Source organism: Lepidochelys olivacea (genome assembly GCF_965140295.1).
Source record: "Lepidochelys olivacea isolate rLepOli2 genome assembly, chromosome: 26".
Classification (NCBI taxonomy): Eukaryota; Metazoa; Chordata; order Testudines; family Cheloniidae; genus Lepidochelys; species Lepidochelys olivacea.
The window spans coordinates 15,697,444-15,767,036 of record NC_140436.1 but is presented as its reverse complement, the minus strand read 5'-3'; the positions used below and the strand labels follow the sequence as shown (position 1 = coordinate 15,767,036).

General features: G+C 56.8%; 2 protein-coding genes across 3 annotated transcripts in view; both read right to left on the bottom strand.

Annotated features, from left to right (window-relative positions):
* Positions 1-29,009: 29,009 nt before the first annotated feature.
* On the bottom strand, positions 29,010-54,500 carry NPC1L1 (NPC1 like intracellular cholesterol transporter 1). Of its 2 annotated transcripts, XM_084615019.1 has the most exons (19): positions 54,402-54,500; positions 49,812-51,358; positions 47,236-47,336; positions 45,693-45,865; positions 44,959-45,087; positions 44,085-44,267; positions 43,492-43,606; positions 43,095-43,222; positions 42,468-42,605; positions 42,194-42,283; positions 40,578-40,768; positions 39,288-39,406; positions 38,086-38,212; positions 37,270-37,325; positions 36,634-36,784; positions 35,711-35,942; positions 31,540-31,653; positions 31,265-31,427; positions 29,010-29,752 (listed from the first exon to the last, which is right to left on the bottom strand). In XM_084615019.1, the coding sequence occupies exons 1-19, from the start codon at positions 54,453-54,455 to the stop codon at positions 29,598-29,600; spliced, it is 3,966 nt and encodes a 1,321-aa protein (XP_084471145.1). In that variant the 5' UTR covers positions 54,456-54,500; the 3' UTR covers positions 29,010-29,597. The 2 variants fall into 2 exon arrangements, 1 of the variants encoding a protein (XP_084471145.1); XR_014709704.1 differs by lacking the exons at positions 29,010-29,752; positions 31,265-31,427; positions 36,634-36,784 and having other exon boundaries at positions 31,564-31,653.
* Positions 54,501-69,403: 14,903 nt separating this feature from the next.
* Positions 69,404-69,593, bottom strand: part of DDX56 (DEAD-box helicase 56) — a gene marked incomplete at its 5' end in the record, with an annotated part of 9,100 nt that continues 8,910 nt past the window's right edge. Inside the window, 1 exon segment of the mRNA XM_084615030.1 lies at positions 69,404-69,593. This exon segment is cut by the window's right edge and continues 31 nt beyond it. Within this exon segment, the coding sequence (XP_084471156.1) occupies positions 69,538-69,593 (56 nt within the window). The 3' untranslated portion in view covers positions 69,404-69,537.

Genomic DNA, 69,593 nt, shown 5'->3' with positions numbered 1-69,593 from the left:
GAAGGAGATTCTACCACCTCCCTAGGTAACTCATTCCAGTGTTTCACCACCCTCTTAGTGAAAAAGTTTTTCCTAATATCCAATCTAAACCTCCCCCACTGCAACTTGAGACCATTACTCCTCGTTCTGTCATCTGCTACCATTGAGAACAGTCTAGAGCCATCCTCTTTGGAACCCCCTTTCAGGTAGTTGAAAGCAGCTATCAAATCCCCCCTCATTCTTCTCTTCTGCAGGCTAAACAATCCCAGCTCCCTCAGCCTCTCCTCATAACTCATGTGTTCCAGTCCCCTAATCATTTTTGTTGCCCTTCGCTGGACTCTCTCCAATTTATCCACATCCTTCTTGTAGTGTGGGGCCCAAAACTGGACACAGTACTCCAGATGAGGCCTCACCAATGTCGAATAGAGGGGAACGATCACGTCCCTCGATCTGCTCGCTATGCCCCTACTTATACATCCCAAAATGCCATTGGCCTTCTTGGCAACAAGGGCACACTGCTGACTCATATCCAGCTTCTCGTCCACTGTCACCCCTAGGTCCTTTTCCGCAGAACTGCTGCCTAGCCATTCGGTTCCTAGTCTGTAGCGGTGCATTGGGTTCTTCCGTCCTAAGTGCAGGACCCTGCACTTATCCTTATTGAACCTCATCAGATTTCTTTTGGCCCAATCCTCCAATTTGTCTAGGTCCTTCTGTATCCTATCCCTCCCCTCCAGCGTATCTACCACTCCTCCCAGTTTAGTATCATCCGCAAATTTGCTGAGAGTGCAATCCACACCATCCTCCAGATCATTTATGAAGATATTGAACAAAACCGGCCCCAGGACCGACCCCTGGGGCACTCCACTTGATACCGGCTGCCAACTAGACATGGAGCCATTGATCACTACCCGTTGAGCCCGACAATCTAGCCAGCTTTCTACCCACCTTATAGTGCATTCATCCAGCCCATACTTCCTTAACTTGCTGACAAGAATACTGTGGGAGACCGTGTCAAAAGCTTTGCTAAAGTCAAGAAACAATACATCCACTGCTTTCCCTTCATCCACAGAACCAGTAATCTCATCATAAAAGGCGATTAGATTAGTCAGGCATGACCTTCCCTTGGTGAATCCATGCTGGCTGTTCCTGATCACTTTCCTCTCATGCAAGTGCTTCAGGATTGATTCTTTGAGGACCTGCTCCATGATTTTTCCAGGGACTGAGGTGAGGCTGACTGGCCTGTAGTTCCCAGGATCCTCCTTCTTCCCTTTTTTAAAGATTGGCACTACATTAGCCTTTTTCCAGTCATCCGGGACTTCCCCCGTTCGCCACGAACAGCTATGGTCTCATTCTAGGCAGCTATTTGGGCAGCTATGGTCTCATTCTAGGTGGGGTGGGTGTGCCTATGCAAATGAGATCGGCCCCTGAAGTTCTTTTCCACAACTTGCCACACCTCACCACCAGATGTCAGGGTGGAGCTCATCCTGACACTGCTTACATCGTTCCCCCAGCCGAGACTTTGTCGTCCCGACAAATCACACTCCCTTTATACCAACTCATTGGTTTCCTCCAAAGGGCCTCAGGAAGCCCACTTTAGCTTCCACAAGCCTGTGTGCTAAATGTATTGGCTCCTCACTAGTCACCCCAGGTACATCATAAGTTAACCGTTTCACTGGTCTTATCACCCTGTCTCGTCTATTGAGAATCTCTGTTGCCGAAGTAAGGGGAACATCCTCTTGAGTGACGGATGGAGAGGCTTCCCTGGAGGGTCCCTCGGCTACTGGCGTAGGCCCCTGCACTCCTAGTTCTAACGCTGGAGGGTCCAAGGTGCCCAGGACATCCTCTACCTGTCTGTCCCCATTGTCCAATAACCTGTGTGTGTCATCACAGGGGGGTCTCATCAGCAGCACCGGGGTATCAGAAAGGGGCCTAAATAGTTCCGCCATTGGGTTTAGGGCGGAAGAGGGAAAACTCCCGTTTGGTTCAGCTGATCGAGACTGAAATCTTGTCTCCATCCCAGGATACACCAGGGTTGTGTCTTCCTCCTCAGACTCACTCTCAGATGTGCAGAATAGGGGTAAGTTAGCTGCAGGGGGCCCGCTGTCTGTGTTGGATGGCGGCTTTGGTCTAGCACCTCTGTTCTGTCCGGCGGCCCTGCTTTGGCCCATCTCATAAGGGGTGCTTACCAATTCCCCCACAGGGAGCAAAAGGTTTCTATGCACCGTCTTTATTTGCCCTGGACCGTCTTCAGGTTTGATCTTGTAGACCGGCAGATCTCCCAGCTTTTCCATCACCAGGTAAGGTATTGCCTTCCATCTGTCAGCTATCTTGTGTTTGCCAGCAATACCCAAATTTCGCAGCAGGACTCTGTCCCCCGGCTGGAGCTCCTGCGAATGCACTCTAGCATCATATCGATGTTTGTTGCGGTCTGCGTTCTTCTGAGCCACAGCGGTAGCTAAGCGATAAGCATCCCGCAGCTTTTCTCTTAGTCGGGATACATATTGCTGATGAGTTTCATAGCTATCTCCATCCTCTGATACACCAAAGCACAAGTCTATGGGTAATCTTGGTTCTCGCCCAAACATCAAGAGATATGGGGTGACTCCCGTAGCATCGTTCTTTGTGGCATTGTAGGCATGCACCAGAAATGCGACATGCTGGCTCCAGGTTGCCTTCTGCTCTGGTCGCAAAGTTCCCAACATATCTAATAGGGTTCGGTTGAACCTCTCTGGCTGGGGATCACCTTGGGGGTGATAAGGCGTTGTCCTAGACTTTTTAATTCCTGCTATCTTCAGCACCTCCTTCAGAAGGTGACTCTCAAAATCCTGCCCCTGATCATAGTGTATCCGAGCCGGGAATCCATAGACTGAGAAATATTTGTCCCACAATACTCGAGCGACGGTGGTGGCCCTCTGATCACGTGTGGGATATGCTTGTGCATACCGTGTAAAATGGTCAGTCACTACTAGAATGTTTCCAACATTCCTCTTGTCTACCTCTACAGACAAGAAATCAATGCATACCAATTCCAAAGGTTTGTTGCTGGTGATGTTCTTGAGATATGCAGCCCTCGTGGGCAGAGTTTTCCTTTGAACACATCGAGCACAAGTCTCACATTTCCTGCGAACATCTTCAGCCATTTGGGGCCAATAGAACCTACTACGAATAAGTTCCAGAGTCCTCTCCATCCCTAAATGCCCAAAGTCATCATGCAGGGCCCTCATGGCCAGGGCTCTGTACTTTTTTGGCAGTACTAGTTGTGCTTGTTGTTTTTGTAAAGGGTCAGTGGTCATTCGGTGTAGCACTCCCTGAATCAGTTTTAATTTGGTCCATTCTCTCAATAGTAGTTTACCCTCCGGGTTAGGTGGGACAACCGCAGCTGGGCTTCGCCCCTCCCTTTTGGCAAGTAGTGTATCACGAATGTCAATATCTTGCCGCTGGGCTTCTTGCCAGTCAGCCGCATTGAGCATGGGCAAAGGAGATTGGTCCAATGCAATATAGTTCACTGAAGCAGAAGGCATGCATTCAGGGGGCAGGCCCAAAGCTTCTGCAACACATCCCTGAAGGCCCTCACGGGCCTCTGGCTCTCGGCGACTCACACTGCAAATAGCTCTCACTCCATCTGTGGGTATCACAGCAACTTCTGGAGCCTGCGGACGCCTGGACAATGCATCTGCATCTACATTGCTTCTCCCTGATCGGTACTGAATGCTGAACTCATAGCTAGCCAAGGCGGCCACCCATCTCTGCCCTGTAGCATCCAGCTTAGCACTTGTTAACACATAAGTCAGTGGATTGTTGTCTGTCCACACCTGGAACTGAGCACCATACAAGTAGTCTCGAAATTTCTCAGTGATGGCTCATTTCAAGGCCAAAAACTCCAGCTTGTGGGTGGGATAGCGAGTTTCACTATCAGACAATCCTCGGCTGGCAAAGGCTACAGGTTTACATTTGCCTTCCACTTCCTGGTACAGGACTGCTCCCAGACCCTCCAAACTGGCATCAGTATGCAGGATAAATGGTTTGCTTGGGTCAGCAAAAACTAGGACTGGAGCATGAGTTAGGCAAGTAATGATTTCTCGAAAAGCCCTTTCACATCTCTCATCCCACCGTGGCCCAAATGGTGCAAAGGGGCCATTGTGTCTCTGCACAGGAGGCTTTGGGGACCTCCCCTTATTCTTGGACTTAGATTTGTTCTTGCTGGACTGATGTCCCCTGGTAAGATCATTCAGAGGCTTTACAATCGTAGCATAGTTTTTCACAAATCTGCGGTAGTAGCCACTAAATCCAAGGAAGGTCTTGAGTTCTCTGTAGTTACTTGGACGTGGCCATGTAGTGAGTGCTTCTATTTTATCAGGATCAGTACTCACACCCTCCTGGGACACAATGTGACCCACATACTTCACTGAGGTTCTGCAGAACTGGCATTTGTCAATTGAGAGCTTCAGACCATAATCCTCCAACCTATCAAGCACTTTAAGAAGTCTTTCTTCATGCTCCTCTAAGGTTCTTCCAAACACAATCAGGTCATCCAAATAAACTAACACTTGCAGTAAATTCATGTCTCCCACAACTTTCTCCATGAGACGTTGAAAGGTGGCAGGTGCTCCAGAAATCCCTTGGGGCATGCGTTCGAACTGATAAAACCCTAATGGGCAGATGAAGGCTGTCTTCTCCTTATCTTCTTCTCCCAGAGGGATCTGGTAGTATCCACTTCGAAGATCCAACACAGAGAACCACTGGCTTCCCAGCAAACAGTCTAAGGCGTCTTGCACTCGAGGCATAGTGTACTGGTCGACCACAGTATGGCTGTTTAGGGTGCGGTAGTCAATACACATCCGGATTTTCCCATTCTTTTTGCGGACTACCACAATGGGTGAGGCGTATGGGCTGCGGGACTCTGTAATGATGCCATTCGCAGCCAGCTCCTGAAGATGATGTCGCACGTCTTCCATCTCAGAGAGAGCAATCTTCCTAGATCTCTCCCTAAAAGGTCGAGAGTCATGTAGTCTGATATTGTGTTCTACTCCTTTTGCACATCCCACATCCCACTCATGCAGTGAGAACACCTTGGATCTTTCACAAAGTTTCTTCCTCAGGTGATCTTTCCACTCCTCGGACACTGGTGAATCTCCAAAGTCAAACTTTGCTGGGTCTATTGTCGGAACTTGAGTTTCACACTGGGGTTTTACAATCGACTCAGGCTCAAAGAGGTCTGCTATCTTTTGTCCTTGCTTCACAACAACATCACGACTTGTTTCATTAGCAATCAGTATAGTCACCCTTTCCTGGGCTTCAGCAGGTAGGGTTATGAATCCACTGGGGACCAGCACTCCTTCAGGGAGCTCTCCTCCCATCGGCTGTTCTATCATTGCTAACGTCCCTTTACTGTCTTTCAGCCAGGTACTCATGACAAGCACTTCTTGCTCCGTCCTTGCAGGCACTACTAAGGGGGTCGTGCCCACGTACTTCAGTGCCCCAAGCGGTAGCTCAGATGTGTCCCTTTTAGCGCTCTCAATTTTCCTATAGGCTTCAGCACAAAGCGTATGGATCATCAGGGTATTCAGGTATTGGTCCCCAGCCCGCCTTCTGCAGTAATCCGCGAGTACCTTGAAGAGACTGGAGTTGGTCCCTATCAGCACAGACACATCAGAAGTCCCTTTAGGGTCAGGGCATATTAAGGCAGCTGTGTCTACCTCTTCTCTTACCCCAGCAACCTCCTCTGGGAATTCCAGGTGCAGTATGACATACCCTTGGTAGGGGTATTCATCCATGCTGAGGCCACACAGGCCAAGGCCAGTCAGTGGCTGTATAGGCAGGTGCCTAAGCATCTGTTGGTAGGATGACTGAAATATAATAGTCACTTGAGATCCAGTGTCAAGCACTGCTTTACACTCCACCCCTTCGATCCTCACCGTGACCTCTGCTCGAGGCCCTATCAGTCCTGCAGGGATCCCAGCTGGACAGTCTTTTCTGGGGGAATCTTCAAATCCTGCAGACCTGGGGAGTCCCCGTCCCCAGACCCTCTGGCAGCTACCGGATCTCTCCCAACTGATCCTCAGCTTTCCATACACTAAGGAGGGGTTTTCTTCATTACTGCACTTGGCAGCACTGTGTCCATCCTGACCACATTGGTAGCAGAAGAATTGACCTTTCCCCCTTCGCCTGGGGGGGATGGTGGCTCTAAGTGCAGGCTTCTCAATCGCCACAGTTTGAGGCTTCTTATTCCTGGAAGTCTTAACTCAGTCAACGGTACTTTGCAGCTCAGCTATCCGTTCCGTCAGGACCTGCATTTGTTGGGCAAGTTCCTCTCTGGTGCTCACCATCAGTACACTGGCCGTTTGCAATGGTGTTGTGCTGCCTGGCTCCGATGTTTGGGCTTCCCAAAACTCACTGGCAGCCTGCCTTTCTTCCTCCTCTCTGACCTCTTTTATCAGCTGGGAGTAACTTGGGGGATGTTCCCGTTGTTCTCTTAGCTGGAGATGAAGTAGAATCGGGTTCTGATACTGAGTTCCTCTTACAATTTGAGCCAGTCTGGTCTGATCCATCTGCTCAGCAGTCACTGCTCCCCTCATGACAGCTCTCTGAAGCAGTCTCTCCAGTCTCTGTATGTAGGCTGAAGCCTTCTCGCCCTTTTGTTGTTGGGAATTAAGGAACTTACAGTAGCTGTCTTCAGGGCCCTCTACACTCCCAAAGTTGTGTTCAAGGGCCTCTAGGCAGTCCTTCACACTGACCCCAGGGTCAATGAGCTTCAGGGTGCGAATCACATCTAATGCTGGGCCGCCAAGGCTCTCTATAAGGCATCTTCGCTTTTCTGCATCTGGTACGGCCCACTCTTGCAGCATTTCAGTGGTATGCTCTAACCAGAGTTCAAATTCCTCCTCCCCAGCAAATAATCTTAACTTACGACAAGAGTCTGACTCAGCATGGGGCAGCACAACCTTTTCCAATATTTGCCCCAGAGCTTTTGTCCAATCATCAGCCGAGGCTGCAGCCTCTGAGCTAGAAGCTGCTGAGCCAGGGCCCAACAAACCTGACATATTAGCCATTATACAAACAGTAATTTCCTCAAAACATAAGCACAAACAAAAAAAATATAAATTGTTTCCCAATGTAGTGGATCACTCAACAGGTGCTTGCGAGGGGTACTGACCCAGGCGATCCCGGACGAGCCCCCAAAAATGTAACCCTTCTGCCCATCAGAGTTGGCAGCAACAAGGGCCGGGTTCAATATCTAGGGGATCCATTCCAATAACACAATGCAAACCAGCTCGAGCCCCCACCCAGTGACCTGGGACAAATATATACCACCCCCGCTGGGCGCCTCCAAGAGGCAATACTTCCCCTCTCGCAAGCACATAGTCTGAGTGTAGCAAAAGCCTTTTAATAACAGAGAGAAACAATGTGGCATTATGTTGGGGAAACACCATGAACAGGATTCATAACACAACCCATGAGCAAAAAAACCCACCCCAGGCAAATTGGGGCATGCCCTTTCCCTTTGGTTCTTGAGTCCAGCAACCCCAAATCACCCAAAGTCCCAAAAGTCCAATGCCCCAAAAGTCTCTGTCCCTGGTCAGGGCAGCCCCAGAGTTCGAAAGTTTATCTGCGGAGCTTTACCTCCCAACCTGGGTGGAAATGGGACGGGGGTAAGAGGCACCTTACATGATCTGAAGCTGACCGCCCCATAACTCCATAGCGGCGCTCCGCTCCGCCAGCCTCCCCACGAACTCCTTTGCTCAGCTCCATGGCCCACAAGCAGCTCCTGCCATCCACAAACTGCTCCGCATCGAACTGCTTCACGAGCCGGTCCACAAGGCACTCCAGCCGCCCCGCAAACTGCTCCACAATATATCTTCAGGCTCCCCCACTACTTAACACAACACTCAGTGATTTCAGCTCTTAGGTGAATTCAGTTTGTAGTAGAGGAGCCCCAGTGCTGGTGCACTGTCAGCCCAAAGTGAGCTCAGCAGCCTGTAACTAGACTCCTAATGAAATCAAAATTAGCTCTGACAGTCCACAGTGGAGAGAGGAGGAAGTGCAATTAGCATGTAAGGCCCTCACCAAGGGGCCCATACCACCAAGTATTAATACTTGTCCCCAGCCTCTCTCCATTCACACAGTTTTGGAACCCATGACCCTTGCCTAGCGAGTGCTACTTAGTTGATGGTGAATCCCTCCATCATAACAAAAGGCCACGTACAGTTCCAAGCACAGTTCCCATAATCAGGGTAATAACAATTTATTCTTCCTGCCCCAATAACAGAGACACTGGGGATCCCACAGCAGCCAAAGTGACCATTTGGGCAGCTATGGTCTCATTCTAGGCGTGGTGGGTGTGCCTATGCAAATGAGATTGGCCCCTGAAGTTCTTTTCCACAACTTGCCACACCTCACCACCAGATGTCAGGGTGGAGCTCATCCTGACACTGCTTACATGTAAAGGCAAAATGCAACACTTAACAGAGGCAGCTTTGTTCACACCAGATAGAGCAATGATTCCCCCGTACTTAAGGGCAAGCACAGTCTACACAATAGCATCCCAAAGCGAGCACACATAACCCCTGGGAGCCCCAAAATGGTGAGTAAGCACAGGAGCGAGCGTGACTGATTGTTTCACAGCCATACTGTCCTCTGGGTTTCTGTGCCTTGGGGAGAGCCAACAGTGGCAGGGGACCCCTATACTGAACACTGGCCCCATATTTTCCACAGGAGTTCATCCTGGAAGATATCTTGCTGCTGAGGGTGACCTGGGAAGCAAGGGAGGGTCCTCTGCTGCTATGCGGCTTCCGCCCTGGCCCAGATGCAGCTTGCCTGTGTGCAGCAATGGTCCCCCCTGCCCCTTACGGCACAGTGGCATGGATAAATTAGTCTTACTGGGACAATCATAGAAGATTAGGGTTGGAAGGGACCTCAGGAGGTCATCTAGTCCAACCCCCTGCTTGAAGCAGGACCAATCCAATTTTTGCCCCAGATCCCTAAATGGCCCCCTCAAGGATTGAACTCACAACCCTGGGTTTAGCAGGCCAATGCTCAAACCACTGAGCTATCCCTCCCCCCAAAGGAACACAGTGGCTCTCCCGAGAAACCTGCCTAAGCGCATTGCCCAAGTTCTGGATGAGACCTTTGAAGAGATCACTGAGGCCGATTACCACGATGTGAGAGAGCACGTCAACGCCCTATTCCGCATCTAGGCGTGCATTCAGCTCTAACCCTCCTCGCCCCAAGAGCCTGCACCGAATACCTTTCTTCCCAAAATAAAAGCCGCTTACCGGGAACCTCCTCTGGTGTTTGTCCTTCCCCCAGCACTGGCTGCCACGACTGGCTACCTTCTTCCTGGCTCCTGACTGCGTTCATCTAGGGATTCCGGGGTGTCTTCCTCCACCTCAGCACCCTCGCTCCCACTTTTCTGCTCCTCCTCCTCCCGCCTTGTTGAACTGGGCTCTGAAGTGTCCATAGTGGTACTCGGAGTGGAGGTGGGGTCGGCCCCAAGTATCACGTCCAGCTCTTTGTAGAAATGGCAAGTCGCAGAGGCAGCACCGGAGCAGCTGTTTTCCTCGCGGGCTTTGCTGTAGGCATTCCACAGCTCCTTCACTTTAATCCTGCACTGCAGTGTGTCCCGCTCATGGCCCCTTTCCATCATGTCCCTTGATATCTGCCCGAAGGTATTGTAATTCCTATGGCTGGAGCTCAGCTGGGACTGGACAGCTTCCTCCCCCCAAACACTGATGAGGTCCAGCACCTCACCATTGCTCCATACTGGGGGATCGCCTGGCGCGTGGAGGCATGGTCACCTGGAAAGATTCACCAAGAGCACTCCACGCCTGGCTGAGCAAACAGGAAGCGGATTTTCAAAATTCCCAGAGAATTTAAAGGGCGTGTCTGACGGTTGGTCACCTGAGGGCAGGGCAGTAGAGTTCAAAGTGATGACCAGAGTGGCTAGCACAGGCATTGTGGGACACTTCTGGAGGCCGATCAGAGTGCACTAACAGACCAGGGCGTCCACGCTGGCGCCACGATGCTCCAGCTGGGGCCCAGCAAACGTTATTCCCCTTGCCGAGGTGGAGTACCTGGAGCGCTCTAGCCATGGAGTCAGCACGCTCTCCTTGCCTTGCCAGTGTGGACGGGGAGTGAGCTAGGGTGCCTGGGGCTGCTTTAATGCGCTCTACCTCGCAAGTGTAGCCAAGCCCTAAGACACTAACTGGATGCAACCCACCATCAACCTCAGCCTGGACCAGTCCACACAAGAGATCCACTTCCTGGACACTACGGTGCTAATCAGCGATGGTCACATAAACAAACACCACCCTATACCGGAAACCTACTGACCACTATGCCTATCTACATGCCTCCAGCTTTCATCCAGACCACACCACACGATCCATTGTCTACAGCCAAGCTTTACAATACAACCGCATTTGCTCCAACCCATCAGACAGAGACAAACACCTACACGATCTCTATCAAGTATTCTTACAACTACAATACCCACCTCCTGAAGTGAAGAAACAAATTGACAGAGCCAGAAGAGTACCCAGAAGTTACTGACTACAGGACAGAAATACCAGAACGCCACTAGCCATCACCTTCAGCCCCCAACTAAAACCTCTCCAACGCATCATCAAGGATCTACAACCTATCCTGAAGGACGACCAATCACTCTCCCAGATCTTGGGAGACAAGCCAGTCCTTGCTTACAGACAGCTCCCCAGCCTGAAGCAAATACTCACCAGCAACCACACACCACAACACAGAACCACTAACCCAGGAACCTATCCTTGCAACAAAGCCCGTTGCCAACTGTGTCCACATATCTATTCAGGGGACACCATCATAGAGCCTAATCACATCAGCCACACTATCAGAGGCTCGTTCACCTGCACATCTACCAATGTGATATATGCCATCATGTGCCAGCAATGCCCCTCTGCCATGTACATTGGCCAAACTGGACAGTCTCTATGTAAAAGAATAAATGGACACAAATCTGACATCAGGAATCATAACATTCAAAAACCAGTCGGAGAACACTTCAATCTCTTTGGTCACTCGATTACAGACCTAAAAGTAGCAATTCTTCAACAAAAAAACTTCCAAAACAGACTCCAATGAGAGACTGCTGAATTGGAATTAATTTGCAAACTGGATACAATTAATTTAGGCTTGAATAGGGACTGGGAGTGGATGGGTCATTACACAAAGTAAAACTATTTCCCCATGTTTATTCCCCCTCCCCCTGACTGTTCCTCAGATGTTCTTCTCAACTGCTGGAAATGGCCCACCTTGATTATCACCACAAAAGGTTCCCCCACCGCCCCGCCCCGCTCTCCTGCTGGTAATAGCTCACCTTACCTGATCACTCTCCTTACAGTTACAATGGTAACACCCATTGTTTCATGTTCTCTGTGTATATAAATCTCCTCACTATATTTTCCACTGAATGCATCCAATGAAGTGGGCTGTAGCTCACAAAAGCTTATGCTCAAATAAATTTGTTAGTCTCTAAGGTGCCACAAGTCCTCCTTTTCTTTTTGCAGATACAGACTAAGCCCTGGTCTACACTAGGACTTTAGGTCGAATTTAGCAGCGTTAAATTGATGTAAACCTGCACCCGTCCACACGATGAAGCCCTTTATTTCGACTTAAAGGGCTCTTAAAATCGATTTCCTTACTCCACCCCTGACAAGTGGATTAGCGCTTAAATCGGCCTTGCCGGCTTGAATTTGGGGTACTGTGGACACAATTCGATGGTATTGGCCTCCGGGAGCTATCCCAGAGTGCTCCATTGTGACCGCTCTGGACAGCACTCTCAACTCAGATGCACTGGCCAGGTAGACAGGAAAAGAACCGTGAACTTTTGAATCTCATTTCCTGTTTGGCCAGCGTGGCAAGCTGCAGGTGACCATGCAGAGCTCATCAGCAGAGGTGACCATGATGGAGTCCCAGAATCGCAAAAGAGCTCCAGCATGGACTGAACGGGAGGTACGGGATCTGATCGCTGTTTGGGGAGAGGAATCCGTGCTATCAGAACTCCGTTCCAGTTTTCGAAATGCCAAAACCTTTGTCAAAATCTCCCAGGGCATGAAGAACAGAGGCCATAACAGGGACCCGAAGCAGTGCCGCGTGAAACTTAAGGAGCTGAGGCAAGCCTACCAGAAAACCAGAGAGGCGAACGGCCGCTCCGGGTCAGAGCCCCAAACATGCCGCTTCTATGATGAGCTGCATGCCATTTTAGGGGGTTCAGCCACCACTATCCCAGCCATGTTGTTTGATTCCTTCAATGGAGATGGAGGCAACACGGAAGCAGGTTTTGGGGATGAAGAAGATGATGATGAGGTTGTAGATAGCTCACAGCAAGCAAGCGGGGGCAAAACAGCCAGGAACTGTTTCTCACCCTGGACCTGGAGCCAGTACCCCCTGAACCCACCCAAGGCTGCTTCCTGGACCTGACAGGCGGAGAAGGGACTTCCGGTGAGTGTACCTTTTAAAATACTATACATGGTTTAAAAGCAAGCATGTGAAAGGATTACTTTGCCCTGGCATTCGCGGCACTCCTGGATGTACTCCCAAAGCCTTTGCAAAAGGTTTCTGGGGAGGGCAGCCTTATTGCGTCCTTCATAGAATCATAGAATATCAGGGTTGGAAGGGACCCCAGAAGGTCATCTAGTCCAACCCCCTGCTCGAAGCAGGACCAATTCCCAGTTAAGTCATCCCAGCCAGGGCTTTGTCAAGCCTGACCTTAAAAACCTCTAAGGAAGGAGATTCTACCACCTCCCTAGGTAACGCATTCCAGTGTTTCACCACCCTCCTAGTGAAAAAGTTTTTCCTAATATCCAATCTAAACCTCCCCCACTGCAACTTGAGACCATTACTCCTCGTTCTGTCATCTGCTACCATTGAGAACAGTCTAGAGCCATCCTCTTTGGAACCCCCTTTCAGGTAGTTGAAAGCAGCTATCAAATCCCCCCTCATTCTTCTCTTCTGCAGGCTAAACAATCCCAGCTCCCTCAGCCTCTCCTCATAACTCATGTGTTCCAGACCCCTAATCATTTTTGTTGCCCTTCGCTGGACTCTCTCCAATTTATCCACATCCTTCTTGTAGTGTGGGGCCCAAAATTGGACACAGTACTCCAGATGAGGCCTCACCAATGTCGAATAGAGGGGAACGATCACGTCCCTCGATCTGCTCGCTATGCCCCTACTTATACATCCCAAAATGCCATTGGCCTTCTTGGCAACAAGGGCACACTGCTGACTCATATCCAGCTTCTCGTCCACTGTCACCCCTAGGTCCTTTTCCGCAGAAAAGGTAGGACACTTCATGGTAGGACACTTTACCACTCCAGGCCAGTAACACGTACTTGGGAATCATTGTACAACAAAGCATTGCAGTGTATGTTTGCTGGCGTTCAAACAACATCCGTTCTTTATCTCTCTGTGTTATCCTCAGGAGAGTGAGATATAATTCATGGTCACCTGGTTGAAATAGAGTGCTTTTCTTCAGGGGACACTCAGAGGAGCCCGTTCCTGCTGGGCTGTTTGCCTGTGGCTAAACAGAAATGTTCCCCGCTGTTAGGCACGGGGAGGGGGAGGGTTGAGGGGGTAGCCACACGGTGGGGGGAGGCAAAATGCGACCTTGTAACGAAAACACATGTGCTATGTATGTAATGTTAACAGCAAGTTTCAGAGTAGCAGCCGTGTTAGTCTGTATTCGCAAAAAGAAAAGGAGGACTTGTGGCACCTTAGAGACTAACCAATTTATTTGAGCATGAGCTTTCGTGAGCTACAGCTCACTTCATCCGATGCATACCGTGGAAACTGCAGCAGACTTTATATGTACACAGAGAATATGAAACAATACCTCCTCCCACCCCACTGTCCTGCTGGTAATAGCTTATCTAAAGTGATCACTCTCCTTACAATGTGTATGATAATCAAGGTGGGCCATTTCCAGCACAAATCCAAGTTTTCTGACCACCACCCCGCTTTTTTTTCCAAAAACCACACACACAAAGAGTGAGTTTGTGTGTGTGCTTTTTGCAGAAAGGGGGGGGGGTGAGAAAATTTTATAAAAGTTTTATAAAATTTGTCTTTTTAAATACTGCTGTCCCTTTTTTTTTCTCCACCAGCTGCATGTGTTTCAATGATCACAGGATCTTCTCCTTCCCAGAGGCTAGTGAAGATTAGAAAGAAAAAAAAACGCACTCGAGATGAAATGTTCTCCGAGCTCATGCTGTCCTCCCGCACTGACAGAGCACAGACGAATGCGTGGAGGCAAATAATGTCAGAGTGCAGGAAAGCACAAAATGACTGGAAGGAGAGGTGGCAGGCTGAAGAGAGTAAGTGGCGGGCTGAAGACAGGGCTGAAGCTCAAATGTGGCGGCAGCGTGATGAGAGGAGGCAGGATTCAATGCTGAGGCTGCTGCAGGACCAAACCAGAATGCTCCAGTGTATGGTTGAGCTGCAGCAAAGGCAGCTGGAGCACAGACTGCCACTACAGCCCCTGTGTAACCAACCGCCCTCCTCCCCAAGTTCCATAGCCTCCACACCCAGACGCCCAAGAACGCGGTGGGGGGGGGCCACCGGCCAACCAGCCACTCCGCCACAGAGGATTGCCCCAAAAAAAGAAGGCTGGCATTCAATAAATTTTAAAGTTGTAAACTTTTAAAGTGCTGTGTGGCATTTTCCTTCCCTCCTCCACCACCCCTCCTGGGCTACCTTGGTAGTCATCCCCTTATTTGTGTGATGAATGAATAAAGAATGCATGAATGTGAAGCAACAATGACTTTATTGCCTCTGCAAGCGGTGATCGAAGGGAGGAGGGGAGGGTGGTTAGCTTACACGGAAGTAGAGTGAACCAAGGGGCGGGGGGTTTCATCAAGGAGAAACAAACAGAACTTTCACACCGTAGGTTGGCCAGTCATGAAACTGGTTTTCAAAGCTTCTCTGATGCGTACCGCACCCTCCTGTGCTCTTCTAACCGCCCTGGTGTCTGGCTGCGCGTAACCAGCAGCCAGGCGATTTGCCTCAACCTTCCACCCCGCCATAAACGTCTCCCCCTTACTCTCACAGATATTGTGGAGCACACAGCAAGCAGTAATAACAGTGGGAATATTGGTTTCGCTGAGGTCTAAGCGAGTCAGTAAACTGCGCCAGCGCGCCTTTAAACATCCAAATGCACATTCTACCACCATTCTGCACTTGCTCAGCCTGTAGTTGAACAGCTCCTGATGACTGTCCAGGCTGCCTGTGTACGGCTTCATGAGCCATGGGATTAAGGGGTAGGCTGGGTCCCCAAGGATACATATAGGCATTTCAACATCCCCAACAGTTATTTTCTAGTCTGGGAATAAAATCCCTTCCTGCAGCTTTTGAAACAGACCAGAGTTCCTGAAGATGCGAGCGTCATGTACCTTTCCCGACCATCCCACGTTGATGTTGGTGAAACGTCCCTTGTGATCCACCAGAGCTTGCAGCACTATTGAAAAGTACCCCTTGCGGTTTATGTACTCGGCGGCTTGGTGCTCCGGTGCCAAGATAGGGATATGGGTTCCGTCTATGGCCCCACCACAGTTAGGGAATCCCCTTGCAGCAAAGCCATCCACTATGACCTGCACATTTCCCAGGGTCACTACCCTTGATATCAGCAGATCTTTGATTGCGTGGGCTACTTGCATCACAGCAGCCCCCACAGTAGATTTGCCCACTCCAAATTGATTCCCGACTGACCGGTAGCTGTCTGGCGTTGCAAGCTTCCACAGGGCTATCGCCACTCGCTTCTCAACTGTGAGGGCTGCTCTCATCTTGGTATTCATGCGCCTCAGGGCAGGGGAAAGCAAGTCACAAAGTTCCATGAAAGTGCCCTTACGCGTGCGAAAGTTTCGCAGCCACTGGGAATTGTCCCAGACCTACAACACTATGCGGTCCCACCAATCTGTGCTTGTTTCCCGAGCCCAGAATCGGCATTCCACAGCATGAACCTGCCCCATTAGCACCATGATGCCCACATTGCCAGGGCCCATGCTTTTAGAGAAGTCTGTGTCCATGTCCTGATCACTCACGTGACCGCGCTGACGTCGCCTCCTCGCCCGGTATCGCTTTGCCAGGTTCTGGTGCTGCATATACTGCTGGATAATGCGTGTGGTGTTTAATGTGCTCCTAATTGCCAAAGTGAGCTGAGCGGCCTCCATGCTTGCCTTGGTATGGCGTCCGCACAGAAAAAAGGCGCGGAACGATTGTCTGCCGTTGCTCTGAAGGAGGGAGGGGCGACTGACGACACAGCTTACAGGGTTGGCTTCAGGGAGCTAAAATCACCAAAGGGGGTGGCTTTACATCAAGGAGTATTTCAGGCAGGATTTCACGGAGGGTTCCAATAAGAAATGGTGCACCTAAGTTATTGTTCTTATTGGAACAAGGAGGTTAGCCTGGCCTCTGATTGATACATGGCTAGATTTACCTCGCTGCACCTTCTCTGTGAGTGACTGCAGTGTGACCTAGAGGAATGAGTCCCCTAGATGGGGGAGGAGGCAAATGAGTACAAAACAAATCTGGTCTATTTCTTGTTTTGATCCACTCCATCTATCTTTTACATCTTTGGCTGGCAGCAGACAGTGCAGAAGGACTGCATGCCATCCTCATCTCTTGCCTGCCCGGCAGAAGATGATGCAATAGGACTGCTAGCAATCCATATTGCCTGCCTGCTTACCATAAGACAGTTCAATAGGACTGACTGCGGGACTAAAGAGAATGACCTGGTCAAGTCACTCCAAATTTAGTCCCTGTGCCCATGTCTGCCCAGGCGCTCCCAGCCGACGTGGCCAGGAGCACCTCGGACACGACGATGACGGCTACCAGTCATATTACACTGTCTGCTGCCAGAAGGCAATGGGTTGCTGCTGCTGTGTAGCAATGCTGTACCACGTCTGCCAGCACGCAGGAGACATACGGTGACGGTTACCTGAGCGGGCTCCATGCTTGCCGTGGTATGGCGTCTGCACAGGTAACTCAGGAAAAAAGGCGCGAAATGATTGTCTGCTCTTGCTTTCATGGAGGGAGGGAGGGAACGGGGGCCTGACGATATGTACCCAGAACCACCCGCAACAATGTTTTAGCCCCATCAGGCACTGGGATCTCAACCCAGAATTCCAATGGGCAGTGGAGACTGCGGGAACTGTCGGATAGCTACCCACAGTGCAACGCTCTGGAAGTCGACTAGCCTCGGTACTGTGGAAGCGCTCCACCGAGTTAATGCACTTATTGCACTTAGAGCATTTTCTGTGGGGACACACAGACTCGAATATATAAAACCGATTTCTAAAGAACCGACTTCTATAAATTCGACCTTATTCCGTAGTGTAGACATACCCTAACACAGCTGCTACTCTGAAACCTAGTTACAGTGACATTCTCCCGAGCAGGCACAAACTTAGGACCATTTCCTTTCTGGGCTTTAGTTGAATTCAGAAACAACTCTGAGACAACTGCACTATCCTCAATGATCACAGGCTGAAAGGCCCCTTCTGTCTGCTCCACAGACAAAGAACTGGAGACACATTCTCCTTTTCCAGACACACAACTTGGGATCTCATTTCCCTTGTCCCAGCACACAGGGCTGTTCACAGTCAACTGCTTGGAGACCGGAGTGGCTCCCTCCATAGGCAAGTCAATACCCCTGACAGACACAGGCACATTCCCTTCACTGTTACAATTCTCCACCCAGGTAACAGGTAAGGTCCAGGGACACTCATCTCACACTCTCCTCGCCTTCCCAAACTGCTGATTAGACAAATCCATCAGCTCACAGGGCTGCCTAGGCCCATCCAAACTTTCCTTGCCTTCCTCAGCTAGGGCTTCAACCTGACCATCCACTTTAATCTGCTCCAGAGAAACATTTTCCTGACCAATGAGTTCTTTCTGAGCTTGATCTAATTCCAGATTCACTTCTGAGACACTAGACAGACATTCAGAAACTTCATTCACAGACAAACAGCTCTTTTCCTCAGACAAACATTTGGAGAAACCCGCCCCAGGCAAATCATTGCCCATAATAGACACAGGTTTAAGATCATTCCTTTCCTGTGACTGGTTACCTGGATTGAACAAAGCTTTAATATCATCTTCCCCAATCAAAAGATCCTTAGGCAACAACTTCCTTACACCAGCTATAACTTCATGCTTCGTACTATTCCATTCAAGGTGGATTCGGGCTAAAGATACACTTACAGTAAACTCATAAAAAGAACAGGAGGACTTGTGGCACCTTCGAGACTAACACATTTATTAGAGCATAAGGTTTTGTGGGCTACAGCTCACTTCATCGGATGCATTCAGTGGAAAATACAGTGGGGAGTTTTATATACACAGAGAACATGAAACAATGGATGTTACCGTACACACTGTAACAAGAGTGATCAAGAAAGGTGGGCTAGTACCAGCAGGAAAGCATCCAGTTTGCAAATTAATTCCAATTCAGCAGTATCTCGTTGGATTCTGTTTTTGAAGTTTTTTTTGTTGAAGAATTGCCACTTTAAGGTCAGAAATCAAGTGACCAGAGAGATTGAAGTGTTCTCCGACTGGTTTTTGAATGTTATAATTACGGACATCTGATTTGTGTCCATTTATTCTTTTACATAGAGACTGTCCAGTTTGACCAATGTACATGGCAGAGGGGCCTTGCTGGCACATGATGGCATATATCACATTGGTGGATGTGCAGGTGAACGAGCCTCTGATAGTGTGGCTGATGTGATTAGGCCCTGTGATGGGGTCCCCTGAATAGATATGTGAACACAGTTGGCAACGGGCTGTGTTGCAAGGATAGGTTCCTGGGTTAGTGGTTCTGTTGTGTGGCGTGTGGTTGCTGGTGAGTATTTACTTCACCCATTGTTTCATATTCTCTGTGTATATAAAATCTCCCCACTATATTTTCCACTGAATGCATCCGATGAAGTGAGCTGTAGCTCACGAAAGCTCATGCTCAGATAAATTGGTTAGTCTCTAAGGTGCCACAAGTCCTCCTTTTCTTTTTGCGGATACAGACTAACACGGCTGCTACTCTGAAACCAGTAAACTCATAGAGGAAGACAACATTCACACTCTGATTTGGAAAGTAATCTTCCTCTTTGACAAGATCTACTTTAACAAGAGTGATGTTAGAAGCTATAATTTGCCCTAAACAGCTTTTACCATTGATTTTTACACTCTCTATGAATTTTCCATTATCACTCCCATACCGAGCATTGGCACAATTTATGGGGCCACCCTCTGCTGAACTCGCAGTAACAGCATTTACATAAAGGGTGGCAGTGTTGGGGTACATTTGGTTACACCCAGACAACTGCTCAGAGTTGTGCAACACACCAGCATTGTTATAAACTGGACTTCCAAGATGATACAGTTTCTGCTGTTCTTCCCTTGCTTTTTTGACTTGGAGCTGAAGTCTGGCAGTTTCTTGTCATGTCTGGCGAACCCTCTCCTCAGCAGCCAGCAGCTTAATATGCTCCCTACGAGCCCTTTCCTCTCTTTCTTTCATCAGCTTCTTTCTCCAGCTGGGCCTAGGCTTGCTTCTCTCTCATTCGAATTTCTGCCAGTTTTTGTTCATGCTCAAACTGCAGGCTGTCTCTCAGGGCTTGCAGTTTCATTGCTTCTGTTGCTGCTTTCTGGCTCATGGTCACTGATCTTTAACCAACAAAACTCTCAATACCAAAATTCAAATTTGGATAGCATGGGGTTCTGATCCAAAGCTTAATTGACCTGGTGTAACGGAGTGTGGGGGAGTCCAGGCCCTGCACCCCTCTTCCAGGGATTCACTGAGACTCTCAGCCAGCCAGTAAAACAGAAGGTTTATTGGACCTCAGGAACACAGTCCAAAACAGAGCTTGTGGGTACAACCAGGACCCCTCAGTCAAGTCCTTCTGGGGGAGCAGGGAGCTTAGACCCCAGCCCTGGGGTTCCCTGTGTTCCTCCACCCAGCCCCAAACTGAAACTAACCCCCCCACCTCCCCGCAGGCTCTCTCCTGCAGCTTGAAGAAAAGGAGGACTTGTGGCACCTTAGAGACTAACCAATTTATTTGAGCATAAGCTTTCGTGAGCTACAGCTCACTTCATCGGATGCATACTGTGGAAACAGCCTATCTTCACATTCCTGGGCAGAGGTGTTACCTCCCCCTCCCCCTCCTGGCTCAGGTGACAGGTTCTCAGGTCTCCCATCCCCAGGGCACATTCCCAGGTCAACACTCCCGCCTCCCTGCTGCGTCACATCGTCACATCTCTCCCCCCTTCGAGACTGAACTGAGCGGGGTCACTCTGACCAGTGACCTGGGGAAGTTCGGGGGCCCCCTCTCCGGGACAGCGCATCCCCTATCAGGTTGGCACTTCCTTTCACGTGGACCACGTCCATGTCGTAATCCTGCAGGAGCAGGCTCCATCTCAGGAGCTTGGCGTTGGCTCCTTTCATCTGGCGCAGCCAGGTCAGGGGAGAGTGGTCGGTGTACACGGTGAAGTGTCGCCCGAAGAGATAGGGCTCTAGTTTCTTGAGGGCCCGCACCATGGCCAGGCACTCCTTCTTGATGGCCGCGTAGTGTTGCTCCTGGGGTGGCAACTTCTTGCTCAGGTACACGATGGGGTGTCTCTCCCCCTTTTCATCCTCCTGCATTAACACCGCCCCCAGTCCCGTGTCGGAGGCGAAGGTGAACACCACAAAGGGCTTGTCAAAGTCTGGGTTTGCCAGAACTGGGCCACTGACCAGAGCCTCCTTCAGCGCCCGGAAAGCCTCCTGGCACTGCTCGGTCCAGACCACCTTGTCTGGCTTCCCCTTCTTGCATAGCTCCGTGATGGGGGTGGCTATGGCGCTAAAGTGGGGCACAAATCTTCGGTAGTATCCGGCCAACCCAATAAAGGCTTGGACCTGCTTTTTGGTGTGGGGAGCGGGCCAGTCTCTGATCACCTCCACCTTGGCTGGTTCAGGCTTTAGGAGGCCGCTCCCCACCCAATGGCCCAGGTAAGATACTTCCGCCATCCCCACCTTGCACTTCTCCGCTTTTACAGTCAGCCCAGCCCCCTGGAGTCGGTCCAGCACTTGTCTAACCTGGGACACGTGGTCCTCCCAGGTCTGGCTAAAGACACAGATGTCATCAATATACGCCACAGCAAAACTCTCCATCCCCCTCAGGAGCTGGTCCACTAGGCACTGGAAGGTGGCCGGTGCTCCCTTGAGGCCGAAAGGCAGGGTCAGGAACTCATAGAGCCCCAGAGGGGTGATAAAGGCCGATTTCAGCCGGGCCTCTGCATCCAGCGGCACTTGCCAGTAGTCCTTTGTAAGGTCCATGGTGGTGAGGTACCGAGCTCCTCCCAGCTTTGTCTAGGAGCTCATCCGGTCTGGGCATGGGGTATGGCACTGAGCTTCTGATAGTCCACACAGAACCGGACCGACCCGTCCTTTTTGGGGACCAGCACCACCGGCGAGGCCCAAGGGCTGGCCGATGGCTGGATCACCCCCAAAGCCAGCATGTCCCGGACCGCTCTTTCCAGGTCCTGAGCAGTTTTCCCTGTGACTCAGAAGGGGGAGCATCTTATCGGCGGGTGCGACCCTGTCTGCACCCGGTGGACAGTCAGATTTGTGCGTCCAGGCTGGTTGGAAAACAGCTGTCGGGACGGATGCAGCACCCCCCTGACCTCAGCTTGCTGGGCAGGGGTTAGCTGATCCGAGAGGGGAATTGTTTCCAGGGCAGAACCAGCTCTGGTCCCAGGGAATAGATCTACTAAAGGGTCATCTCCCTGCTCCTCCCACTGTCCACACACGGCCAACACCACATTCCCCCTGGCATAATATGGCTTCATCATATTCACATGGTACACCCGGCGGTGGTGCGCCCGGTTCGACAGCTCCACCACATAGTTTACCTCATTGAGCTGCTTGACGACCTTGAAAGGGCCCTCCCAGGCGGCCTGTAGTTTGTTCTTTCTCACTGGGATGAGAACCATCACCGGATCCCCGGGGGCGTAGGCGCGGGCCCGTGCCGTGCGGTCATACCAGACCTTCTGCTTCCTCTGGGCTCTGGCCAGATTCTCCCTGGCCAGGCCCATGAGTTCAGCCAGTCTCTCTCGGAAGATCAGGACATACTCCACCACTGACTCTCCATCGGGAGTGGCCTTCCCTTCCCACTCGTCTCTCATCAGGTCCAGGGGGCCCCTCACCCTCCTGCCATATAACAGTTCGAAAGGCGAAAATCCGGTCGACTCCTGGGGCACCTCCCTGTACGTGAACAGCAGGTGCGGTAAGTACTTGTCCCAATCCTGCGGCTGCTGGTTCATAAAGGTTTTCAGCATCATCTTTAGCGTCCCGTTAAACCTCTCCACCAGCCCATTGGACTGGGGGTGATAAGCTGAGGCCCAGTCGTGCCGGACCCCACATTTCTCCCACAAGCACCGGAGCAGGGCCGACATGAAGTTGGAGCCTTGGTCTGTCAAGACTTCCTTGGGGAACCCCACTCGGCTGAAAATGGTCAGGAGCGCATCGGCCACGGTGTCGGCTTCAATGGAAGCTACGGGCACTGCTTCGGGGTAGCGGGTGGCAAAATCTACCACCACCAGAATGTATTTCTTCCCCGACCGGGTCGTCCTGCTGAGAGGCCGCACGTTGTCCATGGCCACCTTCTGGAAAGGCTCCTCTATGATGGGCAAAGGTCTCAAAGCCGCTTTCCCCTTGTCCCGGGCCTTCCCCACCCTCTGACAGGGGTCACAGGATCGGCAATACTGCCGGACCGTGGTAAAGACCCCGGGCCAGTAAAAGTTCTGTAGCAACCTCTGCCGGGTGCGCCGGATTCCCTGGTGCCCTGCGAGGGGGATGTCATGGGCCAGGTATAGGAGCCTGCGGCGATACTTCTGGGGGACTCCCAGCTGCCTCCTGACCCCACAGGACTCTACTTCCCTTGTGGGAGCCCATTCTCGGTACAGGAACCCCTTCTCCCACAGGAACCTCTCCTGGCAGCCTCTCCTCATGGTCCGTACCACACCAAGGTCGGCCAGGTCCCTGAGCTTCCGCAAGGAGGGATCTTTCCTCAACTCGGCCTGGAACTCAGTGGCTGGGGAAGGGACGGGGCCCGGTTCCCCCTCAGTGGCCAGGTCTGAGACCACAGTCTCTCTGAGCCGTGCCCCTCGGCGCTCCCCCACCACCAGGGTAGGGTCCTGCGCCTCCGGTGTGGTACCCTCAACAAGGTCAGGGAGCAGTGCCCCTCGCTGGCTCTGGCTACGGGTCACAACCAGGGCAGTCTGGGGGTTGCTTGGCCAGTCCTCTAGGTCTCCCCCCATCAAAACTTCAGTGGGCAAATGGTGATGTACCCCCACATCCTTGGGGCCCTCCTTGGCCCCCCATTTCAGGTGTACCCTTGCCACAGGCACCTTAAATGGGGTCCCGCCCACCCCTGTCAGGGTCAGGTAGGTGTTGGGAACCACCCGATCTGGGGCCACCACCTCAGGCCGGGCCAGCATCACCTCCGCGCCCGTATCCCAGTATCCATTGACCTTCCTCCCATCCACCTCCAGGGGAACAAGGCACTCTCTCCAGAGGGACAGCCCCGCGCCCACCCTGTAAACCGAGCACCCTGAGTCCAGAGCCTCCAGCCCTCTGGCGGAGCTGGCCGGGGATACTCTTCCCTCCGGAGCAGGTGGTAAACTGGCAGCCCCCCTTGCCTGGGCCATCTGCCCCTCGTCCAGCTGAGTCCCTACCCAGTTAACCCTGGGTAGGTTGGGTCTGCTCAGTCTGTCCCTGAGCCCGGGGCACTGGGACCGTACGTGGCCTCTCTGGCCACAGTGATAGCAGCTCAGGTCACGTTGGTCCCCTCGAGCGGGTCGGAGGGGCCCGATGCCAGGCGTTCCCCGTGGGAGGGGGTTCTCCCTATTTCCCCGCTGGGAGGCCCCCTGGTGACTCTCTCTCTGCATCGGGGGGGGGGGGGCTGTTCTTTTGGGGCTCCTCCCGGCTACCCCCTGACCGACTGTTCACAAACTCGTCGGCCAGCTGCCCTGCGTGCTGGGGGTTCTCGAGCTTTTTGTCCACCAGCCACAGCCTCAGGTCGGAAGGGCACTGATCATACAGTTGCTCCAGTACGATTAGGTCAAGCAGGTCCTCTTTAGCTCGGGCCCCAGCTGCCCACTTGCGGACATACCCCTGCATCCGGTTGACCAGTTGTAGGTAGGTGATCTCAGGCGTTTTACGCTGACTCCGGAACCTTCTCCGGTACATCTCGGGGGTCAGCCCAAACTCACGGACCAGGGCCTGTTTGAACAGTTCGTAGTCCCCTGCCTCCGGCCCTGTCATCCGGCTGTACACCTCCACGGCTTTGGGGTCCAGTAAGGGGGTGAGGAACTGGAGCCTGTCTGCAGGGTCAACCCTGTGCATCTCGCAGGCATTCTCAAAGGCCGTCAGGAAGCTATCTATGTCCTCCCTCCTTCCGCTGGGCCAGGAAGCACTTATCAAAGCTCCTTGCAGTCTTGGGTCCCCCCTCACTCACCGCAGCCGGGGCCCCACTGCTCTTCAGCCTGGCCAGCTCCAGTTCATGCTGTCTCTGGTTCTCCTTCTCCTGACGCTCCCTCTCCTTCTCCTGACGCTCCCTCTCCTTCTCCTCCTGCTCATGTTGACGTTGTTTCTCCTCATGTTGACGTTGTTTTTCATGATCCTCCAGCTCCCTCATTTTCATCTCCCTCTCCCATTCCAGCCGCCTCCGCTCCAGGGATGGGGAGCTCCGCCGGGAGGATCCCCCGCTGGCTGCCGGGGTCAGGGTGCCCTCGGTATTCGCTGGGCTTCCCCCAACCCCTCCCCCAGACATAGGTAGGAAGGGTCTCGGGATGTCCTGGGCAGCAGTCTGACCCCTCCCAGCCCTGTCAGGCCCCAGGGCCCACGCTGCGTCCGCCGGGCGGCTTCCCTCAGGGACAGGGATCGGGTCATCCAAGCGATCCCTCTCCTCCAACTGGGCAATCAGCTGTTCCTTGGTGGACCCCCCAATGTGCAGCCCCCTCTGCCTGCACAGCTCCACCGGGTCGCTCTTAAGGCGTTTAGCGTACATCTCCCTGCTGGCCACTCGCAGGCCGGGCAGCTTTCCACAGTTTCCAGGAAAAACCCCTCGTGTGCCAGTCCTTCTTGAGGTCACCACCTCTTTGCCAGGGTCGAGCTGCAGCCTCCTCTGCCCCTGGGACCGCTCGCTGCAATCCCCCGGGGAACTCTGTTACTGCAAAAGTCCTTCTCTCTAGTCACACACTCCCAGGGGTTAACCACCCCCTGGAACTGTCTCTCTTTGAATCTTCAGCACGCCCGGTCCCCGTCAATCCCCCTTCGTCTTACTGTTCCCCAGTCACTTACTGCAGGAAGCGCCGTTCACGGGGTGCAGTACATCCCACCGCTGCCACCAGTTGTCACGGAGTGTGGGGGAGTCCAGACCCTGCACCCCTCTCCCAGGGATTCACTGAGACTCTCAGCCAGCCAGTAAAACAGAAGGTTTATTGGACAACAGGAACACAGTCCACAACAGAGCTTGTGGGTACACCCAGGACCCCTCAGTCAAGTCCTTCTGGGGGAGCAGGGAGCTTAGACCCCAGCCCTGGGGTTCCCTGTGTTCCTCCACCCAGCTCCAAACTGAAACTAACCCCCCCCCGGTTCTGTGGATCCTAGCCCGACTTTGCCATTGTAACGATGCTGCCCTTGGTGGGACACTTCTGAGAGTATCAATTCAGGACAAATTGCTTAGAGCAGGGCAGTTACAGCCCAAGGCTGGGGTTCCTTTGCATACCAAGGCAAACCAAACCAGCCAGACAGAGAAGACTGAGATCAGGGCTCTGTTGTGGCACGTTGGGGTATGTGTCCCAGCATCCCTTGCCTGCAGGTTTACAACTTTGGGGGCTGTTTTGCAGCATCTTGCCCCCTCGTGCTGCCCCTTGCCCGTCTGCCAGGGAAGAGCTGGCTGGTTTCTGGGGGTTCTAGGAACAGAACCCCAAACCAGGGCCATGCAGGCTGCGATTAGCAGGGCATGTGCTCAGACCCAGGGGCTCCGATCTCCTCTGGGAGTGAGTTCTGGAGTCCAGCCCAATGTCGTCCCGGTGCCACGTGGCTGCAGCAGGAGCTCACAGGGAGACATGTCTCGGGAACATGGGACCTGTCCACGGGCCCTGGGAATAGCAGGGCAGAACGTGCCCAGTGGGGTGCACCAGGGAGTTCTTGGGGCTGGTTCCTGGGAGCAGTTGTTGAGCCTGGAGGTGATCGGTGCATGGATTGCTGTGTCCAGTTCTGTACCCAGGCCCTGATACCAGGGTGATTGGCGCAGCAAGCCTGTCTTGGTCTCAGATGGGAGTGGCCGTGTCTGTCAGCCTGGGTGGGTGAACATAACCAGCTGAGGGCAGGTGCCCTCCATAGCCCCATGCAGGGGCCAGACTGGCTGCCGCTCCATTTGCAGTGGGGCTGGAGTGGGTCACTGCTGGGCCCTGCCCCAGGGAGCATTGCCACAGGTCCAACCCGCTTGCAGGGCTGAGAAACAGGCTCTGGGCTTTGCCAAACTCGTTAAGGACCATGCCCATGTGGGGCCCCGAGATTTCTGTGAGTCAGGGCTGCGGTGTGTGGCTGATTAGTTCTCCAAGGGGCTGCGGCCAGGCTCAATGCTTTGTGTGAGTCCCACCTTGGCTGGGGATGGGGCACCCCACCCACACCCTGGGGCCCCGGCTCAGCATGGGTAAGAGGGGCCTGCAGCAAGAGCAGGGCAGGGATAAGGGTCGCTTTGGGGGACAGCTGGATCCACATGGGGGGTAGGATTTCCCCATTGCCTCTGCAAGCTGGGCAACCCCCATGGTCAGGGTATGGGGCCCATCTCCTGCTATGCTACCCCCTGCAGCAGAGAGGCTGGCTGGGCCATGGGGCCTGACCCCTACTCTGCCCCCTACCTGGCAGGACCTCCGAGAGCAGGACAGGGGAGCCTGTGGGCAGGTAGCGCTGCCCCTGGGTGATCAGCATGTGAATGGCCCAGGGCCCTGCACCCACCCAGCTGGCCTGCCCTGGAGCACAGAGGCACACCTTAGAAACCTGGGGCTGGAGGGTCCAGCTTAATGGTGGGAGCAGGCCGGGCAGGGGAGCAATGGGGGCAGGGCATAGGGCACCGTAGAGCTGATACTGAAGGGGGGATGGAATCCTGCCCTCTCTGATTTACAAGTGAGGCAGCTCTACCTATGTGTGTGGCGGGGGAGGGTTAGGAGTCAGGACTCCTGGGTTCTGTCCCCAGCTCGGGGAGGCGAGTGGGGTCTCATGGTTAGAGCAGGGGGCGCGGGGAGCCACGACTCCTGGGTTCTATTCCCACGCGGGGCTGCCTGGCTGCAGCATGGCCAGAGGGAAATAAAGTCACTGCTCCAGGCCCTCACTGGTAACAGGCTGGCACTACTGGGGGGCCGATCTGTAAGGACCCACATTGCATGGACCACACAGGACCTGCGGGGGATGGAGAAAACCTGGCTCATGGATCGCACTGGGGCATTGTTATGGGGAGCTATCAGTTGGGGGGAATGCTCCTAGCAGGGTCCTCCGGGGCTCAGTCCTTGGGCCAAAGCTGTTTAATTACCTCCCCGCCACCCCCGCCCTAGTGGAGGCTCAGATCTTTGCAGGCACAGTTGGCAGGCGAGCGGGAGGCTGGGGTGGGTGTTGTCCCGGCGGGCCGGGTTCCTGCAACAGAGAGACCTGCCGCGCCCTCAGACCAGCAGCGTCTGAATGCAGCCCGAGGCCACAGAGAACCCAGACCCCGGGTTTTCCCTGCGGGCTGGGAGATGGCGCCCTGGTGAGCAGGAACTCAGACAAGGACCTGCGGGTTGTGGCTAATGAGTGCTCGGTGCAAGGCTGCGGCTAACTGGGCCCCGGAGATCCTGAGGCCATGAGCTTCCCGCAGGACACAGCCCTAGTGAGACCATTACAGGAATCCCGGGTCCAGTGCTGGGGTCCACACCCCAGGAAGGGTGGGGAGATACTGGAGGGTGTCCCAACAATCACCATGGAGTGTGACTGAATCGGCCTATGGATGAGGAGATGGTGATGGGGCTTTGTGCCAAGGTCCTGCCAGGTGGATGAAGGTCTGAGAGCGGCTGGGGCATTCCCAACTCGTGACTGGAAGCAGGACAAACTCCCAGCAGTGATGGTTAAACATCAGGACAGCGCAGTGAGGAGGTGCTGGAGTCGCCATGGCTTGGAGTCTCAACACCTTGAGCCAATCACTTTTTAAGGGGTAGGCTGTAAGTCGAATCCTCAGAGGACCTCTACAGCCCATGGGTCGGGCTGCGGGGGTCCCTTCTGGCCCTGGAGTCTGCGAAGCTGAGTCTTCCTGGCCGTCGCCCTCTGTCGTGGCCCTCAACATGTGCAGAATGCCTTGCACCAAGATAACAACAGTAATCCAACCGCATGCTTCAGGGCTGCAGTTGATCACCTGTAGGGGTCAGGAAGGAATCTTTCTCCCAGTGCCCAACTGGTCAGACCCATCAGAGCTTGCCCACGGTGGAGCCAGGACACTGTGGGAGAGGCGATGCGGTGCACGTGTTTGGAGGTGGCACAGAGAATCTGTCCTAGATGCCCAGCGAGTATGCCTTTCCCCCAGGTCAGACTGGCAGGGACCTGGGGGGGTGATGGGGGGAGTATCGCCTTCCCCTGCAGTTGGGGGGAGCAGATTGCCTGCTGGCATCATCTGGGCATGTTGCACCTAGTTAAGTTCCTGCCCTCTCAGGGGCCTCGGGCATGGGTGCCCCTCAGTCTCTCCTGGTCTGGGCTTAGACTGGGTGAAAATTACTGGCCTGTGCTGAACAGGGGTCCTTCTGGCTCAAGAGTCAATGAAACAATTTCATCCCCAAGTGCTTAGCACAGGCAGGAATCCTTTACACTGAAATGCAGCTGCCTCCGTGGGGGAGCACAGCCGCTGTGCAGCAGCTGCACCAACGGCCCAGTGTGGGGTAGAGACGGAGGAACCCTGCCCCAGGGTTCCCATTTGCAAGGTTAAACGCAGACAAAGGCAGAAGGGTTAGAGCAAGGTTTAAATATAATTCAGGTAGGAAATTGTCTTGTAAACACTGAGAGGCGGGTTCCATCCGGCCCCAGGGCCAGAATCTGCCTGGAATTAAACACAGCAAATCAGAGCCCCCAGACTTCCAGGGATCAGAGACATGCAGGCCCCCCAGCTCGGCCTGTCCTAGGGGCTGACAACTCACTGGGCAAGGAAAGTGCATGAGCTCCCACAGGGGCCCGAGTGATGGGGTGTCTCGCTGGGGCAGCACTGAGTGTGAGGAGTGAGCGCCCCCTAGCGCTGAGCTAGGGCTTTGAGGTCAGTGCTGAAGGTGGGGAGCCCCCAGCACACTCCCTGAAAACACCCCTGGCTCTGCCCTGGGGCAGGCACTGAGTGCGTGGGGAGAGCGCCCCACGCTATGCAGGGTTCCCATCCCCCCAGCCCTGAGCCGCTGGCCTGGCCCCTCCAAGGCGGTGGTGGTAGAGGTGGGGAGATTTGAAGATTCAAAGGGTTGGGGGCTATCCAGCAGCAGAACCCCCCGACCCGCATTGAGTCAGAGAGGAGTGACTCCCCTGGCAGTAGCAGCAGCTCGGTGCCCCCTGGTTCTGCCCCTCAGAGGCGGTGGGAGGCCGTGGGGGGGTCCCCTGGTCCCTGGTCCTTGTCCTGGAAGCTGGGGTTCCTCACGGTCAGGCTGCCATCAGGGTGCCTCTTCTCCGGCTCCGGCTGTGGGGCCTTGGCCAGGGCTGTGGTGGGGCTGGCATTGGGCCCTAGGGTACAGGAGGGGCAGGTTAGAGCTGGGTGGGATGGCAGACGCCATGGCCAGAGGTACCACAGGCAGCTCCCCCCGTGCCAACCATGGTGCCCCTGTGCCCTGCCTCCTTCCCCCCAGCTCCGACCTCGGAGCAGGAGGCCTGGGTGTTGAACAGGTGGACATTGCAGGGTAGTGGGGCAGGCACTGTGGGGCAAGCGGGAAGCACGGGGCGAGTGGGATGCTGTGGGGGAAGCAAGGAGTGCAGGGCAGCTGGGTTGGGCGCTGGTGGGCAGCACGGGGTGGATGGGGCACTGGGGAAGGCAGGACGGGTGCGATACTGTATGAGTACTGGGGGCAGATGGGCAGCGCGGTGGCTGGGGGGAGGGCGCTGGGGGCAGGTGGGCAGTGCGGGCGGCCGAGACGAACACTGGGGGCAGGCGGGCAGCGCAGTTGCTGGAGGGAGGGCGCTGGGGGCAGGTGGCCAGCGTGGGTGGCCGGGGTGAGTACTGGGGGCAGGCGGGCAGCGTGGCGGCTGGCAGGAGGGCGCTGGGGGCAGGCAGGCAGTGCGGCGGCCGGGACAAGCACCGAGAACAGGCGGGCAGCGTGGGAGGCTGGGACGAGCACTGGGGGCAGCCGGGCAGTGCGGGCAGCCGGGGTGAGCACTGGGGGCAGGCGGGCAGCGCAGCGGCCGGGGGAAGGGCACTGGGGGCAGGTGGGCAGCACGGGTGGCTGGGATGAGCACTAAAGCAGGCAGGCAGTGCGACGGCCAGGGGTAGGGTGCTGGGGGCAGCTGGGCAGCGCGGGTGGCCGGGGTGAGTACTGGGGGCAGGCGGGCAGCACGGCGGCCGGGGGGAGGGTGCTGGGGGCAGACGGGCAGTGCAGCGGCCGGGACGAACACTGGGGGGCAGGCGGGCAGCGTGGTTGCTGGAGGGAGGGCGCTGGGGGCAGGCAACCAGCGCTGCAGCCGGGGTGCGGATGCTAGGGGCAGGCGGGCAGCGCATGTGGCCGGGGTGAGTACTGGGGGCAGGCGGGCAGTGTGGCGGCCAGGGGAAGGGCGCTGGGGGCAGGTGGGCAGCGCGTGTGGCCGGGGTGAGTACTGGGGGCAGGCAGGCAGCGTGGCGGCCGGGGGAAGGGCTCTGGGGGCAGCCGGGCAGCGTGGCGGCCGGGGGGAGGGCGCTGGGGGCAGGCGGGCAGCGTGGCGGCCGGGGGAGGGCGCTGGGGGCAGCCGGGCAGCGTGGCGGCCGGGGGGAGGGCGCTGGGGGCAGGCGGGCAGCGTGGCGGCCGGGGGGAGGGCGCTGGGGGCAGCCGGGCAGCGTGGCGGCCGGGGGGAGGGCGCTGGGGGCAGCGGGGCAGCGTGGCGGCCGGGGGGAGGGCGCTGGGGGCAGCCGGGCAGCGTGGCGGCCGGGGGGAGGGTGCTGGGGGCAGCGGGGCAGCGTGGCGGCCGGGGGGAGGGCGCTGGGGGCAGCCGGGCAGTGTGGTGGCCGGGGGGAGGGCGCTGGGGGCAGGCGGGCAGCGTGGCGGTAGGCACCGAAGTAGCTGAGCAGCACGGGTAGGAAGACCAGGCCATGCAGCAGGCCCAGCAGCGTGATGAGCAGGTTCAGGCGGAAGAAGAAGATCTGGATGAGCTGGGCCTTGGCGAACGCCAGCACCACGATTCCCGGCAGGTTGGTCATGGCCACGCCAGCAAAGACCTGCAGGGTAGGGGGTTGGTCAGAGATGGCTCCGGCCACCCCCTCACAGGCCCTCCTTCCCCGGGGCTGGCCGGCCCCGACCCCCCACCTCGCCCCGCGGCCCCCCACTCACCGCGCTGCCCATGTTGACGGTGGCCTCCTTGGCCCTCTCCAGCCGGGTGGGCTGGGTGCTGACAGCGAAGGCCCGGGTCAGGTGCGACACGAATTCCACCGAGATGCCCACGGCCTGCAAGGGGCACAGGGAGTTAGCAGGGCTGGGGCTGGGGCAGGCAGGGCTGCAGCAGGCTCACAACGCCCCCCAGCACCCACACCCTCTGCCCACAGCACCCAAACCCCATGGCCCCCCAGCACGTGCAGCCCGCTCAGCACCCATACCCCATGCCCAGGATCAGAGACCCTGCCCCATGGGGCACAGTGGAAGAGGGCAGCGAGGGGGCACTGGGCCTGCTGGGTAACAGGCTCTCCATACAGCACTGAATCAAGGACCCACACACCCACCAAGTCCTGTCCCAGCATGCAGTGGGCTTCGGGACATCACAGCCATGCCCTCCCCTACCAGAGCTGGGTCCTGTGGCCACCTGTGAACGGCAGCATGGGAAGGGTGGGGGGATGCTGGGAAGCAGGCACCTGGGGCTGGAGGTCGGGTGCTGGGTGCCAGGCAGCCAGGGCTGGGGGTTGGGTTCCTGGGGATGGAGGCTGGAAGCTGAGTGTCCAGGTCTGGGTGCCAGACAGCTGGGGCTGGGAATCAGGGCTGGGTGCCAGGGGCTGGAGGCTGGGTGCCAGAGACTGGAGGCTGGGTGCCAGGTGCCTGGGACTGGAGGCCGGGTGGCTGGAGGCTGGGTAATGTGTGCCCAGGGCTGGGTGTGCAGGGCTGGAGGCTGGGTGGCTGGGTGCTGGGTGCCCAACACTGGATGCTGGGTGCCCGGGGCTGGAGGCTGGGTTCCCAGGGCTGGGTGCCAAGGACTGGAGTCTGAGTGCCAGGTGCCTGGGGCTGGAGGCCGGGTGGCTGGAATCATAGAATCATAGAATCATAGAATATCAGGGTTGGAAGGGACCCCTGAAGGTCATCTAGTCCAACCCCCTGCTCAAAGCAGGACCAATTCCCAGTTAAATCATCCCAGCCAGGGCTTTGTCAAGCCTGACCTTAAAAACCTCTAAGGAAGGAGATTCTACCACCTCCCTAGGTAACGCATTCCAGTGTTTCACCACCCTCTTAGTGAAAAAGTTTTTCCTAATATCCAATCTAAACCTCCCCCACTGCAACTTGAGACCATTACTCCTCGTTCTGTCATCTGCTACCATTGAGAACAGTCTAGAGCCATCCTCTTTGGAACCCCCTTTCAGGTAGTTGAAAGCAGCTATCAAATCCCCCCTCATTCTTCTCTTCTGCAGGCTAAACAATCCCAGCTCCCTCAGCCTCTCCTCATAACTCATGTGTTCCAGTCCCCTAATCATTTTTGTTGCCCTTCGCTGGACTCTCTCCAATTTATCCACATCCTTCTTGAAGTGTGGGGCCCAAAACTGGACACAGTACTCCAGATGAGGCCTCACCAATGTCGAATAGAGGGGAACGATCACGTCCCTCGATCTGCTCGCTATGCCCCTACTTATACATCCCAAAATGCCATTGGCCTTCTTGGCAACAAGGGCACACTGCTGACTCATATCCAGCTTCTCATCCACTGTCACCCCTAGGTCCTTTTCTGCAGAACTGCTGCCTAGCCATTCGGTCCCTAGTCTGTAGCTGTGCATTGGGTTCTTCCGTCCTAAGTGCAGGACCCTGCACTTATCCTTATTGAACCTCATCAGATTCCTTTTGGCCCAATCCTCCAATTTGTCTAGGTCCTTCTGTATCCTATCCCTCCCCTCCAGCGTATCTACCACTCCTCCCAGTTTAGTATCATCCGCAAATTTGCTGAGAGTGCAATCCACACCATCCTCCAGATCATTTATGAAGATATTGAATAAAACCGGCCCCAGGACCGACCCCTGGGGCACTCCACTTGATACCGGCTGCCAACTAGACATGGAGCCATTGATCACTACCCGTTGAGCCCGACAATTTAGCCAGCTTTCTACCCACCTTATAGTGCATTCATCCAGCCCATACTTCCTTAACTTGCTGACAAGAATACTATGGGAGACCATGTCAAAAGCTTTGCTAAAGTCAAGAAACAATACATCCACTGCTTTCCCTTCATCCACAGAACCAGTAATCTCATCATAAAAGGCGATTAGATTAGTCAGGCATGACCTTCCCTTGGTGAATCCATGCTGGCTGTTCCTGATCACTTTCCTCTCATGCAAGTGCTTCAGGATTGATTCTTTGAGGACCTGCTCCATGATTTTTCCAGGGACTGAGGTGAGGCTGACTGGCCTGTAGTTCCCAGGATCTTCCTTCTTCCCTTTTTTAAAGATTGGCACTACATTAGCCTTTTTCCAGTCATCCGGGACTTCCCCGGTTCGCCACGAGTTTTCAAAGATAATGGCCAGTGGCTCTGCAATCACAGCCGCCAATTCCTTCAGCACTCTCGGATGCAACTCGTCCGGCCCCATGGACTTGTGCACGTCCAGCTTTTCTAAATAGTCCCTAACCGCCTCTATCTCCACAGAGGGCTGGCCATCTCTTCCGCATTTTGTGATGCCCAGTGCAGCAGTCTGGGAGCTGACCTTGTTAGTGAAAACAGAGGCAAAAAAAGCATTGAGTACATTAGCTTTTTCCACATCCTCTGTCACTAGGTTGCCTCCCTCATTCAGTAAGGGGCCCACACATTCCTTGGCTTTCTTCTTGTTGCCAACATACCTGAAGAAACCCTTCTTGTTACTCTTGACATCTCTGGCTAGCTGCAGCTCCAGGTGCGATTTGGCCCTCCTGATAACATTCCTACATGCCCGAGCAATATTTTTATACTCTTCCCTGGTCATATGTCCAACCTTCCACTTCTTGTAAGCTTCTTTTTTATGTTTAAGATCCGCTAGGATTTCACCATTAAGCCAAGTTGGTCGCCTGCCATATTTACTATTCTTTCGACTCATCGGGATGGTTTGTCCCTGTAACCTCAACAGGGATTCCTTGAAATACAGCCAGCTCTCCTGGACTCCTTTCCCCTTCAAGTTAGTCCCCCAGGGGATCCTGGCCATCCGTTCCCTGAGGGAGTCGAAGTCTGCTTTCCTGAAGTCCAGGGTCCGTATCCTGCTGCTTACCTTTGTTCCCTGCGTCAGGATCCTGAACTCAACCAACTCATGGTCACTGCCTCCCAGATTCCCATCCACTTTTGCTTCCCCCACTAATTCTACCCGGTTTGTGAGCAGCAGGTCAAGAAAAGCGCCCCCCCAGTTGGCTCCTCTAGCACTTGCGCCAGGAAATTGTCCCCTACGCTTTCCAAAAACTTCCTGGATTGTCTATGCACCGCTGTATTGCTCTCCCAGCAGATATCAGGAAAATTAAAGTCACCCATGAGAATCAGGGCATGCGATCTAGTAGCTTCCGTGAGCTGCCGGAAGAAAGCCTCATCCACCTCATCCCCCTGGTCTGGTGGTCTATAGCAGACTCCCACCACTACATCACTCTTGTTGCACACGCTTCTAAACTTAATCCAGAGACACTCAGGTTTTTCTGCAGTTTCGTACCGGAGCTCTGAGCAGTCATACTGCTCCCTTACATACAGTGCTACTCCCCCACCTTTTCTGCCCTGCCTGTCCTTCCTGAACAGTTTATAACCATCCATGACAGTACTCCAGTCATATGAGTTATCCCACCAAGTCTCTGTTATTCCGATCACGTCATAGTTCCTTGACATCACCAGGACCTCCAGTTCTCCCTGCTTGTTTCCAAGGCTTTGTGCATTTGTATATAAGCACTTGAGATAACCTGTTGATCGCCCCTCATTGCCAGTATGAGGCAGGAGCCCTCCCCTCACAGACATTCCTGCCTGTGCTTCCTCCCGGTATCCCGCTTTCCCACTTACCTCAGGGCTTTGGTCTCCTTCCCCCGGTGAACCTAGTTTAAAGCCCTCCTCACTAGGTTAGCCAGCCTGCTAACTGGAGGCTGGGTAATGTGTGCCCAGGGCTGTGTGTGCAGGGCTGGGTGCCGGGGGCTAGATGCCGGGGCTGGAGGCTGGGTGCCCAATGCTGGATGCTGGGTGCCCAGGGCTGGAGGCTGGGTGCCCAAGGCTAGATGCCGGGGCTGGAGGCTGGGTGGCTGGGTGCCAGGTGCCCAGGGCTGGAGGCTGGATGGCTGGGTGCCGGGTACCAGGGGCTGGGTGCCCGGGGTCAGCACGCACCGTCACCAGGTTGATGAGGGAGATGGCATTGTAGCTGATGCCCCAGAGCGTCATGGCACCCACGGTGTCCACCAGGATCATGACGATGGTGAGCAGGTTGATGAGGCCCGAACGCAGGTCCATGCCCAGCAGCACGCAGCAGATGGCGAAGGTGGGCACCAGGCAGAGCGCCAGGTTGAAGAGGCCCTCGCTGACGATGGTGAGGTACTGCTCGTAGAACACGTAGGTGACCCTGGGGGCCGGGCATGGCGTGAGACAACAACGAGCCCCCCCGAGACCCTACCCTGCCTCCGACCTGGGACACAGGCCTCTGGACAGTCCCCCCTGGATCCTCCCCTGCCTCCCCCTTGGAACAGGGCCCCTTGGACGGCACCCTGGGACCCTCCTGCTTCCCCCCGGGACACAGGCCCCTGGACGGTCCGTTCCCCCCCGCCTCCTCCTGGGATGGCCCCCAGGACCCATCCCCCTGTGCCTGGGACATGGCCCCCCAGATTGCCCTCAGGACCCCCACCTTGCCCAGGACATGGGCCCCTGGGACCATCCCCTGCCTCCCCCTGGGACATGGGCCCCTGGACAGCCCCCCAGGACCCTCCCCTGCCTCCCTCCTGGGACACGGGTCCCTTCCATGGTCCCCCGGGACCCATCCCCCTGTGCCTGGGACATGGGCCCCTGGACAGCCCCCTGGGACAATACCCTCCCTGCCTCAGGGACATGGGCCCCATTGTGCTGCCCCTCTGCCCCTGCTCTCACTGGACTGGCCCCAGCCCCAATCCCTCTAGACATGGGCCCAACCAGGCTGCACCCCACAGGGACCCAATGGGCATCCCCTCCCCCTTCTCCTCATGGGACAAGGCAGCAACATCCTTATGGGAAACACCCCCCAGAGCGCCCCCCCGACCCCTCTGTGCCATCTGCCCCCTCACGTGTAGGGGAAGACCCGGAAGCTGGGGTCGGTGCCCGGCACCCGCCGCATGGAGTGGGTGATGTTGGTTGCCAGTTCCCGCACTGCCCTCAGCGCGGCCGTGAACTCCTGGGAGTTAGTGAGGGGCGTGTGGTAGGCCATGAACCGCGAGGCTGGGGGAGATGGGGGGGTAAGACTACTGTCCCCTGGTTTGGAGAGCTCCCCTGGGACCCCCACTCCTCCCACTGTCCCTCTCCTCCCATATCCTGGGACCCCCTCCCCCACTATGCTCTCACCCCTATATCCTGGGATGCTCTCCCTCACTATGCCCTCCCAGTGCCCTCCTCCCCCATATCCTGGGAACCCCCCCATGCTTTTCTTGTACCCTCCTCACTACCCAGACTGCCGGATCCTGCCCCCAGTGTGGTCCCACAGGGCCCCCTTGTGCCCACTCTTTCCCTGGCATGCGACAGGCAGTGGGGCTGGACCCCCAGCGCTGTGTGGCGCAGGAGGGCAGTGTGGTCCTGATGCCCCCAGGAGGCAGACTGCTGTGTGCCATTCCCCCCTCCCCTGGGGGCAGGCCCTCCCCACCCATCTCACTGCAGAGGGGGTCTCCCCCGCCCCATGCGTGGGTGTGCCCAGCGCGGCTGGTACTTACCCTGGATCTCGCCGTCCGGGCCCAGCTTCACAGCGGTGTCGTAGGCACCCAGCCCCCTGGGTGGGGATAGGAGAGGGGTGGGTGAGAGCGGGGAGGGGCAGGGTGACCCCCCGCTACATGGGAAGCTCTCCTCTCACCTGAGTCTGCCTACAGTCTGAGCTGCCCACTATGGGGAAGGGGGTGCCTGGAGAGGTCCCCAGCGGGGCAGATGTGGGGTCCCTGTGTGGGGCAGGGCTGGGCCCCAGGGTGCTGGCCTGGGGCTCCGAGTCCAGCCCTATCAGCCAGGGTATGTGTGTCCTACACTGCTAGCCAGGCTGGGGGACAGAGGTGGGGTTGGGGGTACGGGCTGGGGGTGCTGCTAGCCGGTCCCAGAACGCCCCTAGAATGGCAAACTGGGGGGGAGGCAGAGTGAGGGGTCAGTTGGAAGTGTTTCCCTGTAGGTTGGCCCAGCACTAATGGCCAGCGCCCATAGGTCCCGCCAGAAGGCTGCGCCCCGCCCAGCACAGCCGCGGGCCTGGCGAGAGCTGCAGGCGCCTGTGACAGTCAGTTACTCTGTGTGTGTGTGAGAGACACCCCTGGCCAGCAGGAGGCGCCGTCTGCCTGACCCCTCACCAGCAGGGGGCACTGTGCGTCTGTCTATCTGACCCTTCGCCGGCCGGGGGTGCTGCACATGTGTGTGCCTGTCTCACTCCTGGCCAGCAGGGGGTGCTGTGTGGGGCATGTGCTGCACCTCGATCCCAGCCCCACTGCCCGCAGGGCATGTTTCCAGCCCCTGCCGCCGTCCCAGCGCCCGGCCCTGCCCCCACCAGCACCTACCCCTTGGGACAGTTGAGGTTGGGCATGTCATGCAGGAACCAGGGCAGGAAGTGGTTGAATTGCTCCACCGAGGGGCGAATGACCTCGCTCAGGTTCCTCATGCAGCTGAGCGGGCAGCTTGTGGTGGCTGCGGGGTGAGAGGCCAGGATGGTGAGGGGGTCGCAGGGCGAGAATGACGGGCGGGTGGGCATGGGGGCTCTCCTCACCCAGAGGAATCCCCCGGGTGGATCAGACCTGGCTCTGCCCAGACCCGTCTCCTCTCCCACGGGGCCAGTCCCAGGGACGTGCCAGAGCCCCCATCCCATGGCTGTTCTGGAATCACCGGCCCCTTGGAGCTGTTTCTCCCAGACCCTGTCAGGCCAGGGCCAGCTCATGGCTAGGGATGGGAGGGCTCAGATCCCTGCTGCTGCTTTATCCCTCCAGGGAGCTCCCGCTGCAGTCGCGGCCCAGGTCAATGCAGGGCTCTGCTCAGCTCTCAGAGATCTAGTGGCCGGGAGTTCCACAGGCTGCACGGAATCGAAACCCAGAGTGTTGTGCCCTTCACTGCTTGTGCAGGATGAGCTTTGCACCCAGCCATGCCCTTTGCCATCCCACTCTGGCCAAACTCCCCCCCGCCCCTCCCAGCCACCTCCTGCCCCCCACTCCTGCCCCCCAACACACACTAAACAGAACTGAGTCTGGCAAGCGCTGGCAAAATCGCTTTGGGCTGAAACCTGCTTTCCAGTGTGCCTGCAGGGCTGGCCAGACCCCACTGACTCGCTGCCCCAGCCTGCCCCCACTGGGATCTCATGGCGATCTGAGGGGAAATCCAGCTTTTCCACCTGCCCCAAACCCCTGGGGTTCTGCCCGGCCCCTAGCATTGGAATCGCCTGGCCGTGGCATTCAGCAGTGGCAGCCAGACGCCATCGGGGCGCACAGGGCCCGTCTGTCCAAGGTGTGGCTGTGCCGGGACGGTCCTGTCTCGCTGCGGGGTGAGCCCCCTTCTCCAGCCTTCCCTCTCCCCAGACTGCAGGGGCCCTGCCTTGCCCTGCCCCACAGGGCACCCCCCCCCCACATCTCTGACCCCTCTCTCTGCAGTGACCACCTGCCCCCTTGTCTGGGGGGTCACAGTGCCACACCCGCCGGGGGAGCAGGGTCCTGGTGTCCCTTTCCGTGCCCAGCCCTGGGCAGCACAGTCAGGTTAACCCCCCAGCGAGACCTACTGTTGGTGGAGGGGCAGAACTGCCCCCCGCTGGAGCTGATGCGGCAGCATCTCGACAGAGGATGGAGCCAGTCAATAAAGTCATCCACCCAGGACGAAGCTGGGATGGCCAGGTAGGATCTGCACGAGAAGCAGGGGTGGCTGGTTAGTGGGGGCCCTGCCTGCGGTTGCAGGCCCAGCCGTAGGGCACCACGGGCCTACCCAGGCCAGGGTAGGGACAGAGCTGGACAGGAGGCAGCCGCCGGTGTGGGCTGGGGGACCCGGCTCAGATAATGACGTAGGTCCCAAGCAACCATCAGAGGCGCCCGCCTTTGTTCAAACAGAACAAATCCACACAGTGGGGCGCCCAGAAGACTTGGGGTTGAGGGTACCGGCAGAGCGAGGGGTACCGGCAGAACTGGAGGCATGGGCATTGGGGCAGAGCAAGGGGTCCTGGCAGAGATGGGGCGATGGGGCGGAATGAGGCTGTAGGGCGGAGCGAGGGGCCCTGTCAGAGGTGGGGGGAGGGGTTCTGGGGCAGGGCGGAATGGGGCTGTGGGTGGGAGCGAGGGCCCCGCGGAGCCGGGGGCCGGGGGCTGTGGGTGGGAGCGAGGGCCCCGCGGAGCCGGGGGGCGGGGGTGGGAGCGAGGGCCCCGCGGAGCCGGGGGCTGTGGGTGGGAGCGAGGGCCCCGCGGAGCCGGGGGCTGTGGGTGGGAGCGAGGGCCCCGCGGAGCCGGGGGGCGGGGGTGGGAGCGAGGGCCCCGCGGAGCCGGGGGCCGGGGCTGTGGGTGGGAGCGAGGGCCCCGCGGGGCGGGGGCTGTGGGTGGGAGCGAGGGCCCCGCGGAGCCGGGGGCTGTGGGTGGGAGCGAGGGCCCCGCGGAGCCGGGGGCCGGGGGCTGTGGGTGGGAGCGAGGGCCCCGCGGAGCCGGGGGGCGGGGGTGGGAGCGAGGGCCCCGCGGAGCCGGGGGCTGTGGGTGGCAGCGAGGGCCCCGCGGAGCCGGGGGCCGGGGCTGTGGGTGGGAGCGAGGGCCCCGCGGGGCGGGGGCTGTGGGTGGGAGCGAGGTCCCCGCGGAGCCGGGGGCCGGGGGCTGTGGGTGGGAGCGAGGGCCCCGCGGAGCCGGGGGGCGGGGGTGGGAGCGAGGGCCCCGCGGAGCCGGGGGGCGGGGGTGGGAGCGAGGGCCCCGCGGAGCCGGGGGCTGTGGGTGGGAGCGAGGGCCCCGCGGGGCGGGGGCTGTGGGTGGGAGCGAGGGCCCCGCGGAGCTGTGTGCGGCCCCACGGCTGGGCGCCCTCTCCCCGGCCCCAGGGTGCTCACACGTTGGGGAAGCTTGTGGCATACTGGATCTTCTGGGTCAGGGAGTTGTTGTCGCAGCCGGCGCTGGAGCAGGCCCCGTTCAGGCCAGGCCCCGTGGAGAAGTTGTAGCCGCCGGTGGTGACGAAGTAGGTGGGGAGGCCCACCGTGAAGTATTGGTTCAGGTACTCGAAGTATTGCACCATGTAGGAGTCCTGAGGAGACAGCGCAGGAACCATCGTGCCAGCTCCCTGCCCTGCCTCCCGGAGGGGGCAGCTCGGTTGGCTCGAAGACTGCGCCCCGCCCCGCCATGGCCCTGCCCACCGCCATCTCCCCGCCTCGCGCTGGGCACCAGCCGTGGCTAGCATGTCACCCCTCCACGGGCTCCACAGAACAGGGCTGGTGCCCCGGCATGGCCTGCCCTCCCAGGCACCCCCCAGACTGGCCCCCACAGAGCTGCCAGGCCCAGAGCTCCCAGTGGGGTCGCAGCCCCAGGAATCTCCTGCCCCAGGGCAAGCTGGTGTCTTTGAGTGGGAGATGGAGCAACTTCAGGGCTATGGGGCACCCCACACCTCCCTAGTCCCCGCCCAACCCACCAGGCGCCTGTCTCCAGCCAGCCTCCTTGAAGCCCGGCACAGGGCAATGCCCCCAGGGGAAAGCGAGCCACACACGGCTGGAAGGTGCCCAGATACCCTGGTGATGGGGGTGGCAGAAAAGCCTGGGCGGAACAGGACAGAGTGTGACAAAGTGGGAACGTTCTTAATGTTTTCTCTGAATACTGTCTGGGTGCCTCAGTTTCCCCTAGGCATTTCTTAAGTCTCTAGGTGGTGGGATAAAGGTGTGCGATTGTTGCAGAGCCCTAGAGGGCAGGTGTGATGCTGTCTGCACAAAGAATGGCCGACACCCTGTCTCCTGGCCACTGATGGCCTGGGCCCTCCCCTGCAAAGGTGCCAACTGAAGGGGTTGGAGAACAAAGAGACCAGGTGACTTCCTGGCCCGGGAAAGGGACAAAGCCCAGAGGAGGAGAGGCTGGAGGGAGTTTCAGTTTGGGGCTGGCTGGGACATGGAGTGAAGGGCAGACATGGTTGTCTGGCTCACTGCCCCCCAAAATGGACCCGGCTAAGGGGTCCTGTTCTCTGCACCTACAAGGTCTGTTTTAGACCATGTCCCTGTCGTCTAATAAACCTTCTGTGTTACTGGCTGGCTGAGAGTCCCGTCTGACTGCGGAGTTGGGGGGCAGGACACTCTGGCTGCCCCAGGACCCCGCCTGGGCGGACTCGCTGTGGGAAACGCAGGGAGGGGCAGAGGAGGCTGAATGCTCCAGGAAGGTGGAGCCGGGGGAGCTGTGTGTCCTGAAGACAGGCTGCTCCCCGAGAGGAGACTGCCCCAGAGTCCTGCCTGGCTTCATGGGGAGCAGCTCCAGAGCATGGCCCAGGGACCCCGTGACACAGAGCTGCCCTGTTGGGGCTCCCGGGAAGCTGCCAACATGGGTGGGTGGGGTGCAACTGGCCAAGGGGCATCAGGGCCAGGCAGCGCCTGGACAGGGCCTGTAGCCCAGGCTCCAGGCGCCCTGTGAGAGCCGCGTGGCCCACAGGACCCGGGCAGACAATGGGCACGTGGGGGGGAGGGGGGGTTCTCACCTTGGGCAGCGCCAGCTCCTGGTCCAGCCCCACAGGCACCTGCAGCGCCAGGTAGATCCCGGCGCAGAACGTGAACAGGAAAAGCAGCATCTGGTGGGGAGGGGACACCGTGGTGAGAACAGCTCTACTGTCCCTCCCCCCAGCACCCTCCCCTTCCCCGCCTCCAGTCCCTGCCCTCTCCCTGCCGCACAGCACCCCAGCCCCAGCACAAGGGCCCAACCCCACCCTGGCATCCAGGCCCCCTCCCTGCCCCCTGCGCGTGGCCCTCGCTCACCACCAGGGCCCTGACGGTGCAGTTCAGCAGCGCGGGGGTGTAGACGCGCCGCATGAAGGGGCGCAGCAGCCCCTCGCTCCGCGCTGGGCACCCCGGCTTGCTCAGGCGGTGGCAGCAGCAGAGGTCGAGGCAGGCGGCCTGGGGGCAAAGGGGGTGTCAGCAGCACGAGGGCGCAGGGCACAGCCCTGCCAGGACGGGGAAGCCAGGGGACGTCTGTCCGGCCAGCAACCTGGACGCAGGAGCCCTGCAGCCCTAGCCCTGGCCCGGCCCAAGGGGCGCCCGGCCCTGCCCGTAAATCTGCCTGCTCGGTGCAGCCGGGGAATGGCCCCGCCCCTTCCCTCCCCATGCCCCCCGGCGGGCGCCCCGCCCCTCCTGCCCCCCAGCCCCCTGTCCCCCAGTGGGTGCCCCTCCCCTCCTGCCCTCCAGTCCCCTGTCCCCCAGTGGGCGCCCCTCCCCTCCTGCCCTCCAGCCCCGTGCCCCACGGCAGATGGCCCTCCCCTCGTGCCCCCCAGCCCTGTGCCCCACAGCGGGTGCCCCTCCCCTCCTGCTCCCCAGCCCCATGCCCCACGGTGGGCACCCCTCCCCTCCTGCCCCCCAGCCCCATGCCCCCCGGAGGGGGCACCTCACCTCCTGCCTGCGGGCGTCAAGGGAGACCAGTGCCACGAACATGGACATCTGGAGCAGGAAGTCAAAGAGCACAGCCAGGGCAGCATTGAGGGCGAAGGTGCGAACTGCGGGCATCCGTGTCAGGGAGCCTGTGGGCACGAGAGCTCGTGAGCAAGGGAGGGGTCTTTGTGCCTGGGGGGAGCAGCTCGTGAGTGTGGGGGAGAGGCGCTGTGTGCACCCGGAACTACCCTGGCCAGCTAGCATTTCCCGGCACGGGTCCTGATGCCCCAGCCATGGCCCGGCAGCATACCAGGAAGGGCACAAGCAGCCATGGCGCTGGGCACCCCCAGGTGCCCCACACCTGGGCCCAGCCCTCCCCCAGCTCAGGCCCCCCTACCCTGCGCCACGGGGCACTCACCCAGGAAGAAGCAGGTGGCCTCGGAGAAGCTGCACAGCAGCATGCTGGGGGCCACAGTGCCCAGCACCCGCCCGACGTGCTGCTCCCGCCGCTCGCCTGGCTCCCGCACCGACCTCTGCAAAGCACCCGCCAGGGTGAGGGGAGGGGCTGGGTGTTGCCCCCCAACTGCCCCGCCCCCTGGTAGGGGCGTACCCCCTGCCTATTGCACCTCCCACCTGTCCTGCCAGTGGACCTCGCCCCCCAAACAGGACCTGCCCCAGCCTGGTTTTCTTCTTTACATCACCTGCTCCCACAGCCAGACAGGGTCGATCCCCATCCCCCCCGCTGCTGTGGGAAGGGCCCCTCTGACCCCCATGCTCATGAGGGTCAGTCCCTGACCCCAGCCCCCTCAGCCAGGCCCCAGTGGGACACCCCAGCCCATGACCGATGGGATATCCCCAGCGGGCCCCAGGAGCGATGGGATGCTGCCCAGTAGGATGTGCCAGGAGGGGGCACTGCCCTGGGGTGTGGGGGATGGAAGGGATTCCCTGGAGGACTGGGCATTCTGGGGGGCTGGGCTGGGTGTTCTGGGGGGGCTGGGTGCCCCAGCTCACCTGGTACTCCAGCACAAAGATGAAGATGTTGTCAGCGCCCACAGCCAGCACGAGGAAGGGCACCACCTCGAGGATGACGAGGGAGGAGGGCAGCCCCACGTACGCGTAGAAGCCCATGGAGGAGAACACGGCCCCCAGCACCACCAGGACCCCACCCAGGCCCAGCGTCACCTTGGAGTCCACCTGCAGGGGGCAGCGCAGCAGGTCAGGGCGACTGGCACCCGTGGGGGACAGGGACTCTCGGGAGTGATGCGGAGACGGGGTTGCAAGGAACGGGCTGGGGGGCTCGGCAGGGGGCGTTCTGCCCTGGTGCTCAGGGAAGGCTATGGGGCTGGGGCTGTGCATGGCAAAGCCAGGGAGCACTGGGCTGTGGGGCCGGGGAGCCGGGGCTGTGCAGAGATGCGGGGTGCATGCAGTGGACCCTGGTCTTTCTGTGGCGGCTGATTGAGTCCGTTCCAAGCTGCGCAAAGGGACCCAACCAGCTCTGGAGACCGAGAGTCCCCCACAGGCAGCCCCAGCCCCCTACTCTGCAGGGAATGGCCAGTCCCCTCTCCAGGGCCCGCTCAGCCCCAGGGCGTGCCAGCAATGGGTGGGCGCAGGGGTGCTTGGCTACTAAAGACTGGAGTAAAAAGAAAAGGAGTACTTGGGGCACCTTAGAGACTAACCAATTTATTTGAGCATGAGCTTTCGTGAGCCACAGCTCACTTCATCGGATGCAGACTGGAGAGACTGGAGTGAGACACAGGCCAGCAGACAGACACTGCCCTCACCGCAGGCTCATGCCAGGGCCCCATCCCAGTCCCCTGCTTCCCAGCTGGCACAATGGGCCCAAAGCAAGCCCCAAAGCCTCCCACCAGCCCCGCTGCCCCCGTACCAGGATACGCCTGCAGCTGGAGTACTCGCCCAGGGCCAGAGCGATGTAGAGGAAGATCACCAGGTAGCTGATGGCGAAGATGGGGATGTCCTCGGCTGTGGTGCGGTTAATCTCATCCTCCAGGGAGCGCTGGGGGGTAGGGGGTTAGAGACAGGCAGTGCCACGGGGGGAAGGGGCAGCGCCCGCTTCCCATGGCCACTGGCTGGAACTGTGCCCGTTGGAGCCAAGAGCTGTGCCCTGGGGCCTCCTATGGGGCTAGAGGGCTGGGCTTCCCCCATGCACCCTGAAGTGCCCTCTGTTTGCCCCTGCCCTGGCTGTGGCTGTCCCTCCCCCATCCCTTCCTGCTGTCCCCCCTCTCCCCCCAGCCCCAGTCTGGCATCAGGAAATGCCCTGTGCCCAGCACCATCACCCGCGCATATGCCCCCAAACCAGAGCTTGTCCACTGTGCCAGCAGCAGAGGCTCATCCTTGGCCTTTAATGGAGCAAGGAGAGGGGGCAACAGGATGTGGGGGCCACTCTGGGCTGGGGGATACTCCAGGCTGGGTGGAGCACGCTGCACCCTGTGCAGTGTTGGGGTCCTGGCTCCAGAGACCCCAACAGACCTGAACAGCCCTGAGCCATAAGAGAGTTCCTGATGGGGGGGTCTTTGAGCCCCCATTGTCCAGGGTTGGCACCCCAGGCCCTGGCCCCCAGCCGGGTGTCTGCGATGCCAGGGCCTGTCGCTACCCCAGTACCTCGGCCATGTAGGCGACGGTGTAGTTGTGGGTGTGGGCCCGCTGGAACTCCCGCACCACCTGCAGGAAGCGCTGCTCCCACAGCAGAGCCCAGCCATACTCTGCCTGGCTCCGCAGGTAGTTGTTCAGCGAGAAGGTGAGGATCAGTGCCTGGGCCTCCGAATAATCTTCACCTGGCGGGGGAGGGCACTGAGAGCCGGCAGGCATGGACATCCCCCTCCTCCCGCCAGCCCTCGGCGCTCAGCCTCCTGCCCCTGCCCACAGCAGCACCCGGCTCACAGGAAAGGAGCTGGGCTGATAAGGGAGATCATAAATATCCAGACTTTGCCACCCTGCCCCACCCGGGCACCTTCCAGCTCAGGATTTAGGGCCACTTCCCAAACACCAGCCCCCCCGGGATCAGTGGGAGAGGGGCAAGGAGCCTTCCAACATCACTGACAGGCAGCGGTGTGGTAGCTGGCTAACCCCACACTGCAACGCCTGCTGACCGCTTAAGACAGGAAGTGACAGTTCTGTACCCAGTTGATACTGCCACAGGGTGGAGGGAGTCGGGGGGCAGGCTGAAGTCCCTGGAGCACTGGCTAGGACGCCAGGGTCCTTAGCAGAGTCCTGGAATCTCCAGTGGCCCCAAGCAGCCAGAGCCTTGGTTCCGGTCTCCTCCTCCAGATGGCACCTCCAGGAGCACCGGGCTGAGGCACTGAACCAGCTAAGACGTGTGCCAGGGGCTGGGGGCTTCTCATCCAGATGCCGGGACGCCCCCAGGGCCGGCGATCCAGAGCAGACCTGGTGCTGGAGTCACCCTGGCTGGACTGGCACAATCTGTGCTCGGTCCCACCAGGCCGGATGCAGGCAAGGGGCTCCACGGCTCCCTGCTGCTTCCCACACCAGCCCCATCACCAGCTCCCCCTTGAGCCAGCCCCCAGAGTGGGATGCCTGCGAGGCTCAGCCCTCTCCTGCCCATGCCTTCTGCAGCCCGTCTCTCCAGTTCGGGCTGTCCTCACCCAGAGCTGGACCTTGGCCCCTCCGCGGCTGGCACAGCTGCTGCTCCATGCCCTCGCTGCGTGCAGCCCCGCCCCACTCGGATGCTGCTGCTCATCTCTTCGCCTCACACCTTCTCCGGTGCCTCGGACACCCGCCGCTGGTCTTCTCTTGCCAGGTCCTGCCTGGCTGTCCCCACCCTGCCCATCGCCTCTCCTGCGCTGGCGAGCCCCGCTGTGCTTTGCCATTCATGCCAGCTGGCACCGCTCACGTGGCACATGCCCAACAGATGCAGCTGTGCACCCGCTGCCCTCACGCTGGGGAGACGCTCCCTTTGAACATCCCCAGAGACGCCTGGTTATCCCCTCTCAGCCGCTCTGTCACTCTTCCCCTGGCCGTGGTGCCAGGCTGCTGGGGCGCTGTGCCAACACCTGCCAGCCAACCCACCACATGCTTCCCTTGTGCCCCCCTCCCCCACGGAGCCGTGAGCCCTGTGGAGGAGGTGGGCGGTCGCTGCCCATGAAGCCAAGGAGCTGGGTGCCCGCCTGGCACTGGTGTCCCTTACCTGTGTAGCCACCCACGGCCAGGAAGGGGAAGACAGGCACGCCGTAGTCAGCGATGCAGCTCAGCTGCAGGTTCGTGATGTCCTTGAAGGAGAGCGGCGAGCTGGGGAGGCAGAAGGAGTGAGTGAGAGCAGGCTGCCTGCCAGGGGCACTGCAGGGCCCCCGCACCCCGGGACTCCGGATGCCACGGTCCCATTGGCTCTGCAGCACTGTGTCTATGCTCACTCCTCTGCAAACTGCAGCCTGCCCCAGGAGCTCCCCCTAGGGATGGGCCTGGGGTGGGCGCAGAGAGAAGGGGGGCTGGAGGCACACCGCAGGGTGGGGAGGGGAACTGCGAAGCGGGAGGGTGGAGAGAAGAGATGGAGAAAGCCAGTGACAGGGGAGGAGCTGGCGGTGGGCATGGCAGGGGCAGCAGGAGAGGAAGGTCGGCACCCTCTAACCATCCCCATCTCCAGCCTTTCTGCAAGGGGCACCCAGCATGGCAGAGCTACTGCCTCGTAGGGAGCTCCCCACCCCAGGGCTGAGCCACTGCCAGTCCCCCACAGCACTCCAGGGAGAGACCCCCAGTGTAGATCCAGAGCCTCCCAGCACACATCCCAGCAGGGAGTCCCCCAGAGCCCAGAGCCACCCTGTGAGGAAGTGGGAATTTTTGGCAGTATTTTTGTGAGGCCTACCTGTGACTCAGTTTCCCCTGTACTTTTCATGGCAACCCCATGGGGGCGAAAGAGTTAAGACTGCCCTTGGGACCAGGCAGGAGCTGGGGAGGTGGGAGTGGCCGAGGCTGACCCAGATCTATGGGAAATCCAGGCAGAGAGCTGCACGTAGGAGGGGGCAAGGGATGGGTTCCCCCAGCTCTCACCAGGGACGCTGAGCAGAGGCAGCTGGAGAACAAAGCCCGAGGGGGCTGGGCTGGGGATACAGAGCTGGCTTCTGGGACAGGCAACAGGCCGGCGAGGCAGAGCCTGGCAGGCGCCCGTGGCCGTGTGGCTGGGGGGCACCAGCTTGGCCAGCAGGGTTATGTCTCAGCCTTCACGTCTCTGTGCTGAGCTCAGCCCGGCCTGCACCCAGCTGACCAATCAACCCTGCTCTGCTGGGACAGGCTGCCTGGGGTCCGTGCACACCCCACGGGGCTGCGCTGGGCCCCGCGAGGCTCTGCCCAGCGTCTGGCTCGGCCGCGCTCACTGGGCAGAGCTCCGGGTGCGACGCAGGAGGGCTGGGATGCCATGGCCCACCCTGAAGGAAAAGGGGGACCCCTGGGGGGCTGGCACGCTGAAGTGGTCCCCCGGGGTGTACCCGGTGGAGCTCTGGAGAAGAGCACAGCAAATCTGATTGCCCAGGCATGGAGACCTAGCAACCAGTGCCCCAGAGAGCAGCACTGCCCGTTTCACCGCAGGGGCTGAGCTGCAGCTCGGGGAGCTAAATGTGGGTTGTGGGAAGCAGTTGGGGCACCTGACTTGGGACATAGGCAGGTCAGAGTGATGGGGCTGAGGGCTCTGGGCTAACCAGGATGGACGGGGCTGGATCTTTCTTTTCTCTGGGCTACCCGAGGCCTCCCTGTGCTGTGTCCAGCCGGGCGCCCACGCCGACTGGGTGTCCCTGCAGAGGCTAGTGGAGGGAATGTGCTGCTCCCCGAGATCGTCCCAGTCTCCCTCAGGGGCTGCCTTGGTGGGACTTGCTGAGAGGAGCTCACAGTGGGAAGCCAGGGGCTGATGGCCTAAGGAGGCGGTGAAGCTGCAGGGCTTGTCCTGGAGGAATAGCGAGACTGCCGGGAGTCTGGCTCGCTGAAGGGAGCCTCCCAGAGACTGTGCCATAGCCCCAGTCCCAGGGATCCATGACACTAAGATGTCTGGGAGCTTCCTCCCGGGGACGGACTGGGAAAGGAGAGAGGCACTGAAGAGCCTGACACCGAACTGTCACTGGATTGACTGTGACGTCCGACACTTCGCAGAACTCGGCAGCGCTGTAAGCACAAGAGGCAGCCAGATGGAGACATTAAAGCCAGAATAGCGAAGCCAGACATGATTCACAACCCAAACCAAACACCACGTGCTGGGCCCAGCTGCCTAGGACAAATCCACACTAGCAGACAGCCAGCAAAGCTCCCAAGCCCAGAACTTGCAGGGAGGATGAAAGGGAAAGTGACGGGCCAGGAAATGCTGGCATGAAAATGGAGGTGGTAGGAAATGCATGGAGGGGTGCGCTGAGCCAGGGAATGAGGCAGGAGCTGGGCCGGAATCCCGAGGCCGAGAGGCAACGGGGCAGACCGAGAACGGCTTGGAAACGCACGAGAGAAGCAGAGTGGAAAGCGACTGGTCCTGCTCTGGAAGGAATAGGCCACAGATGTGGGGGGACACAGGGAATAAAGGGGCATCAGTCAAGTCCAAGTCTCTACAGACCGTTAGCGGGTATGGAACCACAACCTTCTGTGTTGACTCCTACCCCCCGAGCCAAAGGGGAGAGCTGTGGGGGGCCCAGGGCTGGACGAGCGGAGGGCTGCAGATCAGGAATGGGGCATTGGCAGAGCTGTATGGGAAGCGTGCACACCACCTTTTCTCCCACACCGGGGCCTGGCACTTACTTGACACAGTAGAGGAAGTGGTCTCTCCAGTCCACCATGCCCGTCTGGCCCCCCTGAGTCTGGCTGGCTGTCATCTCCAGGCGGGTACGGTTGTTCTGGAAGTACTGCACCAGGCTGTTGACGAAGCAGTCAGTGGCGCGGGCGTTGTTGGGGTTCAGGGGGGCGTAGCAGATGTCCTTGAGCGTCACATTCCTGCCGTCCTTCTCCGACCAGACCTCGATCTCCTGCAGCCGCGTCTGCAGCTCCAGCAGGTCCAGCAGGACGGCCATGGAGAGGATCCCGCTGAAGTTCTTCTTGCCCAGGAGAAGGGAGTTGTAGGTGTAGCTAGGGAGGCCCTTGGCCGTGAGGATCACTTGGTTGGTCCTGAAGAAGGGCCCGAAGTTCTGGTCGTAGAAGTCCTTCTCCTGCCGGGCTTGGCTGTCAGGCGAGGACCAGAGCTCCACGGGGTCCGTGGTGAGCTGGATAAAGACCATCCCACAGGAGAGCCCCACCACCACCACGGCTGAGATCAAGATGACCGAGACCGGGTGGGAAGCCACCATGGTGCCCCATCTCCTGAACATCTTCCCCAGGATGCGGTGGGTGGCCTGGCTGAGCCTCTCCGAGCGCTTCGGCCGGTCCCTCGGATGCTGCCGCCCCTCACCGCCGGCCTGTTTGGGCCTGGAGATGCAGCGCCACGTCAGGAAGGCCCCGAAGAGCACGGTGAGCAGGCAGAAGAGCAGACAGCACACAAACAAGATCCCGTCTAGGCTGCCCACCTTGAAGGGTGGGGGCTGGAGCGTGGGGGTGGGGATCTGCGGGCAGGACTCGGCACAGTCCAGGCAGGAGCACGCCTCTCCCTCGTCACTGACGGCCCTGCCGCAGCGCCATGTCTTGCTGTTGAGCGGCACGATGCCCTCCCCGACGACGCCATTGGCGGGCACCAGCTGGAAGTCGATCTCCAGTGGGGCCAGCCCGTTGCTGCTGTCCCCCTGGAAGTCCAGCCAGCGCTGGCTGGTGCACAGGGTGGCACCGTACTTGCCGCACATGGCAGTGATGGCATAGCCACCGGTGGCGGGGATCCGGACGCCCTTGCAGGAGTCATAGGACTGGTCGGCGAAGGTCTGGTTGTAGAAACACTGGTACTCCAGCACGCCCACCTGGCGCACGCCCAGGGCAGAGGTGCGGTTGAAGAAGCGGGTGACGTTGGTGAAGAGGCTCTGGTCGGGGCTGCAGATGTTCTGGCAGTAGATGTTGGCGAAGTTCTCGGAGCAGGCAGGGCAGCGGGTCAGGACGGCCTGGGAGATGGCCAGGCTGAGCTGCAGGGCCACCAGCTGGTTATAGGAGCAGCAGGCATAGGTGGCGGTCTCGCCTGTGTACAGCCGGGGGCACACCTCCTTCAGCTTGCTGAGGGTGGCACCTCTGAGCAGCCGGGCCTGCGTGTTGGACAGGCAGGGCACCGGCGACCACAGCAGGCTCACGTTGACCTCGGGGTTCCGCCCGCACTCGCCGTAGAAGGAGCAGTACCCGGCCTGGTGGATTTCTGTCAGCGCCCCTGCAGCCTGTCCCTGCAGGAGAGAAGGGAGACGGGTTACCAGCAGCGCAGCTGGGGGGCTGGGAGTCACCGGGGATGGGACCTGCCCTGATCCCCCAGCCCCATGACCCAGGGACACCCAGGGCAAGACTGACCCCCACGACCCAACCCCCAACCCGGGGACACCCCAGTGTGAGCCGACCACCTGCACCCTGATCTCCAACCCAGGGACACCCTAGTGGGAGACTGATCCCCATATCCCAACCCTCCAACCCAGGGACACCCCAGTGCAAGACTGACTGCCACAACCCAACCACCAACCCAGAGACACCCCCAGTGTGAGACTGACTGCCACAACCCAACCACCAACCCAGGGACACCCCCAGTGTGAGACTGATCCCTTGCACCCCGACCCCCAACCCAAAACCCTCCCAGTGGGAGACTGACCCCCCCACACACCCTGACCCCCAACTTGGTGACACTCCTAGTGTGACTCTGACCCAGTGCCTTGACAGCACCGCATGACTCCTGCTAGAGTGCGACTGATCCCCAACCACACAACCCCCGACCTAATGAGACCGTCCTCCTCCCCTCAAAGTGAGACCAGCACCAGGCCCTGCACCTGCCCTGCCCTCTCACCCTGCTGAGAGCTGCATGCCCTTTTCACGCTGCCCAGCCAGCTGCTCCCAGCGCTGCCTATTCCCAGACTGCCCCAAATTCTTTTCCACCCCCTCAAGATCGTTTTTTGACCCACCATTTTTCTCAACTTTAAAATGGGGAATTTCCCAGATTTGAGTTTGGAAACCTGTCGGGTACCAGCAGCGGCCCCGCCCTGCCCAGCCCTGGACTCCTGGCAGGATTTCGGGGGAGCTAGGGGCTGGCCCTGGCTAGGTGCTTAATGACTTCCTTGTTTTGGTTTTCACCAAGAAGGTTGGTGGCGATTGGACATCTAACATAGCGACTGCCAGTGAGAATGAAGTAGGATCAGAGGCTAAAACAGGGAAAGACCAAGTTAAAAATTATTTAGACAAGTTAGATGTCTTCAAGTCAAATACATCCTAGAATACTCTAGGGCAAATCTAGTGCCCATCTATAAAAAGGGAAATAAGGACAACCCGGGGAATTACAGGCCGGTCAGTTTAACTTCTGTACCCGGAAAGATAATGGAGCAAATAATTAAGCAATCAATTTGCAAACATCTAGAAGATAATAAGGTGATAAGTAACAGTCAGCATGGATTTGTCAAGAACAAATTGTGTCAAACCAACCAGACAGCTTTCTTTGACAGGGTACCAAGCCTTGTGGATAGGGGGAAGCGGTAGACATGGTATATCTAGACTTTAGTAAACCTTTTGATGCTGTCTTGCATGACCTTCTCATAAACAAACTAGGGAAATGCAACCTAGATGGAGCTACTGTAAGGTCGGTGCAAAACTGGTACGAAAACCGTTCCCAGAGGGTAGTTATCAGTGGTTCACAGTCATGCTGGAAGGACATAAAGAGTGGGGTCCCATAGGAATCAGTTCTGGGTCTGGTTCTGTTCAATGTCTTCATCAATGATTTAGATAATGGCATAGAAAGTACACTTTCAAAGTTTGCAGACGATACCAAATTGGGAGGGGTTGCAAGTGCTTTGGAGGACAGGATTAAAATTCAAAATGATCTGGACAAACTGGAGAAATGGTCTGAAGTAACTAGGATGAAATTCAATAAGGACAAATGCAAAGTACTCCACTTAGGAAGGAACAATCAGTTGCACGCATACAAAATGGAAAGTGACTGCCTAGGAAGGAGCGCTGCAGAAGGGGAATCTGGGGGTCATAGTGGATCATAATCTACATATGAGTCAACAGTGTAACACTGCTGCAAAAGAAGCAAACATCCTTCTGGGCTGGATTAGCAGGAGTGTTGTAAGCAAGACATGAGAAGTAATTCTTCTGCTTTATTCCGCGCTGATTAGGCCTCAACTGGAGTATTGTGTCCAGTTCTGGGTGCCACATTCCAGGAAGGATGTGGACAAATGGGAGAAAGTCCAGAGAAGAGCAACAAAAATGATGAAAGGTCTGGAAAACATGAGTTGTGAGGAAAGGCTGAAAAACTTGGGTTTGTTTAGTCTGGAGAAGAGAGGACTGAGAGGGGACATGAGAACAGTTTTCAAGTACATAAAAGGTTGTTACAAGGAGGAGGGAGAAAAATTGTTCTTCTTAACCTCTGAGGACAGGACAAGAAGCAATGGGCTTAAACTGCAGTAAGGGTGGTTTAGGTTGGGCATTAGGAAAAACATCCTGTCAGGGTGGTTAAGTCCTGGAATAAATTGCCCAGGGAGATTGTGGAATCTCCATCACTGGGGATTTTTAAGAGCAGGTTAGACAAACACCTGTCCGGGATGGTCTCGTTAATACTTAGTCCTGCCATGAGGCAGGGGACTGGACTCTCGAGGTCCCTTCCAGTCCTAGGATTCTATGAATGCACCCCCCACACACATGGGTCTGCCCACAAACATCCTAGCCAATGCCAGTCCCACCAGCCCAGAAACTGGGCACCCCTCAACCACGGAGCAAGGGCAGCCAGCTGAGCTGCCCCTCCACACAGCACCCCCGCCATTGCCGTTGGAGAGACCCCCTCTGGGGGCAGAGGCAGGCATCTTCGGCCAGCGGAGCTGTGATCACCCCCTGCCCACGAGTGATGGGCTCAGACCCCTGCGTAGGGACCCTGCAACTCCGTTAGACCTTTGGACACTGAAAGCCTTGGCTGGATTGGGGCCAGGGCCCCCAAGAGGGGAAAGGCCCCATGTTCTCTCCCCTGCCCCCCTGAGCCAGCCAGTCCCTGCCCTGGGGGTGGATTGGAGCTTGCCCATTCCCTGCCCATCCTTGAAGCTGCCCCAGACTGGCACAATCACCCTGATTTTGGAAGAGATGATGCCAGAGACACCAGCCCAGCCCAGTCCCCTGGGTGGCACCGGCAACCCTTCAGCAGCTGTTCTGTATAAGGGTGCCCTGCCCTCCCCGCACTCCCCAGACCCCACCAAACCAGCTGATGGGGTGGGGAGTGGCTGGCCATGCCCAGGACGCACTCACCAGGCCCAGGGTGGCGCTGAGCAGCACCAGGGTGAGCGCAAAGTGGCCTGGCATCCTCTCAGTGTCGCCAGCGCTGGAGGAGCAGCTGGCAGTGGGAGCCCAGGGCCAGGTCTGCCCCACCCCCACGGACCCTGCATTAATGCAGCTACTGCCTGCTATTAGCCCATCTGGCCTGATGGCCAGGAAGCCAATCAGACTGCACCACAACCGTAAATCCCTTGTATCATTAACTCAGGGGCAGGCCGGCTGGGCCAGCGACAGGAGCTGCTATTATACATATTGTAACGGGGTTTTTTTTGGAGTGGGGCGTGTCTTTAAAAAAACAAACTGAAAACTAGAGATCCTGGCGTGTGGGGTCACACTGACACCCCCCTGGGTTAGCAGCCGGGCTGCACCCTTCAGATCTCCGCCACCTGAGTTACTGCAGGAAGTGACAGCAGTAGTAGGTTGTCATCCTCTGCATGGACCAGCACTAGGGGGGACAGGACACACACTCCTCCAGGGGGTTTCATGGCTTTTTCCTGACAGCAGAGGAAGGGGGAGACTCAGGACTCCTGGGTTCCATGCCATGCTCTGGAGGGCAATGTCTGTACTGGGCACAGACACTTCTGCCCGTTTCTCCCAGATCAGATTTGACCCTTACTGCCTCACGCGCTCCAACTTGTCCTCAGTCCAGTCCTGTCTCCCCCACCCCGCCCAACTCCACGTACCAGCCCCCATCTCCCCCATCCTTCCATACACCCTCACAGGGTGAAGCCCCACAGTCACATCACACTGACCCGCACAAGGACTTCTCAGTCAGCAATTGTCCTCTGCATTTTGCGGTCTCCACAGAGGCTTGAAAATCGGGCCATGCTGCCTCCTGTCCAGCCAGCCGCATTGTCGAACTGCACACACCCAGGCGCCCCCTGCAAAATTTGCTCCGGGGATCCCTCCACTCATCCGGCCCAGGGGTCCTGCCCCAACACAAGTTGGCTTTGGCTGCTCATCTGGTTGATCCCAGGGATCTCCCCGGGGATGCTGCAGGTTTGGGTGACGAGTTTTGCGTTAGTCATGCGCAAAGTGCAGCTAAAGTGCAGCGATTGCCGGTTCCTGTGCCTCTTCGTTCGCGCCCTGTCTCGCTGCTCCCCTCCCGCCCCAGACCCCTTGTCCCAATCTGCGCAGGAGAGCCAGGCTCCCAGCCTGCCCTCGCGCTGGCCACTACCCCCGTCCCTGGGGGAAATGTCCTGCTCAGCCCCTGCAGCCCTGGGCAGGAACACGCTCAGTTGCTCTGCAGAAACCGAGCATGCTCAGCGCATTCAGAATTGTCAGAAGGGAGCAGCCAAACTCTCACAAGTCTCCATGGGGCACTTGCTGCAAAGGTTTTTCAAAGGCTCGTAACTTGGCCAAATGTGGGTGTATTTTTAGGAAAGCAGCAAAAGGCCCCTCCCAGCCACCGGGACGACCCCCTGCTCCAAAGCTTGGGGACGCTAGAGCTTCTCAACCAAGGTTATAAGGGGTTTTTTAACAGGGACCAAACAACGTATTTCCCCCCCGATCTCCTTCTTGGAAACATCTGGGCTGAAACTTTTCTGAACACACAGCTCAAGGCAGATGCTCGGCCTGGAAAATATCCACCCAAAAGCCCAACCTGAGCCAAAGCAGCTGCAAACAGGACCGTGCATTGGCAGGCGCCGGGCGACCTTGATGAGAGATGCTGCTACCGGCTCTGCCTGTGATAAAGAAGAGTGTGAGCCTGGTGGGGCTCGGTCTCATTCACCGCAGCGCATCTGCCCCAGGTGGAATTGAGCAGCACACGTAGTCTCGCATGTTGGCAATAAAAGCTGACGAGATAAAGGTTATCGCTGAGAAATTAGATCAGGGTTCGAGGGCAACCTGAAGTGTTGTTTCCCTGAAGAGAGCAGGAACTCCCCTCCCCCTGCCGTGGGCCAAGTCAGGGGGTTCTGAGTGGGTGAGGGACATAGCCCACAGCTGAGAGGGTAGGGGGGTGGGTGAGGGGCAGTGGCTTTGAGCATGGGTTGGTAGGTGGCTGGGGTGTGTGATGGCTGGTGGGCTGGAGTCGGTGTGTGATGTGGATGTGCGGTTGTGGTGGCTGGGGGTAGGTGTGGGGCTGGGGGTGGCAGTGTGGGGGTGGGGTGGCTGGGGGTAGGTGTGGGGGTATGGGGGTGGGGGGTCTGGTTGTGGGGCTGGGGGTGGCAGTGTGGGGGTGATGGGCTGGGGTGGCTGGTTGGGGTGGCTGCGGGTAGGTGTGGGGCTGGGGGTATGGGGGTGGGGGGTCTGGTTGTGGGGCCGGGGGTGTGCAGTGTGGGGGTGAGGTGTGCGGTTGTGGTGGCTGGGGTTAGGTGTGGGGCCGGGGGTGTGCTGTGTGGGGATGACTGGCTGGGGGTGGGGTGTCTGGTTGTGGTGTCTGGGGGGGGTGGTTTGGTGTATGGCTGGCAACTCCCCACACTGCTGAGGGATGCAGCGGCCAAGTCCCTGGGCGTTTCACCCCCTGGTGTAAGTGCAGAGCCCCAGCCCGGCCGTCTCGTGGGGTCCCCGGCACACGGACGGCGTGAGCGACCTGATCGCACAGAGCACGTGGGCTCCTGCTCAGCCCCTGCGCCCGGCGCTGACAATCAGCCTCCCCGGGGGCCGAGCACCATCCCGCAGAGCGTCCCGGGGCACCCGGAGCACCCAGCCAGACGCTTTGCACAGAGTCTAGCTTGTCATTTTGCTCTTCACTTAACAGCCAACCAGAGAGATCACCTGGAACCCGCCCCACGCAGGGCCCCACCTCGCCCCCCTTCCCTGCGCAGCGCAGGGGGGCCAGCTGTGGCCCCCTCTCCATGCAGCTCCTGCATGTGGCTGCACTCAGCGTGGGCAGGGGAGAATGGCTGAAGAGACCGAGGCCCGCCAGGGCCTGCCAGGACAAGCCCCACAGTGTCCTCCTTGTAGGCGAGCACTTAAGTCAATGACTCTTTTGTTAGCTCTTTGCCACCGGCCTTCGGGGTCTCTGCAGGGCTGCCAGCTTTCTAACTGCACAAAACCGAACCCCCTCTCCCCGCTCCCCACTCTGCCCCGCCTCCAAGGCCCTGCTCCTGCCCCGCCCCTTCTCTGAGGCCCCGCCCCTGCTCACTCCATCCCCCCTCCCTCTGTCACTCGCTCTCCCCACCCTCACTCACTTGCTCATTTTAACCAGGCTGGGGCCAGAAATGAGTTCAGGGTGCTGGAGGCAGGGGGTTGGGGTGTGGGGGGATGTGGCGGGGGTGAGGGCTCTGGCTGGGGGTGCAGATTCTGGGGTGAGGCTGGAGATGAGGGGGTTGGGATGCAGGAGGGGGCTTTGGACTGGGATCAAGGGGTTTGGAGAGTGGGGCAGGGGCAGGGAGTTGGGGCATGGGAGGGGGTCAGGGGTGCAAGCTCCAGGTGGTGCTTACCTCAAGCAACTCCCGGAAGCAGTCCCTGCCCCCGCCCCCAATTCCCGGCCAATGGGAGCTGTGGGGGCAGTGCTTGGGGCGGGGCCAGCGCTTGGGGCGGGGCCAGCACGTGGAGCCGCCTGACTGCCCCTATGCACAGGAGCCAGAGGCAGGACATGCTGCTGCTTCTGGGAGCTGCACAGTGCCACGGCAGGCAGGGAGCCTGCTTTAGACCCACCGCTGAACGGAGCCACCAGGGTCCCTTTTCGACTGGATGTTCCTGGCAACCCTAGATCCCTGTCCAACATGGAGGCCTCCCACCACATTCCCAACAGGGTTTGCAGCTTTGTGGGGATCCATATAATGTGTTCACAATGGCCCCTGTACAAGTGTAGGCTTGGGGCGGGCTGGTTTCTTGTACAGTGTGTGAGGCAACAGGAGTGATGCAGTGGTGGGAGTCTGCTATAGACCACCGGACCAGGGGGATGAGGTGGATGAGGCTTTCTTCCGGCAGCTCACGGAAGCTACTAGATCGCATGCCCTGGTTCTCATGGGTGACTTTAATTTTCCTGATATCTGCTGGGAGAGCAATACAGCGGTGCATAGACAATCCAGGAAGTTTTTGGAAAGCGTAGGGGACAATTTCCTGGCGCAAGTGCTAGAGGAGCCAACTAGGGGGGGCGCTTTTCTTGACCTGCTGCTCACAAACCGGGTAGAATTAGTGGGGGAAGCAAAAGTGGATGGGAATCTGGGAGGCAGTGACCATGAGTTGGTTGAGTTCAGGATCCTGACACAGGGAAGAAAGATAAGCAGCAGGATACGGACCCTGGACTTCAGGAAAGCAGACTTCGACTCCCTCAGGGAACGGATGGGTAGGATCCCCTGAGGGACTAACATGAAGGGGAAAGGAGTCCAGGAGAGCTGGCTGTATTTCAAGTAATCCCTGTTGAGGTTACAGGGACAAACCATCCCGATGTGTCGAAAGAATAGTAAATATGGCAGGCGACCAGCTTGGCTTAACAGTGAAATCCTTGCGTATCTTAAACATAAAAAAGAAGCTTACAAGAAGTGGAAGATTGGACAAATGACCAGGGAAGAGTATAAAAATATTGCTCGGGCATGTAGGAATGAAATCAGGAGGGCCAAATCGCACCTGGAGCTGCAGCTAGCGAGAGATGTTAAGAGTAACAAGAAGGGTTTCTTCAGGTATGTTAGCAATAAGAAGAAAGCCAAGGAAAGTGTGGGCCCCTTAATGAATGAGGGAGGCAACCTAGTGACAGAGGATGTGGAAAAAGCTAATGTACTCAATGCTTTTTTTGCCTCTGCCTCTGTCTTCACGAACAAGGTCAGCTCCCAGACTGCTGTGCTGGGCATCAAATCATGGGGAATAGATGGCCAGCCTCTGTAGAGAAAGAGGTGGTTAGGGACTATTTAGAAAAGCTGGACGTGCACAAATCCATGGGGCCGGACGAGTTGCATCCGAGAGTGCTAAAGGAACTGGCGGCTGTGATTGCAGAGCCATTGGCCATTATCTTTGAAAACTCGTGGCGAACGGGGGAAGTCCCGGATGACTGGAAAAAGGCTAATGTAGTGCCCATCTTTAAAAAAGGGAAGAAGGAGGATCCTGGGAACTACAGGCCAGTCAGCCTCACCTCAGTCCCTGGAAAAATCATGGAGCAGGTCCTCAAAGAATCAATCCTGAAGCACTTGCATGAGAGGAAAGTGATCAGGAACAGCCAGCATGGATTCACCAAGGGAAGGTCATGCCTGACTAATCTAATCGCCTTTTATGATGAGATTACTGGTTCTGTGGATGAAGGGAAAGCAGTGGATGTATTGTATCTTGACTTTAGCAAACCTTTTGACACGGTCTCCCACAGTATTCTTGTCAGCAAGTTAAAGAAGTATGGGCTGGATGAATGCACTATAAGGTGGGTAGAAAGTTGGCTAGATTGTCAGGCTCAACGGGTAGTGATCAATGGCTCCATGTCTAGTTGGCAGCCAGTGTCAAGTGGAGTGCCCCAGGGGTCAGTCCTGGGGCCAGTTTTGTTCAACATCTTCATAAATGATCTGGAGGATGGTGTGGATTGCACTCTCAGCAAATTTGCGGATGATACTAAACTGGGAGGAGCGGTAGATACGCTGGAGGGCAGGGATAGGATACAGAGGGACCTAGACAAATTGGAGGATTGGGCCAAAAGAAATCTGATGAGGTTCAATAAGGATAAGTGCAGGGTCCTGCACTTAGGACGGAAGAACCCAATGCACAGCTACAGACTAGGGACCGAATGGCTAGGCAGCAGTTCCTGGGAAAAGGACCTAGGGGTGACAGTGGACGAGAAGCTGGATATGAGTCAGCAGTGTGCCCTTGTTGCCAAGAAGGCCAATGTCATTTTGGGATGTATAAGTAGGGGCATAGCGAGCAGATCGAGGGACGTGATCGTCCCCCTCTATTCGACAATGGTGAGGCCTCACCTGGAGTACTGTGTCCAGTTTTGGGCCCCACACTACAAGAAGGATGTGGATAAATTGGAGAGAGTCCAGCGAAGGTCAACAAAAATGATTAGGGGACTGGAACACATGACTTATGAGGAGAGGCTGAGGGAACTGGGATTGTTTAGTCTGCAGAAGAGAAGAATGAGGGGGGATTTGATAGCTGCTTTCAACTACCTGAGAGGTGGTTCCAGAGAGGATGGTTCTAGACTATTCTCAGTGGTGGAAGAGGACAGGACAAGGAGTAATGGTCTCAAGTTGCAGTGGGGGAGGTTTAGGTTGGATATTAGGAAAAACTTTTTCACTAGGAGGGTGGTGAAACACTGGAATGCGTTGCCTAGGGAGGTGGTGGAATCTCCTTCCTGAGAAGTTTTTAAGGTCAGGCTTGACAAAGCCCTGGCTGGGATGATTTAATTGGGGATGGGTCCTGCTTTTGAGCAGGGGGTTGGACTAGATGACCTCCTGAGGTCCCTTCCAACCCTGATATTCTATGATTCTATGATCCTAGGCTATGGGGGGTTGGTTTGTTGTCCGATGGGTGGGTGTGGGGCTGCGGTGGGTATGTTGGGGGTTGGGGGTTGGTTGCCCCTCTTGCCCCGGGCTGGTGCTAGTCTTTGGTTCATGTCCCTTCATGGGTGTAATGCACCGCGCCCCTCCCCCGTCAGCAGGGCCAGATTAGGACATTCTGAGGCCCTAAACTCTGTCAAGTGTAAGAGGGTCCATACTATTAAAAAAAAATTAATTTGTTATTTTCACAGAAAGGACATTGAATACATAACACGAAGGCTTTATAGTTGCATATATACAAAGGTGAAGTTGTAAAAATAGAATAATAATCTAACTAAAACACGCCTTGCAATATTCCTGTTTGCATTATAAAAAATAGTTTCAAATTAACATATTTTCATCTTAATTAGTAGATATGAAAACTTTATATCTACAGCAACACAAAAGCAATTAGTTACACAGACCAGCTTACTTAATAGAAGCAGTACAACCTGCAGTATGTCTGTTTGCACATCACATTAATTTTAACACTGAAATTTAAAATATTTTCTTTTGTGATTCTGGGAAAGCAAAGTCATTGATGATGTCCTCAAATGATAAGCTATCGTGTTTGTCACTTTTGATGGCTGTATTATAAAGAATCCTTATTGAGGTTGCTGGAACAAACCTTCCCACTGTGGAGAAAGAACAGTAAACATGGCAAGCGACCAGCTTGGCTTAACAGTGAAGTCCTTGCTGATCTTAAACACAAAAAAGAAGCTTACAAGAAGGGGAAGACTGGACAAATGACCAGGGATGAGTATAAAAATATTGCTTGGGCATGTAGGAATGAAATTAGGAGGGCCAAATTGCACCTGGAGCTGCAGCTAGCGAGAGATGTTAAGAGTAACAAGAAGGGTTTCTTCAGGTATGTTGGCAACAAGAAGAAGGTCAAGGAAAGTGTGGGCCCCTTACTGAATGAGGGAGGCAACCTAGCGACAGAGGATGTGCAAAAAGCTAATCTACTCAATGCTTTTTTCATCTATGTGTTCACAAACAAGGTCAGCTCCCAGACTACTGCACTGGGCAGCACAGCATGGGGAGGAGGTGACCAGCCGTCTGTGGAGAAAGAAATGGTTCGGGACTATTTAGAAAAGCTGGACGTGCACAAGTCCATGGGGCCGGACGGGTTGCATCCGAGAGTGCTAAAGGAACTGGCGGCTGTGATTGCAGAGCCATTGGCCATTATCTTTGAAAACTCGTGGCGAACCGGGGAAGTCCCAGATGACTGGAAAAAGGCTAATGTAGTGCCCATCTTTAAAAAAGGGAAGAAGGAGGATCCTGGGAACTACAGGCCAGTCAGCCTCACCTCAGTCCCTGGAAAAATCATGGAGCAGGTCCTCAAAGAATCAATCCTGAAACACTTACATGAGAGGAAAGTGATCAGGAACAGTCAGCATGAATTCACCAAGGGCAAGTCATGCCTGACTAACCTAATTGCCTTCTATGACGAGATAACTGGCTCTGTAGATGAAGGGAAAGCAGTGGACGTGTTGTTCCTTGACTTTAGCAAAACTTTTGATACGGTCTCCCACAGTATTCTTGTCAGCAAGTTAAAGAAGTATGGGCTAGATGGATGCACTACAAGGTGGATAGAAAGCTGGCTAGATCGTCGGGCTCAACGGGTAGTGATCAATGGCTCCATGTCTAGTTGGCAGCCGGTATCAAGCAGAGTGCCCTAAGGGTTGATCCTGGGGCCAGTTTTGTTCAATATCTTCATAAATGATCTGGAGGATGGTGTGGATTGCACTCTCAGTAAGTTTGCAGATGACACTAAACTGGGAGGAGAGGTAGATACGCTGGAGGGTAGGGATGGGGTACTAAGGGACCTAGACAAATTAGAGGATTGGGCCAAAAGAAATCTGATGAGGTTCAACAAGGACAAGTGCAGAGTCCTGCACTTAGGACGGAAGAATCCCATGCACCGCTATGGACTAGGGACCGATGGCTAGGCAGCAGTTCTGCAGAAAAGGACCTAGGGGTGACAGTGGACGAGAAGCTGGATATGAGTCAGCAGTGTGCCCGTGTTGCCAAGAAGGCCAATGGCATTTTGGGATGTAGAAGTAGGGGCATTGCCAGCAGATCAAGGGACGTGATCGTTCCCTTCTATTCGACATTGGTGAGGTCTCATCTGGAGTATGGTGTCCAGTTTTGGGCCCCACACTACAAGAAGGATGTGGATAAATTGGAAAGAGTCCAGCGGAGGGCAACAAAAATGATTAGAGGACTGGAACTCATGACTTATGAGGAGAGGCTGAGGGAACTGGGATTGTTTAGTCTGCGGAAGAGAAGAATGAGGGGGGATTTGAAAGCTGCTTTCAACTACCTGAAAGGGGGTTCCAAAGAGGAGGGATCTAGACTGTTCTTAGTGGTAGCTGATGACAGAACGAGGAGTAATGGTCTCAAGTTGCAGTGGGGGAGGTTTAGGTTGGATATTAGAAAAAACGTTTTCACTAGGAGGGTGGTGAAGCACTGGAATGGGTTCCCTAGGGAGGTGGTGGAATCTCCTTCCTTAGAGGTTTTTAAGGTCAGTCTTGACAAAGCCCTGGCTGGGATGCTTTAGTTGGGGATTGGTCCTGCTTTGAGCAGGGGGTTGGACTAGATGACCTCCTGTGGTCCCTTCCAACCCTGATATTCTATGATTCTATGATGCACAGAATGCTTAGGACAGAGAGCTTTTCTTGCAGCATTGTTGTCCACAGTTCATTCTTGATATATTTCAGTGGCAAAATGACCTTTCTCCTGAGCAGTTTACGATTAGACTAAAAAAAGCTGCTTCCAAAAACCAGTAAAAAATGTAATTTTATATTATAAATGTTGAGAGTCATATATCTATACAACAAATAATATTTTTGTGTATATATATATTATGCTGAAAACCTGTGTTATTTTAAACCTGTTATGTTATTTTAATTTTAGAATATTTCTGTGAAAGTTACTGCTATTTTGTTTATGTTCTCACAGGAAAACAAGAGAGGTTATATGATTTTTTTACACCATGAATAAATGAAAAAACGTTTGATTAATTTTGTTAGGGAAATACAAAGTTTATCCAGACTATATAAAATATATTTACAAATGTTTATTCCGATTAATTTTTGCTAAGAAACAATGAATTGTTGGGATTTTTCTTGCCATACTATAAAGATACAATGTATTATGCATATGTTATGTGATTTGTAAGTCTATATATTAATTTTTACATAGCATACCACCCATAATAAAATATTATCTTGTGCGCTCCAAACCTGTCAAGCAGAATATCCGAGTCTTTTTTCTAGGCAGACATCTCTCTTTGCGTTTGCTTCTCTGTCCTCTGTCTCCCCCAGGACGACTAATCAATCTCGAGCGAACTGCTCAGACACACAGAGTGACAACAAGCAATATGTGAAAGAGAAAGAATGTACCAGAAAGAAGACTGGTAATCTCTCGACAGGCATTGAGAAAGTCAGGAAAATCAAGCAAATATAATCAATATTTAATAGCCTGTAAATCATATATACACATAGTTTGAAATAACTTGCTCACCAAGTGCTCAGAATATTTTGATATAGATGTATATCTGCCTTCTCTTCTCTCAAAACCTTCTATTTATCCTTTCATCAGCACTCTCTGATATTTATTGGGAAGGTTCCCGAAACTGACGGAGGAAAGCCAACACAAATGTATCCTCCTCAAGATCCACTTGACCATAGTTCATAAGATGATCACCTGCAAACTCAATCATGTGAAGCATGGATAGCGCATGGAGCAGAAAGCGGTGTGCTCACTAAAATACTGTGGCAGGGTCAGGCCAGATGGCTACAGGAGAGTAATCCTATTGGGATCCGGGAAGTGCTAAAGGATCCCCTAAGAGGGGTCCACAGGACCTGGAAACCAAATGAGTAGCGGGGACAACTAATGAAATAACAGGGACAGGAGTGTGGTCAAAGGGTCAAACGAAGGGAACTGGATGGGGACACCGAGCAGAGAACCCTGGACAGAGCCCACTGCTCCTCAAAGAAGTCAAGAGAGTCAGTGGACACTGCCCAGAGGAACTCTGCCCGGAGGCGTGAACAGAAGGAGGATTGGAAATAGGCCCCACAGTCACAGCTACAGGAAAGTGATAGAAGGTAGATATATTAGCCCCAGATTAAGCTGATCCCTTTTCCTTGAGTAAGATAATGGGCTGTTCCAGAACAATCAGGAAGTTGCTGGAACCAATTAAGGCAGGCTAATTAGGACACCTGGAGCCAATTAAAAGCTACCAGAATCAATTAGGACAGGCAGGCTAATCAGGGTACCTGGTTTTAAAAAGGACCTCACTTCAGTTTGTGATGCATGCGAGGAGCTGGGAGCAAGAAGATGAGAGTGAGCAGGCGTACTGCTGGAGGACTGAGAAGTACAAGCATCTTCAGACATCAGGAGGAAGATCCTGTGGTGAGAATAAAGAAGGTGTTGGGAGGAGGCCATGGGGAAGTAGCCCAGGGAGTTGTAGCTGTCACACAGCTGTTCCAGGAGGCACTCTAGACAGCTGCATTCCACAGGGCTCTGGGCTGGAACCCGGAGTAGAGGGCGGGCCCGGGTTCCCCCCATCCCCTATTTGATATAAGAGGAGTCGACCTGGACTGTAGGTCCCACCAGAAGGGAAGGTCTCTGGCCTGTCCCCCAACCCATTAGGTGGGCCAACAGAGACTGCGGGGATTGTTCTCCTCCCTTTCCCCATGCTGGCCAGCGATGAGGTTAGCTGAGTGAATGGCAGGTTTGTGCCACTAACAAAAGGAGCCAAACTGAGGGCTGCCGTAAACCTCTGAGGCGAGCAAACTCGCCAGAAGCGCAGAACCACCAAGGCAGAGGAGGAACTTTGTCACAATACACAATGGTCCCTATGTACAGATCAGAAGAGGAAAGAATACACTAATATTTAAGAAAACGAAGAAAAACAGGAGCGAGGGCACTATACAACGGAGCGTGCTGGACCATAAGCAAAAGATGGTGGCCTTCCGGCTATTACCAGCCAGGAGGGATGCTGTATGTGACGTCACTCTTAGGACAAATCCCATCCAAGTAGGAGCGTGGCAGGATTGCTTCACACACGGCCATCTCCAACCGCACATTTTCCCCGATTTTATTGGCAGAGGGGTCATTTATTTATTTAAATAAGTTCTGAAGGCACGGTCAGAATTTTACCCGTAGCAGCTGGCCAACAAAACGCTGCCTTCGGAGACTGACAGCAGACTTACTCCTAGACATACTAATTTTACAAGAGCAATTATGGCTTTTTTTCTCAGCAATGAACAATTAGTGAAGGGTGAGGGTAGGGTAAGGGTATTTGTGTAGCCATTGTGTACATTTGTCATATTTGCACAAAAATGCATTGAGAGAATCTTCTCTTCCCCTATGTCCTTTAGTTATCAACCAATTTTCATGAAATTGGAAATAGAGTCAGATTTTTCTTTTTAGAGGTCCCAAGCTGTAGTTTAGTTAGTTTATGCATTAATCTGGCGCTGCGTGTCAGGGACTGCGGGTGCCCTCTGCCCCATCCTGTTATCACCCAGCTAACCAACGCCTATGGCCTTGGAGCACAGTCCCAGGCCCCAATAAGGCTGATGCAGCAGCAGATATGGGGAGCCTGGTCGATGTGCCAAGGACACCGCTTGCTCTGTCAGACAACCTGTGAATATACAGACAAGGGCCCTGGGCAACCCAGACCCCGCCCTGCTGTTCCCCAGGCAACCCTGACCCCACCCACCCATCCCCCAGGTAACGGGAACTTGCCCTCCTGTCCCCCAGGCAACCCTGACCCCATCCTCCTGTTCCCCAGGTAACAGGACCCCCTTCTGTCCCTCAGGCGACTCCAACCCCACCTTCATGCCCCCAGCACACTTCCCCCCCTCCCCCACAAGACCTGTTGCTGTCTGGGATCTACCAGTCACCCCAAGCTGCAATATGGACGCAGAAAGCCCCATAGATCGGTTGAGCCCTGCCCAGCACATGCAGCAGAGTGGCCCCAGCCTGAGCCCTGGGCATGTGGGGCTGAGCCAGGCCACGAAGCCAGCGCACCCCTAAGCATGGGCTTTCCCTTGTCAGGAAGGGGGCCCTGGAGGAGGCTCACAGGTGGTGAGCTGGGTCCTGCCCCCATGGACACCCCCAGCGCAGGGCAAGGCCCAGTTCCACGTAGCAGAGCTCTGGCTTTCTGGGCTGCAGTTGTACTGGCCACCCCGGTGAGACACCCTGACCACAGAACCCCCAGCAGGACAGTGCCTTAACCTCGACCCCCAGCCCTGCCCAGTGATGAATGTGCCAAGGCCTGCTCAGGACACGAGCCTGCTGGGATCCCAGCCCGGACTGAGGGAGCCAGACAGGTGCCCCCGGCCTCTCTATCTAAACCAGGAGAGTGAAATAACCAGGCTCCCTTGGCAAAGTGGCCCTGGGGGATTAGCCCATGGGCCCTGTATTGATGCAAGGACTGGGGCCCTGTCAGCATGGGTGGGGGCAGGCAGCAATAATTTCCCTGAAAGCAGCATGGCTGGGGGGACAAAGAAAGGCCAGGCAGGGCAGATGGAACATGCCCCTGATGCCCCCCAATCTCCGTAACCGTTAGAGGTACCCACCTGTCCCGGGGGACACACACTTTCAACGCAGTCAGAACAGCCCCCTGCACAAGCCAGAGAAATGAAGGGCTGAAAGGTTCAGTACCCTGATTGCCCCAAGAAATCCAGCCCAGCCCCAGTCCGCTGGCCTGCCGTACAGGTGAGGAGAGTCTGGTTCGTTCCTTCAATCCCAGCTCTTGTTCTGCAGCAAGCAGGGAAGGGGAAGGCCTGGGTGTACTCAGCTGGCCTGCACCCTGGGCACTGAACAGAGGGGCCGGTCTTCTTGCTGACTGCTGGCTGTGTTGGGCGTGATGGCACCGACCGGCCCAGGGGAGATACAAGCACCTGATGCAGTTTTGACTTTGAAAGGTGAAGACAACTTGCTCTAAAAGGTGGTGGTGGGCATCCTCTGGGGCCACAGAGAAGCACAATCCTTGGCCATAACTAAATGTGGAATCCTCCCCTACGGCTCACGGCTGCCTCCTCTGCCAGCCCCACCCCTCCCCCGACACCAGGGTATGAAACCCGAGGCCATCCTGCAAAGTGGGTTTGCCAAAGCCCCCAGTGACATATGCTGCCACAGCAGGGTCCCTGGACGGGGCAGCACGCGCCCTGGCTTTGAACCAAGCCAGGCTCCGGGCATGTCCCCCCCGTGCGAGTCCAAGCGAGCGGGCCAGAGAGCCTCACACAGTAACCAGGAGCCACTGCAGGCGATGGCTTAAAGTGGAACCTCTTGTCCCCAAGTCCGGGGGAACAGGACCCTCCACCCAGTGCAGCCTGGCCCCTGCAGCAGGGCTTGCTGGGGCCAACACTAGCTGAGGCTGAGCAACCATGGTCAGAAAGCTGGGTCCTCTGTATTAGCCCGCGCCAGCTGCGGTCCCCACAGGCTGGGTAGCTCTGGCCAGATGGCCCCTGGGGGTGATGCCGCACTTGCTTACTAACGGAGCCAAGGCCAGAGCCGCGGGGGCTAAGCAGAGCCAGGCGAGCCAGCGTGCTAAGGAGCCAGCGTTACAATTAGTGAGAGGCTGGACAGGATGAGACATGGAAATGCAGAGGCCTGATTCCCCAGCCTGCGAGGTGTTAGCCCTCACCCAACCCTGTGCCTGGGGTGGAGCCAGTCCTGCCCGTCCCTGGCTGTCAGAGGGAGAGGGGGGCCGAGACACAGAGCTGGCACAGGTAGGAGCAGCCCTGCCCTGGGGACACAAGGCCAGCCCTGAGCAGAGCCCCCTCCTTCCTGTAGCTGTAAGGCCAGGCCTTGAGTCAGCACCAAGGGGTTGGGGGGCACCAGCAGGGCAGTTCATTAACTTCCAGCTCCCCTGTGCCCAGGGAGAGGTGCCCGCTCCTCATTAACCCCTAGAACACTAGGGGAGCCCTCGCCCCTCACCCTGCAGATGGCCAGTACCACCCCCTGTCGCTCTGGCAGAGGGAGCGCCAAGAGCAAGGGCAGCTGCCCAAACACCCTCCCTCACTTGGCACGTCCCAGTACCAGGAGGAGCAGGGGTTCTGCTGGCTGTGGAAAAGACCACCCAGGCTGGGCCTTCCAGATATGGTTCCACCCTCTATGGCAGCATAGCAGCCATGGGATGAGCATGGGCACTCTCAGCTGGGCAGGGGGCCAGCACTGCGCCAGGCCTGGCGAGACACCCCAGCAAAAGACGCATCCAGCCCCCGCCATCCCAGCATCCCAGCCAGAGCAGGCCGGGGGTGAGCGGACAAAGCAGTTTCCCCTCCTCCATGCTGCTCAGAGCAACCCCCAGCTGTTCCCTGGCTGGTGCCTCCATGGGAGCAGTGGGTGGCCCAGCCCCAGGAGAGAGACCCAGCCAAGTGGAGCCAGCATTGAGCTTTATTGGGGTCAGCTGCCGTCCGCAACCCTTCGGCCCCAGCCCCCTCTCCCCACAGCCAGACTCAGGCTCCTGGGGGCTGGCACCGGGATGTGGCTGATGCCAGCAGCAGAAGATGCCCACGCCCAGCCACAGGTGCCCCAGAAGATCCCTGTTTGGAGAGCGGAGCCGGGCAGGGGCGCAGGGGGAGCACTTGTCTCCTCTCGGCCCAGCAGGGGCATCGGCCCCAGCCACACAAGACATTGTCTGTTCTGAATCCAGCCAGGTGCTCTCACTGATGGGGGCCCACGGTTCAGGATGTCTCCCCTTTGCTGGCTAGGTGCCGGGGTCTCCTCCCCATGTACTGGA

Coding starts and splice junctions, on each gene's coding strand:
- NPC1L1 (XM_084615019.1), bottom strand. CDS start 54,455: ATGCCAGGCCACTTTGCGCTCACCCTGGTGCTGCTCAGCGCCACCCTG. Junction 42,606..43,094: donor TTGACGCCCGCAGGCAGGAG/GTGAGGTGCCCC, acceptor CTTTGCCCCCAG/GCCGCCTGCCTCGACCTCTG. Junction 42,284..42,467: donor GCACCGTCAGGGCCCTGGTG/GTGAGCGAGGGC, acceptor CCTCCCCACCAG/ATGCTGCTTTTCCTGTTCAC.